General features: G+C 39.1%; 12 protein-coding genes and 3 pseudogenes across 16 annotated transcripts; 6 read left to right on the top strand and 9 right to left on the bottom strand.

Annotated features, from left to right (window-relative positions):
• The window catches only part of LOC141813152 (squamosa promoter-binding-like protein 17), a 3,788-nt pseudogene extending 2,414 nt beyond the window's left edge, over positions 1 to 1,374 (top strand).
• Positions 1,375 to 2,051: 677 nt separating this feature from the next.
• On the top strand, positions 2,052 to 5,239 carry LOC141813144 (ETHYLENE INSENSITIVE 3-like 3 protein). The gene is made up of 3 exons (XM_074701056.1): positions 2,052 to 2,334; positions 3,050 to 4,914; positions 5,002 to 5,239. Exon 2 carries the CDS (start codon positions 3,070 to 3,072, stop codon positions 4,912 to 4,914), a length of 1,845 nt encoding a protein of 614 aa, XP_074557157.1. The 5' UTR covers positions 2,052 to 2,334; positions 3,050 to 3,069; the 3' UTR covers positions 5,002 to 5,239.
• A 4,833-nt stretch (positions 5,240 to 10,072) lies between these two features.
• Positions 10,073 to 14,593, top strand: LOC141811849 (bZIP transcription factor TGA10-like). Its single transcript, XM_074699918.1, has 11 exons — positions 10,073 to 10,302; positions 10,692 to 10,804; positions 11,456 to 11,508; positions 11,632 to 11,754; positions 11,858 to 11,908; positions 12,024 to 12,083; positions 12,186 to 12,263; positions 12,352 to 12,424; positions 12,518 to 12,789; positions 13,772 to 14,011; positions 14,197 to 14,593. Exons 1-11 carry the CDS (start codon positions 10,187 to 10,189, stop codon positions 14,344 to 14,346), a joined length of 1,329 nt encoding a protein of 442 aa, XP_074556019.1. The 5' UTR covers positions 10,073 to 10,186; the 3' UTR covers positions 14,347 to 14,593.
• A 3,177-nt stretch (positions 14,594 to 17,770) lies between these two features.
• Positions 17,771 to 21,586, top strand: LOC141811841 (IRK-interacting protein-like). Its single transcript, XM_074699906.1, has 2 exons — positions 17,771 to 18,043; positions 19,882 to 21,586. Exons 1-2 carry the CDS (start codon positions 17,807 to 17,809, stop codon positions 21,412 to 21,414), a joined length of 1,770 nt encoding a protein of 589 aa, XP_074556007.1. The 5' UTR covers positions 17,771 to 17,806; the 3' UTR covers positions 21,415 to 21,586.
• Positions 21,587 to 22,668: 1,082 nt separating this feature from the next.
• On the bottom strand, positions 22,669 to 23,263 carry LOC141847187 (zinc finger A20 and AN1 domain-containing stress-associated protein 1-like). The gene has a single exon (XM_074735173.1). It carries the CDS (start codon positions 23,250 to 23,252, stop codon positions 22,785 to 22,787), a length of 468 nt encoding a protein of 155 aa, XP_074591274.1. The 5' UTR covers positions 23,253 to 23,263; the 3' UTR covers positions 22,669 to 22,784.
• Positions 23,264 to 23,582: 319 nt separating this feature from the next.
• On the bottom strand, positions 23,583 to 26,819 carry LOC141811825 (probably inactive leucine-rich repeat receptor-like protein kinase At5g06940). 2 transcript variants are annotated; one of them, XM_074699894.1, is made up of 3 exons: positions 26,750 to 26,819; positions 24,207 to 26,597; positions 23,583 to 24,037 (listed from the first exon to the last, which is right to left on the bottom strand). In XM_074699894.1, exons 2-3 carry the CDS (start codon positions 26,482 to 26,484, stop codon positions 23,682 to 23,684), a joined length of 2,634 nt encoding a protein of 877 aa, XP_074555995.1. In that variant the 5' UTR covers positions 26,485 to 26,597; positions 26,750 to 26,819; the 3' UTR covers positions 23,583 to 23,681. The 2 variants fall into 2 exon arrangements, with proteins under 2 accessions (XP_074555995.1, XP_074555987.1); XM_074699886.1 differs by having other exon boundaries at positions 24,207 to 26,771.
• Positions 26,820 to 30,575: 3,756 nt separating this feature from the next.
• Positions 30,576 to 31,058, bottom strand: LOC141814284 (arabinogalactan protein 23-like). The gene has a single exon (XM_074702225.1). The coding sequence runs from the start codon at positions 30,897 to 30,899 to the stop codon at positions 30,723 to 30,725; it is 177 nt and encodes a 58-aa protein (XP_074558326.1). The 5' UTR covers positions 30,900 to 31,058; the 3' UTR covers positions 30,576 to 30,722.
• Positions 31,059 to 32,460: 1,402 nt separating this feature from the next.
• Positions 32,461 to 38,442, bottom strand: LOC141817136 (E3 ubiquitin-protein ligase makorin-like). Its single transcript, XM_074705091.1, has 5 exons — positions 38,349 to 38,442; positions 35,882 to 35,969; positions 34,982 to 35,775; positions 33,769 to 33,838; positions 32,461 to 32,988 (listed from the first exon to the last, which is right to left on the bottom strand). The coding sequence occupies exons 1-5, from the start codon at positions 38,357 to 38,359 to the stop codon at positions 32,707 to 32,709; spliced, it is 1,245 nt and encodes a 414-aa protein (XP_074561192.1). The 5' UTR covers positions 38,360 to 38,442; the 3' UTR covers positions 32,461 to 32,706.
• Positions 38,443 to 40,916: 2,474 nt separating this feature from the next.
• On the top strand, positions 40,917 to 41,942 carry LOC141828040 (uncharacterized; annotated as a pseudogene).
• Positions 41,938 to 43,244, bottom strand: LOC141828048 (ubiquitin-conjugating enzyme E2 11-like). 3 transcript variants are annotated; one of them, XM_074715404.1, is made up of 3 exons: positions 43,023 to 43,244; positions 42,592 to 42,822; positions 41,938 to 42,334 (listed from the first exon to the last, which is right to left on the bottom strand). In XM_074715404.1, exons 1-3 carry the CDS (start codon positions 43,227 to 43,229, stop codon positions 42,104 to 42,106), a joined length of 669 nt encoding a protein of 222 aa, XP_074571505.1. In that variant the 5' UTR covers positions 43,230 to 43,244; the 3' UTR covers positions 41,938 to 42,103. The 3 variants fall into 3 exon arrangements, with proteins under 3 accessions (XP_074571505.1, XP_074571513.1, XP_074571521.1); XM_074715412.1 differs by having other exon boundaries at positions 43,096 to 43,195; XM_074715420.1 differs by having other exon boundaries at positions 43,052 to 43,157.
• Positions 43,245 to 43,728: 484 nt separating this feature from the next.
• Positions 43,729 to 51,197, bottom strand: LOC141832957 (putative WD repeat-containing protein C2A9.03). The gene is made up of 10 exons (XM_074720327.1): positions 51,013 to 51,197; positions 49,962 to 50,115; positions 49,596 to 49,763; positions 49,407 to 49,493; positions 48,571 to 48,705; positions 48,308 to 48,418; positions 45,194 to 45,285; positions 45,023 to 45,128; positions 44,744 to 44,830; positions 43,729 to 44,442 (listed from the first exon to the last, which is right to left on the bottom strand). Exons 2-10 carry the CDS (start codon positions 50,100 to 50,102, stop codon positions 44,029 to 44,031), a joined length of 1,341 nt encoding a protein of 446 aa, XP_074576428.1. The 5' UTR covers positions 50,103 to 50,115; positions 51,013 to 51,197; the 3' UTR covers positions 43,729 to 44,028.
• A 1,566-nt stretch (positions 51,198 to 52,763) lies between these two features.
• LOC141844360 (GPI-anchored protein LLG1-like) lies at positions 52,764 to 54,790 on the bottom strand. Its single transcript, XM_074732413.1, has 3 exons — positions 54,579 to 54,790; positions 54,395 to 54,451; positions 52,764 to 53,216 (listed from the first exon to the last, which is right to left on the bottom strand). Exons 1-3 carry the CDS (start codon positions 54,661 to 54,663, stop codon positions 52,855 to 52,857), a joined length of 504 nt encoding a protein of 167 aa, XP_074588514.1. The 5' UTR covers positions 54,664 to 54,790; the 3' UTR covers positions 52,764 to 52,854.
• Positions 54,791 to 55,037: 247 nt separating this feature from the next.
• Positions 55,038 to 59,585, bottom strand: LOC141830958 (putative ADP-ribosylation factor GTPase-activating protein AGD13). Of its 2 annotated transcripts, none has more exons than XM_074718419.1 (9): positions 59,514 to 59,585; positions 58,884 to 58,972; positions 57,847 to 57,931; positions 57,470 to 57,545; positions 56,670 to 56,833; positions 56,465 to 56,594; positions 56,170 to 56,286; positions 55,977 to 56,072; positions 55,038 to 55,498 (listed from the first exon to the last, which is right to left on the bottom strand). In XM_074718419.1, the coding sequence occupies exons 2-9, from the start codon at positions 58,921 to 58,923 to the stop codon at positions 55,217 to 55,219; spliced, it is 990 nt and encodes a 329-aa protein (XP_074574520.1). In that variant the 5' UTR covers positions 58,924 to 58,972; positions 59,514 to 59,585; the 3' UTR covers positions 55,038 to 55,216. The 2 variants fall into 2 exon arrangements, with proteins under 2 accessions (XP_074574520.1, XP_074574512.1); XM_074718411.1 differs by lacking the exon at positions 59,514 to 59,585 and adding an exon at positions 59,370 to 59,504.
• Positions 59,586 to 61,034: 1,449 nt separating this feature from the next.
• On the top strand, positions 61,035 to 62,165 carry LOC141830975 (NDR1/HIN1-like protein 13; annotated as a pseudogene).
• A 257-nt stretch (positions 62,166 to 62,422) lies between these two features.
• LOC141846996 (uncharacterized) lies at positions 62,423 to 66,197 on the bottom strand. The gene is given in 3 exon segments (XM_074735003.1): positions 62,423 to 63,228; positions 63,294 to 64,914; positions 64,917 to 66,197. Coding segments are annotated over 3 exon segments (3,255 nt in total). The 5' UTR covers positions 66,108 to 66,197; the 3' UTR covers positions 62,423 to 62,785.
• Between the last annotated feature and the right edge of the window lie 1,209 nt (positions 66,198 to 67,406).

Genomic DNA, 67,406 nt, shown 5'->3' with positions numbered 1-67,406 from the left:
GTTCTCAATTTTTCTCAGCAGTTGTCAGTAATCTTTCAGATTTTTTGGTTCTCATTAGGGTTCTCTATGTATCACCTATCCATAGTATTTGACTCCTATGAACCTTATATACAGCACATTTTGCCAACACTAATTTTTTAACGCGTGACTATCTTTGAGCATTTTCCAGTAGAGTTTCTAAACTTGCAAATGCTTTTACTAGGAGTTTGCTCCTGTCATCTTAGTAGTCATCCAACTCTACTATTATTTGAGAATCACTTCCTGTCCTGTTATATAAAAGTGAAGTGATTAGAACACATTCTCTGTGATTACTCTTATAATTTTGTTTTTGGTTCCTGACTCTGGCTTTTAAAGAAACTGTGACATTGAAAATCTATTGTTAGATAAATATATATAAACTTCATCTGATGATAAAAATTAAAGTGTATGTGTTATCTTCTTAGCTTTGTTTCTACACTGAGTCGAAGGGATTTGTTTGTACTTTATCTTGCTACTATTTGTTTCTTATAGTTCTTGCTTGATCCGAAGTGTTTCCTTTTTTTTGTTGGCATGGATACACAACCACAGGTTTCATCAATTATCTGAATTTGACCAAGGAAAGCGCAGTTGTCGCAGACGTCTTGCAGGACATAATGAGCGTAGGAGGAAGCAAGCTCCTGGACCTTTTGCATCACGTTATGGCTGTCTTGCATCATCCGTTCACGGTCAGCTGCATCTCCTTAAGCTGCATTTTCTTTTGCCAGTCATCTTTCTTTATGCTGCATTTTCTGCGGTACCAATATGGTTTATTACACAGAACCAGGCAGATTCAGAAGCTTTATGGTGGATTTCAGCTACCCAAATTTCTCGAACACCGCAAGGGCTGGCCTAGTGGCCGCAAACGAATGGCGCAGAGGAGTAGATGCTCCACCTCTCGCACCCGCTTTGCATGGCACACATCCATGCTTCCAGGGATGTCATTCTCCTGCAGGGTCATTCGGCGCTCCCATGGAAATTCCACCTGGTGAATGCCTCACAGGAGTCTCAGACTCGAGCTGTGCTCTCTCTCTTCTGTCAACTAACACATGGAATAGAAACTCCAACAATCCTCCTCCGGGGCTTCCGGCAAGCAGCAACTTCGATGGCTCCCCAATGTCCCATTCAGCCATTGTCAGCGATCGTGGGACTAGTTCATGGGGTTTCAGAGGTCACGGAGACTGGACCACTTCACACGACATCCAGCATGAAATGGGATTAGCAGGAGCAACTGGCGCTAGTAATGCTCATTTCTCAGGCCAGTTAGAGTTTGCTTTGCATGAGAACGATCAGTGCCTTGATCAGGGTTCCAATGGGGCATATGATCATTCAGGCCCAAGCATGAATTGGTCTCTCTAACCCTGCTCATGGTTGCTTTATGTTGATGAAATCTTTGCGATGCAGCATGCATCTAAATTTTGTTTGATGGGCAACATCATGCAACCAAACCCTGATGGACCATTCATTGCTTCATTTCCAGAGTATGTTGCTACACTGCTATGTATCTATCTATATGTATGAAACCTGTTCTAACATGAAGTTCAGCTGTAATATTGTTGTGATACTTTGGGCTTAAAACTTGGACTTGTTATGATAATGTATTTGATTGGCAGATGAATTTGTTGAGTCCAAATCTTGTGTGCTTGTTGATGTCTCTGTCCCTGAGTATGTATGGTTTATTATGATGTATTGTATTCATTTAGCTGTGTTGTATTAACAACTGCAAAGTCATCACTTTGTGGAGTTCAATTTTCAAGCATGATTCCACAAAATATGGAAAAGAAGGGTGCCATAAACAAGAACAGATATCAACAAGTTCAAGTTGGTGAGTACACTTTTTAATTGTTAAAAGGATAATTTATAATTTTATTATTTTTTTCTGATTTTATTCTTAAAATTTATCTACTTTTTGGCAATATGTCTCCCAAATTGATGCTTTATTTCGGAAAAGGGCCTTTTGATTCATATTCTTCTGAACGCACCCTCCTAGGAGTGGTGCGGAGCGCCGCACTCTCTCGAATAACAGGAGTGGTATGAATTCGGGTGACGTCGATGAAGCAGCGAAGTGGAAAGCATACGAGTTGGGAGATCCAAATCCAATGAACTGACGAATCAGGAACAAATCGAGCACAATTGGTTGCTCCAGATCCAACTTGATCCTTCCCACTTGGCCTCGTTTGATCCGGGCATCTCCTTGTTTTCCTCTTTCAACCATCTAATGCCCTAAAAACAAGAAGAAGGACGAAGATGGCAGCCAGAGGCGACTAGCGGAAACCCCCGCCGTGGAACTACGACAGCCAGCCTGCGGCTGCTCGATCGGTAATCATTTCAGGGATCCATTTGTTCTTTTTTATCTTTTCGGATTGAATTTGTTGGGCATGCGATCGGAGTTCGAGGAGGGAAATGGTTGATCAAGATAACAAGGGGTGGTTGTCCTAATCCGATTGGAAAGCTTGGGTTTGAACTTTCTTTCGTAGTAGAGCAAATGAATTGTTGGCTAGGCGCGTGAGGTGGGAGATTCCACTAGCGAGAAATCGGGAAGCTATTACTTTGCTTTCGATTCGTGTCATTCTCCGGGATTTGGTTAAATCGGTTGGGTTAATGAAATTTGAGGTGGTCTCTACTTGGGGATTTGTTGGGGCCGTATAACTGTGGATTCATTCAGTAAGAAGAGGGTTTATGGGGATCATGTTTTCTATTGTTTCGGCTGATTCATTAGAGTATAATACAAATTTTAGTAGCTTCAGCATATTAAGTTTGTTTATCACAGTATTCACAATGCTGTAGATTGATCTTGAAGGTTTTTAATGCCCTCTTATTGTACATGAACACGTAGTTTTTTTTTTCACTGTTTGTTTCTGCAAACCTCTATTCTTTTTTTCTCTCTACTTATTATCGGAATAAAATGGTCTTTTGACAAATATGCAATGCAAAAATTATTCTGTTTGCTTGATTTTCCTGGTATTGAATCTTGGATAAAAGAAAGGATTTAGGAGTGCATAAAAGCTTTTTCTGTTTTTTTTTTGGGCTATAGGTCACATAGATCAATAGATCATGGATCATCTAGCAATAGTAACACAGGACTTGGGCGGTGATGCTTCAGATTTTGAGGTGGATGATGTCCAGTGTGACAATCTCAATGAGAATGATGTTAGTGATGAAGAGATTGAACCAGAGGAGTTGGCAAGAAGAATGTGGAAAGATAAAATTAAATTAAAGAGAATCAAGGAACGGGAAAAGCTTTCTGCTCAGCAGGCAGCTTCTGGGAAGTCTGGGCCAAAGCATTTATCTAGCCAGGCTCTTAGAAAGAAAATGGCGAGGGCACACGATGGCATTCTCAAGTACATGTTGAAGTTGATGGAAGTGTGTAATGTCCATGGATTTGTCTATGGAATAATTCCCGAGAAGGGAAAGCCTGTAAGTGGCGCTTCAGACAATATAAGAGCCTGGTGGAAGGAAAAGGTGAAGTTCGATAAAAATGGGCCTGCTGCCATAGCCAAATATGAGGCAGAAAACTTTGCAGCCCAGAATGCACAGAAATTTGGGGGCAAAAATCATCAAAGTTTGATGGATCTGCAAGATGCTACACTAGGATCCCTTCTGTCATCATTGATGCAACATTGTGACCCGCCGCAACGCAAATACCCCTTGGAGAAGGGTGTTCCACCACCTTGGTGGCCCTCTGGCAATGAAGATTGGTGGGTAAGCTTGGGCTTAACTAAGGGTCAAGCCCTCCCATACAAAAAGCCACATGATCTGAAGAAAGTGTGGAAGGTAGGAGTACTAACAGGCGTGATAAAACACATGTCTCCTAATATTGGAAAGATTAAAACACATGTGCGCAAGTCAAAATGCTTGCAAGATAAAATGAGTGCCAAAGAGAGCTCTATTTGGTTAGGAGTTCTTGATAAAGAAGAAATGTTAGTCAACCAGCTCAGCAGCGACAATGGTATGTCGGACGTAACTCAGAATACTGGTCATGGGGAACAGAGGGAGGTGACAAACAATTGTAGTGATGAATACAATGTTGATGGCTTGGAAGATGCTCCTGGGTCTACTTCATCCAAAGATGATGGAACAAATGGGCACATCCACGCACAAGCTTGTGTAAACAATGTAACACATGTTTTGAGGGAAGTTAGTCCAACTGAAACTTCTTACCAACTTCATCAAGGTAAGGAACAAGTGACTGAACGGCCAAAGAGAAAAAGACATAGCAAAGCCGTTGCAGCTGCTGAAAAGCAAATGCCTACAGCTCTGAATGAGCAAAGATGTGAAAGAGAAAATTATGTTCCAAATACGAATAACACAAACATGACAGTGGTTCATCATGCACAAAATACACATCAGGATTCTTGTGTCGACAAAATTGCAATTTGTCAAGAGGGAGCTTCTCAAAGCCAAAACCTTATTATGGACCCTGGGATTTGCAATTTTGCGTGCAACCCTCCACTTAATGTTGGTGCTGGAAACATGTACATTGGTGCACAGCCACTTCTGTTCCCAGGTGTTGGGAATCATGTGTCGCAAAATGCTCCTGTAATTGATATTGGGTCCAGCTATGGATTTTATAACCAATCAGGTGGATTTCATAATTTGCCAGAGAAGCAGCAGAAACCCATGTTTGTTAATAGTCATGGAGTACAGACTGATAGAAACATCAATCCCGTTGAGAATTATTCCTATGAGCATGTGATGACACCAAATCTTAGTTCACATATGATCACCGGAGACAGGCCCCTATTCCTAGATGAGCAATTGTACATAAGACCAGATACTCTTGCTTCACCATTAGATTTTAATGGGCTCAACAGTCCGAGCCCCATTGATTTTGGTGACATATTGCAGGATGCAGATTTGCGGAAAGATGATGAACTATTACCATATTTGGGAACATAAGTAAGTAGTTTTCTTTCTATAATTTGCTATTTCATAAGCTAATTTTCCTAATGCGTTTTCTTCACTCTTCAAAAATCTATTTCACAGGGTAAGCTTGCAACATGGCTTCATAATAGTGCGACTATCCATCTTGTGCACCTAGAAATAACAATGTTCATCAGCTGACTATAAACATGGTATGCTGAACACGCCATTCTTTCTTGTTGGTCTAAACATCACCTTGATGCTTCCGGCAATAGATGTCTATCACGTGTAAACACTTATGATGCTAATTTTAAATTACTGGAACACTAGGACTTGAATGCCAAGAGTATATTTTTCTCTGTGTGATTTCTGTTCCTTCTTTGCTTGGAAGTGGAGAAATAAAACTTGTCTTGCTCTTGCGCTCCCTTTTCTGCCCTCCAAAAATGACCTCATGGAACTACCAAAAGCTCTAAGCCAGTGACATCGCAGTTGGTCTGTAAGAACTGACAAAATTAAAGAGACCACGTCAATCATTCACCATCATATGGGCATCTTGATCCACTGAAATTTGTTGAAAGAAATCTAACTCCTCTGGAGGAGTCTCAAAATAAAAATCCTCGATGTCCTTTCTCAATGCCTCCTTTTTTTGCTAATCTGCAGGCCCGTTCCCAGATCTGTTTAATTTTTCTTCAGAAAAAAGGTCCAGCAGGCCTGCGTTATAATCTAGCTCAGGCAAGAACAATTGACAATTCTAAATGAAACGGCTACAATGAAGGCAACTAACATTGAAATTGCATATACAGAATAAACGAGTACAATAGTAAATGTATCCTGATAAATAATGGTAAATAGGAACAAAGAAAGATAATTTTATCAAACTGTTATATATAAGAGTGGTCACATTATCGAGCAATATCATGACTTGACTTCTGGGTGATATAGAAGGCAATCTTCACAATCTGTTGCTTTCTCTTCTGCTTTACTGTTGAGGTGGGTGTAACTGCAACACTTTTTTATTGTTTTAGTGCAATCTTTTTTCTTCCTGTTTGATATTTCATTATGGCGGCAGGAATTTGTTTCCCAATAATGAATAGTAGGGTTTCCTGGTTTGACTATGCAAATTTTTTTAGGATCTATATCTGATTGATTTAATTGAAGTTGCACATGGAACAGTACGTTAGAAAGCATTGATATATGAAACAAAGTCATACAAGATAATGATATAGAACCAATGATATCCGTTTAGTAGCAATAGACATGAGTTTCATACAGTCAATCCGAAATAATTGAGACTATCTCCCGTTATCAATGTTGTTTAAGCAAGATTTTAAATGTTGTTTCTATTGAAAATTATTATGCGTCAATAGTTATCCACAGGGGGTTTAGTTCCAAGTTGGATACTTAAAGTTTGTATATCATATATTGAATTTCTATCTCTTGTAATAGTTCTCTTTGGAATGGTAACATGATCTTAATCCAATATTCCCCTCCCTCCCTTGACGACACTTTATACAAAGTTTGTCGAGTATTACTAAATTTGGGTACGTTTTCTTCTTTATCATCTTCACCTTTCAATCCAAAGTTATGTTTCGAACCAACCTAGAAATTAGTTGTTTGTGGCACTCATTCTTACAACTTTAGTTGACTTATGTTATGTTGGTTCTCTTGTAGTTTGTCGCACTACAGTGATATCACATGTGATGCTTAATATGACAATACAACACCACATCAATTGCCATTTCTTTTTATTAAAAGCAAGTTGTTTCTTTTTTATATATACCACTTTTTATTCAGATATCAGTGTTTTTTCTAAAAATATTGTCTGTTAACTTGTAGCTGTCTATTATATTAAACAAATATTTATTATCCCAAATTGCATGACTAGAAAACCTATTCTTTTACACCTAATCCATTGTTTGTTGGGTAAATAGAAAATGACATGACATTAATTGTAGAGATTCATCTACAAACACTGGAGTTGAAAAATGTGATGTTATTGTCAGACTGATTTAAAATTCTTCAATGTGTTAAAGATCACACTCAATTTCCTTAAACAAACAATCATGTAGTTGTTAATGTCAACTTGTTCTTGGAAGATTTTCAAAATAGGCCTCCTGGTTTTTGTTTTTTTTTTTCTCAAGATGCCCTTTCAATTTTTTTTTTAATTTGCAAAGAAAGGTACTTCTCATAGTGATCAGACTAAATTAAATTTCAAATGTGAAGGGATTGATTCCCCGTATGAGTTTAAAAGTCTTCATTTACCAAATCTTTTATTAAGAGTGCCTTCTAATTATTATAAATCAAACTCATGAAAATACTATAAATCTCAACATTTAATGCAATGATTGGGCCAAAGGTGCATACGCATGAACCCTTGATTTTGATTTTTTTTTTGTGCTATTAAACAATGCCCATTCAACATTTTTTAAGTTATATTCAATAATATTTTTTATATATGAAAAAATTAGAGATAATAGTGACTCTAAGTATCTATTGTGATCTTTAAAAAGGTGTTCTATTATAATTTGGTTGGTTTGTCCACTTGTCGATTAACATAAAAAAAATTTAGTAGTTGATGATCAAATTAGACAATAAGACTCTAATTAATTGTGAGCTTAATTCTAAATGATGAAAAAGTTTGCGTGGTCAAGTTTGCCGACCATGTCAAATTAATGGTGAACAAACAAATATTTTAGCTTTATTTAAAATAAGTTGATTGTTTGTTAAAGAAACATAACAACAAAAAATAATTGATGTTAAATAAAGAAGAGTCAGCTTATAACTTCCAAACCATAATCGTTGATTGAGAAATACCAACTATATATAACAATTAAATAGATTAATCTTCTTTTGCTGTTTAATTGAATTAAATGGCTTCATTGTAATCACATCATATTAGTCTTTAATATTATATATGTGCTATTTTTATATTATATTAAACGTGAGATTATTTTAATTTAAATATTTTTTTAATGTTAATTTAATTGATCGGCACCGACCAATCAAGTAATTTTCAATTTTCTTTTTTTTTCCCCTTTCTTTTCAATGTTTCTAAATTTAATAAGAAAAATTCGAAATCCTGGGAGTTGTTGGAGAAGCCAATCCAATAAGGAGCAAAGATGCCGACGGGACCCACTGCCTGGTGCACGTAACTTTCTGGTGGCTCAGAAATAGGTGGACCCGACCATCCGTTTTGCGAGGCGGAGTTTATCAACCGTCCACATCAATCACGCTGTATAAAGATAGGAAGTGATAAGTATACCTTGAGGTTATTCATGCACTTAGGATTCGAAATATAAGAACTATAATAAATTCGTCGACGTTCGAACTATTGGAACCACTTATTATTGTGTAGATTATCATTTATGTTTTTAAATTTATCTTTATCATAAAAATTATTGGTAAGATCAAAATGATTACCTTTAAAATAAATCAGATCGTAATTCAGATTATTAAAAAAAAATTAAAGGAAATTAGGCACTCGAGTTTTTTAAATATCTTATAGAGGAGGATTGAGAATTATTAATAAAAATATTTATAAATATATGATTTTCCTTGAGAAAATTTTTATATCACCATATAAATTTAAAAATATAAAAATTTTAAATAATCAAATAAATTTATAATAGAATCCAATAATATTAAAATAAATCAAACTCAAGCATGACTTCAAATTAGCTATAAAAAATAATTTTGAATAATTATTTTTCAAATTAATTTTAGTCTCAACTTAATTCAATTTGATTATTTTATCAAATAATCTTGAGCAATAATCTTGGCTCATTTACAACCTTAATTCTCCTTCCAACTTCAATAGATTTGGTTCCACCTAAATTCATTAATTAACAAATCATATGATTAAAATTGATATTAGTTGATTGGTCGAGATCTAAAGGGATATTAGTCAATTAACTAGTTGATTGGTGTCTATATTGATATATAAAAGTGGCTTAAATTGATTGAATATGATTTCAATTGATTAGTTCGGTTGAACATATTCGATTATCTTGAATATAAAAGTGGCCTAAAACTCATATATTCGCTCCTAGGGTTATCTTGAGTTTACCCATATTATTATTATTTTGTTGGATTTTGAATTTTATAAATTCATTATCACTTTTGGCTTACAAACTTTAGATTCATGGTAAATAGACTTTGTTGCATTTCTAAAAATTTCTTATATTTATTTATTTCTTAAAAAATAAATCCTTTAAATTATCAAAGACTATTGGATGATCATAGACTTATTTTATATCAAATATGTATTATTTCGTAGGTACCCTTTAAATCATATTAAATGAATATATCTATTTTTAAAAATAGATATATTCATTTAATAAATCAAGTATAATGGGTGGTTTAACTAGTTGAGTATATTAAACATACCTAATTTTAATTTTTTTTATCATATCTTCACAAAAAATAAAATAAAATAAAATCATGAACAAAATCAGATCGCTTCCTGCATTCAAACAAAAAGAAATTAAAACGACTCGTAATAAATGCATCAAATTAATTCTCTGAAAATTCCACATAATCCAAATTCCAAACAACTCCACAATGTCATTTCTCGGGATTGTAATGAACTCGTAGACAAATATAAACGGATTGCCACCCTCCTTCATACGAATCCACAAAGATAAAATAATAATTATTTTATCTGTAATTTAGAAAATTTTCATTTGACCACTCGTTGGGTCTAAAAAGACAAGTCAAACTCATCGATGTTGAATCGGTCGAAATATATGCAATTGGTCAAACAAAGCAAGGTGATCAAATTACAATTTAAAAAATTTCAATTTACGACAATTTTTATTTAGAAAAAAGAGAGAAAATTAACAATTTTAATTTTAAGCCACTGAGAATTTTCTTTGACAAATGTAGGTGGCAAAATTAAAATTTATTAAAGACACCGAAAGGGCAAAATTGTCAGTCCCGGTGGAAATCAAATTCAGGTCAGGTCACCGCATTGAAAGCGGTGTCCACCACACCAAATAGCTTTCAAGTATCCTACGTCGTTGTTTCTATATTTTTTTGTCCCATTTGACGGTTCTGTTAAGGCGGTTACTTCACCGGCCCAACCTATTCTCCGCCTACTCACGTCTTGACGCCCCCTGTGAAAATTAGTGGGAGCCGTCGCAGTAAAAGTAGAAGAGAAAGGAGAGTTGGTGGCGTTTCTGCACCATTTGGAGGGCGGAGGGACGGCGAATGAGTAGAGTACGAGGTCGGTTGCGCCGTTAACCGGCGAGTTTTATCGGCGGAGGTCGAGAAGAGAAGCTCCAAAAGAGTAGCTAGCTAGCTAGCTCCGATGATGGCAAGCGACGGTGCCTCCGGCCATGCCCAGCATCAGCAGCGTCAAATCTCCTTAGACATGCTTCATCCTTCGCCGTCTTCCTCCGCTTCGATGCGCTCGAGCTTCAACATGTAATCGATGTTCGCGTTATTTGATCGTCTTAGACCTCTCTCTCTCTCTCTGTCTCTCGCTTTTATTTTCTCTTCTTCTAGATTAAAAGGAATTCCTTTTCATGTCGGTCGATGTGATAAAAGAAGATAAATTAGTATTAGCGTTAAGTGCGAGTTTTCGTGTCAATTCATGGCTATTTTTTGTGAATCGTGTGAAAAAAATCTAAATTTATAAAGTTATAAGCTTTCTTTTGATTTCTGAGACATTTGTTCTATATTTATATCATGTTTTGTTATTGGCTGATTCTTAATAACACTAAAAATTGTCTTTTTAATTAATTTCTTCCAACCAAACTACTGAGTTCTCTAGATTGTTTAGCTTATTGGAATCGTTCTGCTATATCATACAGGAAATCAAGCAAATTAGAGATCGGATCTTATGACATAGGAGAGTTGGATCAAGCTTTATTCATGTATTTGGATGGACAACAAAATTACCCGGCATCAACTCAAGAACACAGACGTGAGTCTTCCAAATTGATTTGCTTCATTGTTCGTGTAATCTTTAATTATCTAATATATCTATATGACACTGGAAGGAAGCTGTAGTGATACTTTGCTCGAGCTTTCGGGAGTCATGAGAATCGTAGTTAGAAGATCTTCATAGTTAGCAGATCTTGTTGTACTACTTTTTTGACTATTTTTTGTCCGATTGGACTTGAAATCTGACAAAGTGGTATTCTGAAATCGGGTACATGATGAAGACCTGATTTTCTAAAGTTTATTATTTTTTTCCTAGGTATTCCTTTTTGAAATCTCTCTTTGGTTGTGGACTGTGACTTGTAACAAACAACTATGCTTACCTTGAAATTTTTTTACTGAAAGGTCTATAGATCAACTTTTTCATTTTTTTTCTTTTCTTTCTCATTCTGATATTTGGATTTCAATTCTTTCTCAAGAATAAGCCAAGCGTCGCTTATGGCTAAAATATTCCTATCTTGTTTTCTCTCTCTTTTATCTGAGAAAATTTTCATTTTTATGCAATGAGCATGTCTGCGGAATCAAAAGGATCTCCCCGTTAATTCCTTAAGAAGAATTGCTTTGTCATCTGTCGTGTGGTGGGTTTTGGTGCACCTTCAGGCAATTTAATGCTTGCAGGGGCTCTTGTTTGCAGAGATTTTGAACATTTTCCCTTCTCAGCCCATGCATGTAGAGCCGACGACAAAGGTACGGGGACTACCAACTCAGGAGGAGTGGGTGTTCTTCATCCTTTCCCCCCACTTATTTTATTCTTGGGTGGTTGCTGTAAACTGTACGGGGAAGTAGCTTATTAATTTACTGCCCTTGTAGGAAGGGATAAGCCTGACCTCTTCTGCAAGTAGTGGTTCTAAGAATATTTCAGAGCAACCCATGGAGTTTAGCAACACTGATCACCCAGTGGAGCGGAAGGATGACAAAGTACAAGTGACCAAGGTGAACCTCCCTTGATACATACAGCTTTTTTTTATTAGCTCATTAATCTAATGTTGGTAATTACTTACTTCTCTGTACATGTACTGCGTGCGCAAAAAAATAGAAGGCAGGGAACAGAAAGGGAATTGGAGGTCCCAAGACATCAGACCCTAAGGTGAAATCCTTTCTGTAGCTCTTAATTTATGTAACTAAAAGATTTCTATTTTCCTCAAGAAAGACACAGAAACAATTTTTAATGCTGGCGATGTGTTTGATTTATTTGCGGGCAGACACTGAGAAGGCTTGCTCAGAATAGGGAGGCAGCCAGGAAGAGCAGACTTAGGAAGAAGGTTTGTGATCAGCCATTTATATATGTGTATGTATGTATATGATGAAATTCAAAGATCAATATTATTTGTTAAAGGATTGCCCATTTTCTATTACTTCTACAGGCTTATATTCAACAATTAGAGACAAGTAGAATTAAGCTCACCCAGATTGAGCACGAGCTTCACAGGGCAAAAGCACAGGTAGAAGTTACTTTTGCATGGGCTACAAAAGCATTTCCGTGAACTCTATAACATGCATGTAATTAAGATGTAAGGTATATATATGCAGGGTGTATTACTTGGAGGTGGAGGTCTTCTTAGGAACCAAGGTCATCCCACAGGTGTTAGTGGACTAATCTCAGGTACGTACGGTGCAATACTGTGCCATTAATGAATGAATGAGGTTTAATTAATTAATTAATTCTTAATTACTTTTTCTCTTTTGTGATATGTAGATGAAGCCATGTTTGATATGGAATACACGAGGTGGCTGGAAGAGCACCACCGGCTAATGTGTGAGCTCCGAGCGGCGGTGCAAGAGCAGTTGCCGGAGAAGGAGCTTCGGATGTATGTGGAGAGCTGCATCTCGCATTACGATCAAATGGTGCATCTCAAGAGCATGGTGATCAAGTCGGACGTCTTCCATCTCATCTCAGGCATGTGGATGACTCCTGCCGAGCGGTGCTTCATGTGGATGGGAGGCTTCCGCCCCTCCGAACTCATCAAGGTCCTCTTCGTTTATTTGTATAATTATTTATATATATTCTTGCAGGCGTACGTACGTGCATGCAAGTCCCACGGTCTTGGGCTTAATTAAGCACATATATAATTAATTATATGTACTAACTAGCTATATATTAATTATAAGTACTTAAATAAGTTACGTTATTAGTACATCGACCATTCTGGCTGATTCTGCTAACCTAACAAAAAAAACACGTAAAATATAATATAAAGCCAGAATTTAAGATAAGACGACAACTTAGACAATCGTACGTCGCCACTTGAATGTCTCCATATATAATAATTTCCTGCAGTTGTTTAGTGCCATAGTGATCATTATATATATTGTTTAACAAAGCTATCACCTAGTTAATTGTTTAGATTAATTAAGAACAATTTGTTTAGTTAATCATCTCTAGCATGTTGTCTGTTAGTTAGCCATATATTTTTTTAGGCCGAATTGAACTACTTCATTTGATCAAGTATATTAGGTCGTCGTATATTTCTTTATCACAGATAATAAGTTGGAGTGCTGTTTCTTGTCATTTCATTTCAGCAAGGATATATGTGTTGGAAAAACATATGTTTTGATGAAAGGAATGGATATTATGTTTTTGTAATTACAACATGATCAAATGTGGAGAAAATTTGAGAAGCTTTTGGCATATGCTTTTGCAGTGGCAAAAACAAGACACTACTGTAGCAATGAGATTTTGAAAATATATTAAAGTATTAAAGTTCAATATATATATATATATCCTTGATTGATCTGTGTTCTTATTTTCTTTTGTAACTAGTCGATCGCTTGATCTTGAACCAATTAAGAATAATAATATTTATGAAGTTTTAGACAGATAAGTAGCTTTAGAGAAAGGTAAAGCTTCTTAATTAGCTGCAGCTTCATGTTGGAGCAGTTGGCTGTCTCAGGAACTTGATGGTTATATATATATATAATTAACTTATATTCAAATGTCTATCTGCTTTAGATTCTCTCGAGCCACATCGACCCATTGACGGAGCAGCAGATACTGGCAGTGTGTGGCATGCAACAGTCGATGCAGGAGGCAGAGGAAGCATTGAGTCAAGGCCTTGAAGCCCTTAATCAGTCTCTCTCGGAAACCATCAACTCTGACGCATTCAACTGCCCTTCCGACATGGCCAACTACATGGGCCACATGGCCATCGCCATGAACAAGCTCACCACTTTAGAGGGCTTCGTTCGACAAGTAAGCTAATTGTGATCGATGTTTGATATTATATATTGTTTGTTCATTAAGACTCAAATGAACACATAGTCAAGATTTTTGCCTGCTTAATTTTAACTTTAGTAAAACTCCCACTAATTAACGCAGCTGATTAACTGCTTGTAACACTATGAGATGAATAATGAATGTTTAATTAATTCGTGCAGGCAGATAACTTGAGACAGCAGGCACTTCACCGGCTTCACCAGATCTTGACGACGAGGCAGATGGCACGATGCTTGTTAGCCATGGCCGAATACTTTCATCGCCTTCGCGCACTCAGCTCACTTTGGATGGCTCGACCGAGGAACGATTAACTGATCATATCTATCCACTGATAGAACTCTAGCACTGATCGATCATAATTAGCATGCATCGTTCAGGTGATTAAAAGTTTTAACCGTACCTCCGCTAGCTAGCTAGCTATTTGTTAAGGGTCACATGCAGTTAGTTAATCTGTACGTGGTGGCAAAAGTGCAAGAGAAGAAGAGAGAGTACTCATTGCCCATCCATTTGAATCCTATTCAGAGAGATGTACAGGTGTATGATGATTGTATGAAGAATTTACACTGCAAAATGTTTCACATCTTCTCCTTTACCTTTAGATCTGCATGTCTTTGAGATACTTGTCAGCTCATTGTTTACGGGCCGGGGTGATTCTTGCAACATAAAATAAAACTGCTATTTATATAAAATCACAATACATTTATCAGGTCAATGATTTTTCTTTGTAAATTCATCAATTAGTAACTACTTGCATGCGCCATTATATAAACCCTAGTATAAATAATTGGGTTAATTCAAATTGATGTGGTAGATCTAAATGACGTGAACAAAAAAGAGAGAAACTCATACGTTGACATGACATTGTTAGTTAATGGATTCATCATAGAAATTCACTAATTTGTTATGATTTTATATATTACATGATAGATTAATAAACAAAATAATGATAAATTATTCAAAAGTCATATATATATATATATATATATTATTTTACTACAGGGCCTTGAACTATTATGGTTTCAATAGTATCAATATAGACACAACTTCCCTCAACCTCTCCCTTTGGCCTACATTGATCTCTAGTTATCTCCATTGATCTAATTTTGTTCTGTTCTAGCAGCTGGTAGTACGTGCGTTACCCTTTTATTTCAGTTTGTCTGGATGTGCCCACCAAAATGAAATAACAAAAAGCACTTTGAAAAGGATAGGACGAGGATATAACGTGTAGAGGTGGTATCTGTTGGATGTTTAATAGTTCTAATTAGGCTAATACTTGGCACTTTCTGAAATCCCCATTTGTCCTTCTGGTGAAATGGCCTTCTCAAATGCTAATAAAATTGACAATGGGTTGGAACTTGGAACCAGAGAATAGTCCAAGAGGACACTAACAAGAGCTACTGAAAAGTAACCTTGTCTCTTCATAGGCATCCGATACTAAAAAGGAACCTCGTCGGCACCTGCATATATTAAAGGAACAGAGGCAGCAGCAGGTTTGGTAATTGGTGGATTAGGATGAGAGGATGGGAGACTCCTTTGTAAAGTAGTCGACACTAAACACCATGTTTCAGCTCATTAATTGGATCCTATTCTCTAGAATTTTAGTTAGATCTGTTGGTGACTTGGTGGAAAACAACTATTTAGTTACGTTTGGAAGAAGAAAACTAATTAGATCTGTTCCATCTGCATCATGTCTCATAAAAATAGAGGGCCCCTATCTATTCTGGGAAGTTATGGACCTAAATAAGAACTTATATTGGATAATAGCAACACTGCAGCATATGTTGGATAATAGCTATAAACTTCCTGGTCACAACTTTTGATGGCTTATAGATATGTGTAGTCTGGTAAGTATAAATCGAGAGTAATGCAACAATTGTCATCGTCTATTAACTCATCTGGACCAAGTAACTAAGGTGCTAAGAACATGATTTACTTATTGAGTTTATTCAAACTTAATTAGTGAAAATGTTGTCGAATGAACGTAAATCATCTCTTCTTCTATTTGCTATTCAAGTTTATGTTTACAGTATTCTACTGAATGCTCGAGAAGTGAAAGGTGAATAAAGCTACCTTTTTACAGTGATTTTTCAACGGGAAAAAGAGATAATAATGATTAATAGTTGGATCACATGAAACATGATGCAATTGGATTGGAAAAACTGTAAAATCTACACCTTCAGCTCCTTGTACCCTTTGCTTATCATTAAGCCTTTATTATCTAAACGAGCACATTAACTTTCTCTTTCCCCAAATCTGTTTTTTTTCCCTCAACAGATGGATCTATCTTTGCACACAGCAAAAGTGATCTCTAAGCAATGTGACGGAGGGACCAATGAAGCACTTTGTTCGGAGCTATTGTATTCATTTCTCCTTAAATCTTCACCTTCTTCTTCCACCTTTTTGGCCATTTGCTTTCTAGTGGATCTAATAATAATTATGCGTGGACAGGGCTCCAACCACAGCAGAGACACTCAGCAAAAGTCACCTTTGCAACTGTGCAAAAAATAACATAGTCCTAGCTCAACAGTGCCATTAAAATCTCTGTAATTTAATTAGAATAACATGGCAGACGCTTGTATAATAACAGAAAATGCTAAAATTTTACTTCTATGGAGACTACTAAACCAGTGAATTGGTTTCCGACCATGAGATGGATAATTTAAGACTTTTAGATCGTATTCCCTTAGCTCAAAACTTATAAAGGAGGAATGGAGTATTAATTTCTGCAGCTCTGTACGAAGTGAGGCCTGCAAGCGTGGTTGCTACTTGTGCATTCGGCAATTATGACAATGAGCAAAAGCTCATAGAAATAATGTTTACTTGTTCTTAGAAAGCTTCTTGTGCATTCTCTCCTTTCAAGTACATTATTTTTTAGATGATAATGGCGCTAACGCTATATTATTTCACGGACCTCAAAGAAGACACCTAAATTTTCTTCTCTTGTTTGTTTGTCTTTCTAGAATTCCCATAATTTCTTGATAATGTTTGCTTTGCTAGTTTTCTTTTATTATTTTGCTTCTGCTAGTCTAGGCGTTTTGGCTTTTCTAGTGTGACTTGTCTGATAGGACGGTGGAGGCAAAACAAAATGTCCTAGATCTCAACATTTCTGTAATCCTACTGACTATTTCTGCTACAGGTATCTCTGTTTACCAGTAAGTTAGATTCAAGTTTTGAAAACAGTATATTGTAAAATCAAGAAAGACTAGATCCTTTTTGGGGACTCCAATATGCATCAACTAATAAATGACATATCTTGTTCAATTAATCTAAACTAGGCTCTTGGCGTTCAGATTCTGTTTGAATAACTTCAATGTTGGTTTATTACTGATGTTTATCATAAAAGATCTTTGGCTCTCAGACAAGATTAATAGGTCAAAGAAGTTAGAAAAAGTTAATAAGAGCAATGAAGGAAAAGCTGTAAAAGTTGAACTGGTTTTGTGGGAAGTGGGCATGCATGCATGCATGCCATCTTCCACCTTCAGTGCTCATTCATTTTTCTGAGCATTAAAGAAAAGGAAGAACAAGAGATTATTTTACCTCATAATAATCTTCTCAACTTCTTCCTCCCTCCTGGATTTTTATATCCTTTTAACCAAAGCTTGGATTTGCTTTCTTCCCCATCTGTCTCTTTCGCTTTTTATGTTTTTTTTGGTTCCCTTCCATCTCTCTCTCTCTCGAATTCTCCATTTGACATGATCACTTCGCTGCTTCCTCCACACACCCCATCCACTGAGCTCAATCCCACCCATGCCCTGAAAGATCCTTAGCGCCATGGACCTGCCGAGTGGTGACGCTGGCTGCTCCGCCCAGGCCCATGGGATCCGCAGACAGGACATCCAGGCAGTGATGCTTAAAGCGGCAGAGTTGAGGGCTCTCCACGCAGCGCTGCTCCAAGGGGGCTCCGGCGGCGGCCCCGCAGTGGCGATGCTAGCTGCTGGCGGTTCCCATTCAGTCCCCCATGCCGCCACCCAACCGTCAGTACAGGAAGATTACCCTGTCTTCACGCCGGTGAGTTCTGCTGCTGCCCGTTTCCATTTAAAAATTGTACAAGATGGATTCTTGATCGGTGTTTTCAGATGGAATTTTCGATTAAGCTCATGTTGCTCTGTAAATTGCTCAGTTTCTTGTTTTCAATAACTTGACACATAATTGATTATTTCTTTCTTCCTCGATGAAGTTTTTTAAGCTACACTAATGGGATTCTTCTCGACCAAGTTCTTGATCCCGGAGCCCTTTTGCTTTAGTTAGCGTATAAGCATTTAGGGTTCCATTGCATTCTAGGGCTTCTGTATCCTAGTCAGTCTTGTTCTGATATATGAAGATGCCAGTCTCTTTAATGGTGGTCTAATGTGCATGTGAAGCAATACCATATTATGTGTGATCATTGCTGATGTGGTAGTTACCAAATTTATCAGCAAAAACACATTCAATTAGTTTCTTATGTGATTGATGCCATTATAGCACAGAAGCAAGAAATAAAGTTAACTGTTAGGAAGACAATGATCTGAGTTAAAAAGTGATCAAAATTTTTTTATCTTCTCTTGTGGGAAGAACCCTAGTCAATAGGCAGTCCATTAACTGGTATTTTGTTGATGTTTAATCTTTGATGCCTTGATATGATACCATATCATTTCATTTCATGTTAACCGAAGAAGAAAAATTCGTGTGATTATTATGCCATTATTCCTTGTACATCTCTACAACCATCTTGTAATAGTGTATCTTAAAAAACAATTCCCTAGAATTTCATTGGTCTTTTCAGAATTTTGTGAGATTTCACTTTGACATTACTTCTCCCTTTGTTTTCTAAGAATTTCTGTCCTCATAATCTTTTTTGTGATGCTTGGGTGAGGCTCTATATGTATCCATTGGTTGAAACCTTGTGCAATGACATTGCCTCCCTTTTCTTTGACATGCTTCACAGCACTTAAATCTTCACATCACAACGATTGATCTTCTCAATCTCTCAACGCCAATACTGCTCTTCAACTTTCTATTCTCATCTGATTTTACCTGGGAATTTATTATTTCGGTCAATAATACCAACTATTTGTTGGAGCCTTGTTCACTGGTATTGCTTCTTTCATAGTTCTGATCCTTCAAGCACCAGGACTAATCTTCTCAGCTTCCATTGTTCAGGAAGCATCTATCTCTAAACTTCTCTTAATCACCGCCTAACCACCTGTTGAATAACACAGGTTGCACCCTTTTGTCGATCAGTTTCAAATACTTGCTCAAAATTTCCAAATCTTAAATATTGTTATGGCATTTTACCTTGCTGGTATGAAATGGTTTCAATGTTTTACAATCGAGCCTTAATGTGAAACCAAAGGAAGATCAAGATTTGTCTCTGCAGTTTTATAGGATTAAATGCAAAATTCCAGAGTCCATGTTGTTAAAATTGCTTCTTAAATCAAATTTGTTGAGTTGATAACATGTCCAAGGGGAAATGTGTAATGCCAATCATCAATGTCTATTCTGAACAATTATGTGTTCCTTTACCACAGTTAATATGGAGGCATAAGAAAGATTATGGAAGTAACATAGAGAAGCTTGCTTCTTGCCAATTTTTCTCTGTATTTTATTGGAAATACATGGTCACAAAACAATAATCATTTCTTTATATTTGATATGTTGTTAATTCCTAATATTTCAGATCCTTGTATGATAATTTTTGGTGGCTTTAGTTTCATCGCTACATAAATATGTTATCTTTCTGATTGCTACGAACAAAATACATCATTCACAAGCATGTTTGTAGGAGCATTTTGGAAGTCTGTTTTGCTTCATTGTGCTCTATAATTCAGTCTGTAAAATCATATTTCTTGTATTTTGTTGTTTTGAAGAGTTATGAAGAGGATCCCCTTCCCGGATACAACTGTCTTCGTCCAGAGAATAGGAGTTTATCACAAACATGGAATGCCATTAGTATGGAAGGAGAAAGAAGCATTAATGAAGCAGTTGCCTATGATACTAAAAGCCTGAATAATGAATCACAGGTTTCCTCTATAGGTGAGCTAATATCAAAGAGAACTTCAAGCATCAACCGCATGCTGCAAGTTCAAATTCCAGAAGCCAATAGTTTGAAGTCCTTGAGTGGAAGAACAGGTTCAGGTGAATGTAGTACCACTGCAATGCAGGACACATGCAAGCAGGAAACTGTTTCATTGGAGACGGATGCAGACCGAAAAAAACTCAAAAACACAAAAGGAATGGTTGCATCAGGGAAACCAGACCAATCTGTGAAAATGCACCCAAAACACAGAGGTCTGGTTCTTTCCTGGTTATTCCCGAAATCAAGAAAAACAAACAAACCAGAGAATATGCCTCAATTTCCTAAAATCTTTGAAATGTCACCCAAAACAGTGAAATCAGAGGATATGTCCCAACTGCTGAAAGAATGGGGAGTTCTTTCGCTAGAATCACTCAAGAAAGAGCTCATGGAGGCCAATGAAAATAAGGATGCTGCACTGGCAGAAGTTTCGGCAATGCGATTCTCATTGGGTGAACTGCAACAGAAGCTGGTCAGTTTAGAAGCATACTGCAAAGAGCTGAAGAAGGCCTTAAAGCAGGCTTCGCATGCCAAGAGCACCCTGGTTCAGGACAAGCCCAACTTGTCAAAGAGAATGAAATCCATTGGTGGCAAAAGAGAGAATATAATGCCCGTGAGTGAAGAGGTAATGGTGGAGGGCTTCTTGCAGATCGTATCAGAAGCAAGGCTTTCTGTCAAGCAGTTTTGCAAGACGCTCATCCAACAGATCAAAGAAACTGATGACGATTTGTCATACAAAATAAATTTGCTTCTGCAACCATATGATTTGATGTTAAATAGCAAGTACTTAAAAGGAGTAATTAAGCACTTGGAAGCGCTTGTAAATCAATGTCTATATCAGGATTTTGAGAACTGCGTGTTCCGTAAGAATGGATCGCCAAAGTTTCTTGATCCTCAACAAGAGTGTCAAGAGAACTTCTCATCTTTTGTTGCCCTTCGGAATTTGAGCTGGAATGAGGTCGTGCAAAAGGGGGCCAAGGTTTATAGTGAAGACTTCAGCAAGTTTTGTGATCAAAAGATGGGCTGCATTATTACCATGCTGAATTGGTCAAGGCCATGGCCTGAAGAGCTTCTCCAGTGCTTCTTCATTGCTGCCAAATGCATTTGGTCGCTCCATTTGCTTGCCTTTTCCTTCAGCCCACCTCTGACTATCTTGCGGGTTGAGGAAGATCGCAACTTTGATCCTGTCTACATGGAGGATATTCCCTTAGAGGGGCACAGAGTACAGGGCCCTGCTCGGGTAAAGATGACGGCAATGCCAGGATTTTATGTTCAAGATAGGGTGCTAAGGTGCAGGGTTCTTTGCAGGCATGGCTCTTTACCATAATTATTCATTCTGTAGATCTATTTCTTTTAGCAGCAATCTAGGGTGATCAATATTGATGTTCCATTGTCATATTTCAAGCTTCTTCTTCTCTCTTTTGTTCAAGTATAGGCTTAAGAAAAAGTAGCAATTTGTATCCAACTGTGAATTGGATCTCCTAATCGAAGTTGATTTAAGATTGCCTTACAGCACAAAGACTATAGGAAATAGAGCCAACAGAGAAGTCTGTAGCCATCATAACAAAATATCAGCCTCTTACATATTGTCATGGATGATGAGTCGGAGTTTAAAACTCAAAGACCTTAATTTTCAAGTGATACCAAAATTAATCTCCTTCACCAGGAGATCCTCAGTCTGAGATGAAACAGAGCCAAGCAGGCGCCAAGGTCTCCTCGAAGGAGTTTTAGCAAGATCCAAGTGGATCCAATTCCTTCCTTTGGAAGACATGGAGAGGATTAGGAAGCAACTTCTACTGGAATGGTAGGAACTCCATATTTTTTTGACCTTTTCTTTTGTAAAGGTGAAATATTTCAGCGGTCTCCATCGATCTCACGATCATTTATGAAGAAATAAATCGAGAAACTATATGATGACCACATGATTTTCTTTTTCCTTCTGTAAAAAAATCCGCCAAAAACGACCTCTTTTTAATTTTCTTTTCCCTTAGTGATTTTCTTTTCCCAGTTATAGGGAACGTATCCATCATGAATCTTTCATTTCAACACGGCATTAATTATTTGAGCTGACTTTAATATTTAAGCTGGTTGACCCTTTAAAAAGTCAACCCGACACGTATATTGACATTTTATGAGTAAGTCGTCAACGGCGGGACTAGATAGTTTTAAAATTGGACAGGATTGTAGTTTAACCAGCGGAAACGAACATCCACGGCAAATTCAATCCGATTCGATTATATGTACGCTTTTTGTAAATTAAATATTCTATAAAATTATATGCATAAACTGCAAAGGACTAATTTTAAGATTTACTTACTTTTAAAATGGTCCTCAAAGAACACTAAAATGCTCTATAATTTCATAAACTTTTATTTTATCCTATTAGCATCCTTGAGTAATTAACTAAAAATCTAAAATGATGATGTGACAAAGATCTTATCTTAGTAGAGAGTTAGAAATAATTTACTATATTTTGACACTTTTAAAATTTTGAGGATAGTTTTTAAAAAGAAGAAATTTTGAGAAGTGAGACATAACACTCGACAAATTTGGTAGAATTAAATGCTTAACTCACGACCAATCTATTTAATTTATTCTACATAAATTAATCATTGAATTCGGGTTACATTTTGACGTCTTCTGAGGAAATTTGTTTACTAGATTGAAGAAAAACTAGAACAGTTTCCCAGTTCTTTCTCAAATCCTGGCGATCTTGGCTGCTCGGACGACGGGATTTGCCCGGGCGATCGCGTCCCTTGCGGCGGCCTTGTAGTCGAAGCAGCAGTCGTGGCGGTCGGAATACCGGTGCTCGCCGCAGAACAGCTCCCCGCACCGGCACCGGAACCCCATCAGTCCCACCCGCCTCCGGCACACCGAGCACCGGTTCACCTCCTTCGCCATCTCCGGAGCCGCCGCCGTGGCGTTCTTCTCCTCCGGTGCAGGAGTCGGGGACCGCCATATCGGAGGGCCGAATCCGGGTGAGCAGGAACGAGGCTGGGTGGAGGCGGAAGCGAGGAAGCAGGAGAGGCACATGTCCCCGGTGGTGGGACTGCCGGGGAACCCGCAGTGGTTGACGCAGAGGGCGCCGGGCTTGTGGGCGGCGTTGAGCTCCGCTTCCTCCTCCACCTGCTGAGCCACCGACCCTCTCCTCTTCTTCTCCGCCATCGCGATTGGAATTCGGGGGCGAGGAAATTGAGGAGAAGAATCGAGCCGGGCTGTATATTTACAGAGGTCGTGACCAAGGACGCATCGGCTTGGTCAACGCATCTAGTGGCAGCCTATCGACTCGGTGAGTTGGCTCCCCACATGAATCAACTCTTCTGTTATGGAAAAAGTGCGTGTCTAACTCTTCTGTGTAAATCAAGAAATTGCAATTGGTCATGACGTAGGAGGATATTGCCTGATTTCGTCAGGATTCGAACTCTTACCCTCTTCTACAAACCGCTATATCCCAGAAATCAACTCATTTCAAGACCAAACTGCGAATTTGTGCGAGTTCCACTGTACATTAAGTTTCCTTACAGAAATCAGACTAACAAAACACACGACGATTTGAGCGAAACATGAGAAACAAAACGCCGTTAATCCTTTTACTCAAGGCAGCTCGCCGTCGCCGGTGAGCATCGGAGGTTGGGTGATCGGCTCGAGTGACTGCAACGACCGGACAACCTCGACGATAGTCGGTCGCTTCTCCGGCAAAACGGAGGTGCATCGAAGAGCAAGATCCAACACCTCCAGCATGTCATGCTGCGCTGAGCTGGGGATCTTGGGGTCTAGAACTTGAAGAGCTCCGTTCGTCATGTTTACCTTTCTTCTCACTAGCTTGACGACGTCGACGGACTCCCGGGACTCCAGTTGCTCCGCCGGCCTTCCGGTGATGAGCTCCAGCAAGACGACTCCGAAGCTGTACACATCCATTTGTTCTGTTGGCTTCTTGATGTATCCATATTCTGCAAATAAGCAGCCAAAGACCAAGTTGTAAAACAGTGAGGACTTGCCTTGCGGAGCAAACGATGAGAAATTCTTCATGCATCTAAAATAATAGGAGATTCTTCTACCGTTGCAGACAAGAACACAGTGAGTTGGTCTTTGTAGAAATAGGATTATTGTATGGTTTACCTGGAGGCAAAGAGCAATAGCTTCCCAGCTCAGAAGCTACTGATGATTCATATGCTACCTCCCCAATTACACGAGTAAGACCAAAGTCAGTTATCTTTGGTTCGAAATCATCACCAATAAGAATGTTGTTAGATTTCATATCAATATGAAGTATCTGCGAGCCATAATCCTTGTGAAGGTACAGTAAGCCTTGTGCAGATCCAACAGCAACTTTGAGGCGAAAACGCCAATCCATGGAGAAGCCTGGTTTACGGAGAGCATCTCCCAAGCTACCTTTCGGTAGATATTCAGAAATGAGAAGGATGGTGCCCCTTGAGTAACAAAAGCCTAACAATTTGGTGACATTTCGATGTCTGGCCTTAGCTAAATTTTTTATCTCAACCTTCACGGTTCTGAAAGACAAATTGCTGGAGTTAAGTAACCTCTTGACGGCAACGTGTGTTCCATCAGGTGTCTCGATAGCATACACTTTACCAAATGCTCCTTCACCAATAGAATTCCTCTCAACTAAAGCCATCAGCAATTCATCTTCTGTAATCTTGAGAGGATAAAAGAACACTGATTTCCATTTACCTGAACCAGACCGCCTTTGAGATAGCCTGTAAACAATAAATAGTCCTGAAGCTAGTAAGATGAGACCAACTGCAATAGATATCACAATTACTGTCCATATAAATCCAGTGTTCTTGGGGTGTTGTCCTCCTGGCTGTACATTGCACGGCTTCAACAATCCAGGTCCACACAAGTCAGGATTTCCCTGTAGAAAGGAAGCAGGAAGACCAGAAACGAGAGGAGCTGGAACACTTCCTGAAAGTTGATTGAAAGAAACGTTGAATAGTGCAAGCTTCAAATTTTGAAGCTCAGGTGGGATGTCACCAGTAATCCTGTTATTGGAAATGTCAAGATATGTCAATACTGGTAACTGGCCGAGAGAAGGTGGTATGCCTCCATTCAAACTATTGTCTGCCAGGGATAAAGAAACTAACTTTCTGCAATTTCTCGGCTCTGGAATTGGTCCCGTGAGAGAATTGTGGGACAGATTTATGATGCTCAAGACAGGAGAATCAAAGATATTATCAGGGAGATTACCAGAGAAGCGATTAAATGATGCTGAGAATTTGTACATGGTGTGAATTAATCCAAGACCTCTTGAAATTCCACCTGTGAAGTTGTTGTTATCAATCTGAACTTGCTCCAGTTGAGAAGGAACACCAACCACATCAGGAAGCTCACCAATGAACAGGTTCTTCTCGGCTCTAAGTAGCTTTAACTGGGGCAGTGACCATAAACCAGATGGAAGCTCCTCAGAAAATTTATTATCCTGCACTTGAAGCCTCTCGAGACTGAAGCATTTCTCAATGATTTTAGGTATTGGACCCATGAAAGAGTTCTCTTGAAGACTTAATTCTACAAGAACTTTTCCATAGCAGACATCAGTCGGAAAGGGCCCAGAGAGCTTGTTCTGTGAGAAGTCTACAGAAGCTAACTTAAGAAGGCCTAACCCGAACCCCAAAGGGATGATCCCTGACAAATTATTCTGCGAAAGATCTAAAACCTCAAGTTCATGGAGATCAAGCAAGAACTTAGGAATCCTACCGAAAAAACCAGATCTTTGCAACAACAGCCATCTCAATTTAGTAAGTCTCCCGATTTCTTGAGGCAGTTGAGATACTAAAGATGGATTGTGAGACAAATCAAGGAGGACTAGCTCACTCAAGTTCTTCAAAACAGGGGGATGAATAGTACCTGAGAATAAGTTGCTTCCTAAGTTGAGGACTTGGAGCCTCACTAAGGATCCCAAGCTGAGTGGTATCTGCCCTTCAATGCGGTTCCTGCTGAAATCAAGAGTAACCAAACTTGACAGTAGACCTATTTGTTCAGGAAGTGTTCCCCAAAGAAGATTGTTGCTTAGGTTGAGAGTGACAAGCCTAGAGCACTCAGAGAGTTGGAGAGCAATGGCCTGATTGAAGTTGTTGCTGGCAAGGTTAAGGGCTGAAAGCTGAGGGAGTTGGCATATGGAAGGAGAGATGTAGCCAGAGATGTTGAGGTTGTGAAGATCTATGGACGTAACCAGAAATGTAATCTTGGAGCAAGTGATACCAGTCCAGTTACAGTGATGTGTGGAGTTCGGGGACCAGTCGGACAGAACCAAGTCAGGGTCCTCCATGGAGGCTTTGAAGCTGAGAAGGAGGTCTGATTCAGAGGAAGAGCAGAGGATGATCCCGAAGGAGAGTAACAGAGCCAGGAAGAGAGGGAGGTGAGCTGAGGAGGATGCCATGGCTAGTGTTGGAGGTTAGCCGCTGAGGGGTTCCTTGCTCCCTCTGTTCCCCAGTTAAGGTTTTCAGAGTAGGGAATGGCAGTCTCTTGACAGCTACGCACTGTATAGTGTTCCTGCGCCAGTGTTAGATTTAGTCACTTTGCATTGAAAACTTACGCAGATCATGCACGGAGAAAAAGTCCTCCATTTTCAATGAAAAACGCAGCCACAGTAGCTGCACATGGTTGTTTCTGTAATCAAAGTAACCTCCCAATCTGCGACTTACCACATGGTTGAAACAGAGCCACGACGTACAGCAGCCGCACTACAAAATTACAGATAGAAGTAGATAACAGACTTATTTAGTTAAAGAATCCAAATCGAGGATAACATTATCTGGTAAGTGGTTAAAATTAAATATCTAAATTATCCAAAAAAACAAAAAGAATAATAATAATATATTAGAAATCTTGTTGCCACAATGGGGGAGGAGACGAACTGAGTCTTCTCATTTCTCAGCGTTGTCTGCTTCTTCTCAACCACTTCTCGTGCCGCTGATCCAGAGAATACTTACTATTCCCATTAGACGTCTGTGATGAAGCTAACCGTGCACATGCAGTTGTTGAATTCTTCGGTGGGCGTACACTAAGGCATATATTAATGGAAAAGTCCAAAAGTGTTACTGTGGTGCTCTGCTCTTTTAAATAGGTGTACATGGAGGCTCTGTTTCCTAAAGCAAGCAATTGATAAGGCAAAACAACCCGTGATTTACAGCTGAAGTAAGTTTTTCTGTTTTACTTGCTGCCCTGAGCTGTTCAGAGCGGACCCACTGATGCAGTTCTCTATTGACATTACTATCATGGTTTTAATCGGCAGCGGATGGTCTCTATCGCCATATCCTGCCACTGGATTTGGACGTGAGCCCTAATCCCATCCAACCATTAGGAGCAAGAAAAGCAATTTTTTCTGTCAATGTATAATGAAATACATCAGTTTTGACAAATGATCGCCTAGATTTGATAAGAGAACGTGCCATGATCTTTTGGACTCGAGCACCAGCCACGACTACAAAAAGTAGGAGGCAAGTTATTGAACGTTAACCCAAGAAGTCAAATCCAAGCAGGGAAAATTCAAGATTGACAGCACGAAGAAGGAATGCACATGTTTACCTTGCATGATCAGTATCCAATTCACCAAATAGGTAAAAAAATGTCAGAATATTAACTTGTTCTGCAGCATTATCCAAATAGTGAAACTCTGGGGAGGGAAAATTCAAGAATGACAGCATGGAGAAAGAGTAAACTCATCTAATTATCCAATGCAATTTACTTTATGAATCAGAATCCATTTGACGAAATAGGTTTAAAAAAAATGTCGGCATTTGCCATTATTGACTGCATAACTTGAAAACAGAAGATAAAGAGAGAGGAAGACAAACTTGTGGGGGGTAATTGGGACCATCCCGTCCTCGGCTCCTTTTAATTGATGCTGGGGGCCCTCCTGTGATCTACCTTCTCCAGCTAGGAGTTGATTGTTAATGGATTTCGATTGATGTGGTCAGGTGTTCAATGATATTGACCTGTCAACAAAGTCCTGGCGCCAACTTGCGAACGTTGCACTATCTTCAGTTCTGATCCAATAAATTATTGAGCACGAGAACTGCAGCAATATAATGGCAATTGTCCTGGAACACTACTTGAAGTTTTCATACAAGTGTTACATAAAGGTGACTTACAACAAAGAAGGATGATGGCCAAGCTGCATCTGATTTGTTTGCTATAGGAGAGCAGCTTAGAGAAGGATCAAACATTTCCAGAGTAAAATATTGGCATATACAGATGCTCAGTTCTGAAGCCGATTGCAGTTAGAACTCCTTCCCATGTTCTATGTAAGTATGTAACACACACATTCCTGTCTGTCTAGCACAAAAGAGATTTATTTCAACGCTACCATCAAATGATATTTATTTGCGAAGTATATGTTCAAGCATGAATACACCTTTTTTTTCAGAAAAAGAAAGCATAAACACACGTTTCATATATACCATTATAAATCTTTGATATATGTCATAGAGATTCATTTTAGCCTTTGATCGGTATTTCCCAAACAACTCCTCAATAATTAATTTGCACCAAATCATGCCCCTCCATAATATATATGTAAGATCCAAAAATAACCATTTTACTTGCAACAGTAATTAAACTTGATTTTAACTGAAGATCATGTCACTTATGGACCATTTTATGTCAGTCAAACTCATGCAAATTGATTTTGGAACCAACTTACTTGGGCAAACGCTTAATTCTATGCACCATTAGGATGTGAATCTCAAAAAAAAACCATTTTAAGTGCAACGAACTCAAACTAGTCAATTTTGAGAGACATTCATGTCGCAAGTTGATCCAAAACTAACTTTTCAAATAAGCTTATGGACAATTTTGTGTCAAATAAACCTAATTAGTTCAAAAATCAGTTGGCATGGGCGTTCACCTATATTTATGCACCATTAAGATGTGAGGGACACAAAATAAACATTTTATGTGAAAAATACCCTAACAAATCAATATTGAGAGAAATTCATGCAACAAGTTAACTTGGAGATCAATTTGTAAACCAATTTGTGTCAATTAGACCTAAGATCAGCTTGCATAGGTATTCAATATATTTATGCACCATTAGTACAACAAGCAAGTTATTTTGCATGAAAATTATAAGATACTGTTCAGGGATTTTTTGAAATTGAAGGGTAAAGGTTTATGGTGTTTATTGACAAATTCAGCTGAGCGTTATACACTATACTCGCAACTAACTCGTGGAAAAATATTAAAGGGACTCATGAATTTTGTGTACTAACATAAATATCCAACATTCATTTCACTGACAAGAATATATTGTTAACTGAAATTTAAGTGACCTGAATATACTAATACAACTCTCAGGTATTTATAATATGGTACATAAATCATCTGGGTCATGGACAGTGTTCAAGAACTACAGAGCCTTTGTAAGAGAAGAAAGTTGTAGTCTTGATAACACAATGGTTTTAAAACTGGACTAGATCAACTAGTTCAATCGGTTAAACTGAGTATCACAAACCAATACAGTTCAGCTGAAACCATGAATGCATTTCAATGGAATCGAATTTATGAACAACTCGACCAGAAAACAGTGATCCGAGGGTGTTCTACTGTTCATACCAGTGTATCGAATCGGAGTTACGAAAAATTCAAACCGGAAAAACAGTGTTGCAAGGGCCTAACAGATCAAGGGATGATTAACTGGATGGAAAGACATGATATGATAAAAGCACTTTCCCCATGCATGTCAATGAAAATGCAAGATCAGGTGCTAAAGTTCTATCATTGATGACTTTTTGTTACAGATTATACCACATATCAGCCTAATCTAGGGATTCACAAGTAGTTCTAACGCAGAGATTTAGAGCACATAGGAAAGCTCGGATGTACAGATATGGAAAATCAGATCAAATAACTTAAATTTTCTTATACAAATTGTGAATCAATTGAATCTATGAAGGACAATAGGCCTCACCTTTTTGTTTATGTTTTTTCCCTTGTAGATCGAAGCTCGGCAAGAAATCGGCAAGAAGTGGAAGCGGAAGAAGATTCGGCCTTCAATACTGGCGGATCATCTCTATGACCTGCATCCCTTTGACGATGAACCTCTCGTCGAAATGGCAATCCACCTTCCGGGCGAAGGCAGCGATAACCGGGAGCGGCCTGTCTCCTACCGGAAGGCGGTTCATCCCTTCGGGCACTCTGAATAGGGTTGACAGATGGTTCGCTCGCTCCGACGCGCTCAGGCCGTGGGGATTGGCGTTGTTGCAGAACCAATCTCCAGGGACCACCGGCGCGCATCGACCACCGTGTTCTCCGCGCAGTGGCGCATCACGGCGTGGTAGTCGAGTAGAGGAGGATCCAACAGATGAAGGCGGCGAGGTTCGGAAGAAGTGAAACGGTGAAGCATCGCTTTGGGTAGTTTATCGACCCAATTAAGTTGAATTAGGGCATGGGCCTTCATGAACACACCATTCAAGCGATAACAACATGATGAAACAAAGTAACCAACAAAGATTGTCTTTTTATCCCATTTGAAAATGATTCACAGTCTCACAATCAAATCAATCCATAGAAACGAACACAACACGGTAAGGAAAGAATTAACGCAAAACCACGAACAATAAGCTCAGTTATTCGCTCATCAAGTGCCCCACGGCCGCTGCTTCTCGACCGCTGAGGTTACTGCAGGTAGAAGGCAAAGAAGGAGAGAACGGAGGCGCCGATGGTGGCTCCGACGGCGGGGCTGACCGCGAAGGAGGCGCTGGCTGGGCCAGGGGCAGGAGCCTCGGCGGCGAGGGCGGTGGTGGCGGCGGCCGCGACGATGAGAGCGGCGCAGGCGATCTTCCTCATCTCCATTGACTGCGGCGGCGGCGAGCTGGGAGCTCGAATAAGGGAGGAGACGAGAAAGGTGGGAGCTTTGGAAGGGATTCGGTTTCTCCTTTGCTCCTGCAGCTGCAGACCTGAGGAGGAAGGGAGGGGAATGGTGGGAATTTATAGGAAAACGCCATTTTGGGAGGAGTTCGTGAGGAGAGGCGAGGCGGGGATTGAGGGATGTTAAAGTAATGGGCGGTGGAGGCCACGTTGGGTTCTGCAAAATGCCAAGTTTAGCTGAGGAGCGAGGAAGACGGAGATCGCAATTTACAAGGAGACGAGACTTGGAATTTGATGGATTTCTGTTGTGATTCTTGTTAATTCGTTTGATGTTGCTTTCAAACTTTGTTCTTGTCTGGCTCCGCCAGATGTATGCCATGGAAATTCCTTTTTTATTTATTTTCTTTTTGCCGACCGAAAAACCATTCTAGAAGGAAGTTAGTTATATTAGCGTGTTATCGTGCATGCTGATCATGTATGCTGTTATGTATCAATATATAAATTTAGTATTTTGCAAAAAAAAACACTCTTGATTATTTAAAAAAACATCATTTTTAAAATAACTTTTTAATACCACTCTTATAAAAAATATTTAAAATATCCCACTAGTTCTTTATTTGGTTCTTTTGATTTATCAATTTTTCTCCTTTTATTTTTTCTCATTCAGACTCTTTAGTAGAGATTTTATTGTCTATATTGCCTATTGTTATGTGCTATACAGGAACTAAAATGAACAAATTTTCTCAATTTTTTTTAGTTGGCACCAAGAAATATCTAACCCTTTGGATCAACTAATCTTGGAATAACTGATCTGTTCCTATTAAAATTTTTCATCGGCCATCAAAATAACGTACAATCTAACATCCCAACAATCCATAGACGATGTTACATAGATGCCCTATCGCTACACCGTAATCCCTAGGCAACAAATAAATTTTCTCAATGTTTGATGTTTGGAAGGCTTTATTTTCGCACTCCCACTTGCATTAGAAGGTTAAGGATTCAAATCTTAATAAGCCGAGTTGTGACCCAATATCGCGGTCATAATCAACTATAACTTCTCGATTTTCTCCCAAATGGGGAACAGATGTTGCTGGACATCTGGATTGGCCGCCATGTGGGGCCATTGAGATGGTCGGATTACACCTCTTACAGACATTTATCATAGAAGGTTATCATTTCATTGCATGTATTCAGGGCCTTAGTTGTGCAATTAGTTGGTTTATTTTCTGGAAGGAAGGAAATAGCTTATAAAATACTTTCAGTGAAGGTGTTTCAGCATTCATGAGAAGACCAAACCAATGAATAAAAATTCACATATCTTTTAATTGATACCATTAGTTGGTTTGTGTATTATTATTATTATTTTGTTATATAATTGGCTAGAAGTATAAAATGGGATGACTGGATTTGGATTGTAATCAATTTTATAGTTATACAATAATAATTTATCTATGTAGTATGACTTAACACAGATTCTATAGTTGGTAACACAGATCCTGTGCACTGAGAGAGTTCATAAGAAAAACAAATACATCATGCATAATTGGAGATTTAAAAAAAATATACAATATCATTCATTGGCTTGAAAAAATATCGCAATCACAGGCTTTTTAGCAGTGAAGATGTGAAGCAATTCGCATCTCTAATTATTTTTCAGAGTGCTGATTGTTAAATTGAGAAACAAGGGATATAGCAGCACATCATAAGTCACCCAGGCACACCTATTTGCTCAATATAGACAACAGATGCCACAGGATGACAAAACAAAAATCACTCACGAGTAATGAGGCTAAACATCTTCATAGCTTGCTATTCCTTCTTCATCCATCTGCATGAGTAGGAAACTCATTGCTAGCAAACTGCCAACATCATCACCATCATCGAGATTCTCCTGTTCCTCATCCAAATCGATGAGGGCGGCAAGGTTAGCTAACTCATAGTTCATGACAAGTACCAAACCATCCATTGCATCTTCATCCACTTCCTCTAGTCGTCTAGACCTGTGTGGACGTGGCCTATATCTATAAGACCTATCAGGATTCTGGCTACTTGCATTTGGCCGAATAGTGTGCTGAAAAAGTAAGTACATTGACGATATACGCCCAAATCAATCATAATTGAAGATATCAAAAACAAAATTCATTAACTCCAGCAACTTCTCACTTGTGACGAATAAAATTGCTGGCCTTAGGTAGGGAAGGAACAAAACACAAACAAGATACAAAGTAAATGACGATGAATCTTTCGACTAAGATTTGGTTGAGTCTGACACTTAGGTGTGGAAATTACAATCACATGGAAAGTGACAAATTTGTATATTGTGTTGATAATGCACCTGTAAGGGCTTTAGACTGATCAATTTTACATTGTTGAGCATTGTAGTCAATTTATACTATGAGTTTTGCATGTGTTTTACATAAATTATGTGTTTAGCTTGAAAATTTCAGACTAAAATTTGTTTACAGAAAAAAGTTAATAGTTGGAAATATTTATACCTAAGGCTGGTCCTGCGACTTGGTAAATTCTCAATATTTTGGCCCACCCCAAGTAAGCATATGATGCATATTCATTTGTGAAGCAGACAATTATTATCCATTAAGTTATTAATCATTATTCTACAACCTTGCTTTCCGTCCTTGTTTACTGAAAATACAATTCATATGTTTACTATGTTTTCTGTTTTAAGATGAATCAAATGTTTTTTTTTCCAAATACAGTGGATTTCAAATGCAGGATCACAGGGAAAAGCATCAAAAAATTTCATGCGTTGTAGGAAACCAAAAATATGAGGATAAATAAACCAATCCATTGAACAGTGATGTAATAGATAATCTAGTTGAGGGTTACTTACCTTGTAGAAACAGATAGCCCCAAAGGGGCATGTCCCATTTCCGAAATCAAAATACTTACAGTCAATTGACCTGCCAAAGGAAGAGTATAAATATAAGAACACTTTCCACTAATCAGATTCATTGATAGGGGTCCAATGAGATTTACAAAGAATTAGTTCAAATAGGACGATATCATAACTAAAAATGAGAAAGGAAACAATGGGTAGATTTTAGACAAAATTAATTAAGTAGAGGTTAGGATAAGAAAGTTACTTCTGAGGCTAAGGTTTACTGCTAGGCTTTCTTAAAAAATGAAAAATTAATGACGCAGACAATGACAATTATAGGCTTATAAGTTCAACAGAGGTAGAAAAAAGATAGTCATATTTTAAAGGGCAAATAACTTAACATGGAACCCGAAGTTGATTTGGATGCAAACAGGGTCCTTATTTTTCAGATCTTTTCGGTAAACACTAGACAAAATTCCAAGTCTACTCCTATAAAACAACTTCAAGGACACAGGCCATTTGGCTAGTTTAAAATAAGATACCAATCATAACATGCACCAGTAGCATACCTATAAAACTAGAGAGTATTCTTTATCCTTCATTTGTTGAAGTCTGATTTTCCATGCAAAGAAGAGGGTGATAGAGGTCACTGTCAGACATATTAGTTCAATCCAGGGTAATGTGGGTCATTGTTAGATATATTAGTCCAATCCAGGATGCTGTAGGTCATTGTTAGATACCTTAGTTCAGTCCATTGTGATTATTTTCACCTTGTATTTGTGTTTCCTTCCATAAGGCATCCTGTAACTTTTCGAAGCAGTAACTTAAATCAGTTATCTTTCTTATAGGTATAGTTCTTTTGAGCGTCAAGCACGAGATTATTTTGATATATAATATACAATGAAAAGGACAAAATCGCACCAACTCTGTGATCCTTTTTTCATAATTATCACCCAAGCTAAACAGATAAAATCATTGCTGACACCCTTACAAATCCATGGAAAATATCAAAACAACAAAATATTAAACAAAGGAGAAAGCTCCCATAAACTTGTTAAGCTCAAGTACATGGCTAAGATGAATTTATAGGATTAATATAAATAAATAAAACTTTAATCTTCCTAGCATAGAAGTTTGGAAATTATGATATTCATGGGTAAGAAATGGCAGCCAAAGAAAATAACAACAAAATTGAACGTGAATGCAGATAAATCAAACTTTGTACTTGAGTTTCTCTTTGTAGCTATTGATAATCTGTTGTTTTTCTTCACTTGTGGAGAACCAAGTGGTACTGGGAATGACAAAATGTGAATGCTGTCGGCAAACAGGGCAGGCCCTTAATGCAGTGTTCAAATCGATGCCAGAAGAAGGAGAGTTACTACGCCAATTCCGAATGCATTCAATGCAAAATGGATGATCACACTCTGGTAATATTCCAAACTTCCACTGAGTATTTGTAGGTTTAGAGAGTACCCGTTCTAAGCAAATACTGCATTCTATTTCCTCACTGTACTTCAAAGTTTCAAGAACTTTACTGTTTCTCTGACAAGATTCTATATGTTCGTCTCTTTCTTCTTGATGGAATGGATGCAAGCAATATTTCCCACAAATAGAACATAAATCTCCATGAATATGAGGGCAACTCTCACCATGCGGACAACTACCAACATGATTAAAAGAACAAAGTTGGAGATCAAATGGCGGCCTGCTACGATCAGAAACATGGATATTTGCATTAGTTGGAAAAGTATGAGAACCAATCGCCTGATTTTGTGCGCCTTCACAAGGTATATGAGATTGACTTAAGGCTGCCAAAACAGTTGGAATAGTTAAAGTTTGACTGGTGTCTTGATTCTTGGAAGCTCTTGATGGAAAAACAACTCGAGGAGAACTTGATTCTATTTGAGAACAAGGTTCTGACGATGTTGCTACAGAAGTTTCATCTCCAGAAAGTATGACATGGCTAAATCTACATCTAGGGCCATAGTTACAGAGTCCCTTTTGATAAAAGGTACATACCTATGCATAAATACAGAGAAAAGAATTACATCAATGCACTACACACCTTAGGACCAGAAAATAAGTAAGTTGGAAAACATAAGACCAAACTATTGTGTTAGCTTACTTTGTTACGTTGATCCCTCCAATCATGAGAAAAATCACAATACTCTCCCTTCAAGCATGTTCCGCATGCAAAGTACTTGCAAAAAACCCTGTTCAAGAATGCATATTAAAGAACAAACATACATCATTCATATTTAAAATAGTTCTGAGATGTTAGTAAGCAAAGTTAAGACACAATGCCTCCCATATAGAAAGAAACATTGTTGACTAGGATATAAAAATTACACCAATAGTACAAAATATCTACTATGCATATGTTACACTCGTAGCATCCTCTTATCAGCTATGCTAATTCTTCAAAGCTTAAAGCTAGACATGGAAAACCATGACACCACATGCCTGAGAAATAGCTACAGCTAATTATCAATGAAGAATCGAGTACCCATCTCATCAAGTCATAACCAATTCTGAAATAATCAATCAGTAAACATGTTACAACAAGGGCATCAAGTTTGTTTCTTGTCGAATGGAATTGGAAAAAATTTTAGTTCTGCACGCCAATTGGCACATGGAAACCTTCAAAACCCCTGTACAACAAGCAAATCCTTTGTCATGAGTTCATCTACAATTGTGAGCTTCATCTGCAAGTTCGTCCATAACCACGAGCTTCATCTGCAAGTTCGTAGTCACCTACAAGTTTGTCCTAACCGCGAGCTTCGTCTACAAATTCGACCACGATTGCAAGCTTCATCTGCGATTGTAGTTCTTCATCCATGAGTTTGTCCGCAACCACAAGTTCTTCGTCCGCAAGTTTGGGTTTCACCAAGCTTTTCCTTTCTTCAGTTCTTTCCCAATACTCTACCGCTTGTTCCATGTCCTCATTGTGAGTCACCTAATGACATGAACCCCTCCTCCCACAAGTAAGGCTTCCTCCAACTCTTCTTCTTCCTCCTCCACTTCTTCTTCTTCTTCTTTCCACTCCTCTTGCTCCTTGTTAGAGTAACTAACACCATTTGTCGGCACAAGACAAAATGACACAATCCTCCTGTATTGTTCCGACCAGGGACCCAAAATTTCTAAGTGGTCAATATTTAAAACCTTAATCACAACTACTAATCAATCCAAATGACCCTTGTAGGAAGGAACTCTAACTAGAAAATTGTCTAATTCAAACATGATCCTAACTCCTTTCCATAACTTAAATGTCAACCTATCAATGGACTCCTACCGAGTGTTAAGGCCATTCTAGGCTCTCAGGATGCATAGAGGAAGGGCGGATGATCTTTATAGGAAAACAATCTACCATGGAAAGGAAAGAAAAGAAAGAGGGAAAGAGGGAATGAGGGGAATAGCAAGAAGGAAAGGGAAGAGGACTGGCCGCAAGCTTAAAGCGCCCTAGTTGCGGGCTCGCAAATAGATTGCAAACTTGAGGCAACCTAGCTAAGAGCTCAATATGAGGCTGCAAGCTTGCGGCAGCCTCGCTGCAAGCTGATGGCTAGTCTGCGACCGCAAGCTGGCAACCAAGCTATAGCTGCAACTTGAGGCCAGGCCATGACTATGAGCTCACGGTGAGCTCATTGCGAGCTCCCTATTTGGCTCAAGACAGATGTTGAGATGTTGCCAGAGAGTTTATTGCTTCTCTCAGGAGGAAAGACAACCCTCTTCCACATGATTTCAAGTGAACAAAAATTGTCTGCCAATGGATTTTAAATCCATCCCTTCTCTAATTATGCATTAAATAGAGGAAATTGTCTCAAGTCTTATGCAGTCCATCCTTGCTCTGATGCGTTCTTTATGTAATGGGTGGAAAAAGAAACTATGAAACATCTTTTTGATCAATAACTACTTGCATGCCAGATTGATCTCACTAAGATCAGGCTTGAACCGTAAAACCTATTTTATTCAACAAGGAAGTAAACCTTAGCAATGCCCAACTCAACGATACTCTGATTTTCATCTCCATTATAATCCTCTTTTTCTACATATGGTTTGAAATAGGGATGTCTTTCTTATGGTTAAATTCCTGCAATAATCATTATATTGCAACTTGAAGAAAATCCATAGTGGCCATCATATAATAAGGAAAATCAAGCTACCCGACCTAAAAGGTTTAGTTTTTCATAAGAAAACTACAATATTAATCAAATTGAGAGCATCTATCTAACGATTTCACCAGGAATAGCTCCTATGCCACAAAGACGAACATTTGATGAAAAAAAAATTATAGTCAATATATCATGCCACGGACATTTGGGAAACCAAACACCCAAACAATTTCCAGAAAGCTAGCAAAATCATCTGATCATCCTCTAAGACCAAAACAAACAATCCATGTAGCTTATCAAGCCTCAAATATTCTAAAAACAATAGAAACAACAAAACATGATTGCCAATCCACCGAAAGGGAAAAAAAATTAGAACGTCTCGAAGGCGTATACAAGATCGAAAAGAGAAAATGATTAAAATATACTGGCAGCCAAAATACATAGCATGGATACAGTCGTAGTTACGGATGGAAAAGGCATCACCTTCTCGGCATCGATGGAAGAGCAGAGAACGCTGATCGGAATCGAGAACGCGAGGAGGTGGAAGAGAGGCACCCAAGGGTTTACTAAATTTACTATGCTTACATTTGGGCTCCAAGTGCTCCAAAAAACAACCCTCAGACATGACAATAATTACGAAACTATCTCCACAGCAGAACGGTAATTAAAATCAAATCCAAGGGTAGAAAGATGATGAGGTGGTCGACTTAAAAGACCCAAGAATTTGGTGTACCAACGATGAGTTGGGTGACACACACACCAGACTAATAGACATGGGCCCAGAGTGTGGTTGTCTCGAAGATTAATTTGGGTAATTTTTGGGGTATATTGTTGGAGACACGACGAAGTCGATCGGAAGGTATTGACTCGTTGACTGCAAGGACTTCGTATTTTAGGAAAGGCTTATCTCTTCAGACGCTTCGATTTGGTCGACACAAATGATCATAATTTAAGTTTCCAAATATGAAAGTAGTTTATTCTAACTTTAAAAAAACGAAAGTATTTATTTATTTATTTAATAATCCACTGTCGGTCTCTATGAATTTCATGTTGGATTTATTTTCAATTATTCGTGGCAGCCAGCTTCCAAGTTCACTTGGGAGAAATCATATTCATATTCACGTTGAAGCATGGTTTGACTTGGGAATTAGTTAAATTTCTCAAGAACCTGTAAATTCTCTTGTCTCATCCCTCTAATTGTGCTCCAATTCTCTTCAGTTCTCAGTGACAACTGCCATTCACGTCCCAAAAGATTAAATTAACATTCTGAGATGATGCCATGGTCTCGGCGCCATTGTCGCTTGCACCCGTGCCGTGCATGGCAAGACAAACCAGAGATGAAGTCGTTAACTAAGCAAGCGAATGTGTTCACCAAGAGAGAAGGTGTTTTAGGGTCCCCTCCTGGTTCAGTGCAGGCAGTGCAGTCAACAAGAACCCTCTGTCATCTTCTTGGGAATACCCTTCCTTTCTCTAATACCTCCATGTTTTTCTCCTATGTGTTTCTTGGCATATAAAATAATCTCAGTTAATAAAAGCTAATTAATCTCTTCTGTTTTAAACAATGTAGCTTCCTCTTCTTCTACCTCCTCCTCCTCCTCCTCTTCTTCTTCTTCTTCATTGTCGCTAGCTAATTCTCTTTCCTTTCCTCTCTGCTTGAAGATGGAGGAGGATGTGAAGTTATAATTTCAATGAGAGATGGGTTTTATATGAAGAGCTCATGGCATACATGGGAAACCCAGGCAATTGTTTTTTCTTTTCTTTTCCTTCTTCTTTAATTACTTCTATGCATGCAGCTTGTTATTTGTTCGCGCGTTTCCATTAATTAGTGTGTAATTAAGCAGCATGAATGTCCATAAATTTGCTTTCTTGGAGATCATTAGTGGTAGAGGTGGAAAGAGCGAAGTAAATGCATCTGGTTTCCCTTGTATTCTTCATGATTTGGCTGTGTAATGCACGTTCTTCTTTCAGAGGCACAATTTAGCATCTTAATTTCAGTATTTTCAGAAATAATTAGTTAGCATAAAAAATGCTTGTAGTTGTCATTAAGCAGCAAATTATGGCTCTCTTTCTTGGACTGTCTGCTTTGACTTGGGAGGATCGATCCTAATGTTGCTTCAAACTTTGAAGTGAGAGGTGAATTTTGTATTAATAATTATGTGGTTTAGTGGTTGCTAGAGGATTATCCGGGGGAGTTGTTTTCTGTAATTAATTTCTAGGAAAAATTGCATTTTGTTGCTATTTTTTAAAAAAATATATATAATATGTGAAAGCTAGTTGCTGATATATGTAAAATGTTTAATATATAAAAGCTCAACTAATTTCTTTAATGTGGAAATCATAAACATCTGAGATTTAAAGTTTTCAATTCGTACGTCGTATCGAATAAACAAGAATTTTACTTCCAAATTAGAATTGTCTATCAAATTTGAATGAAACAAAAACTGAAAAATAAATTTATATAATGTTTCATTATTTGGTGGACAAAATCTGAAAGCAGACAAACATACAGACCTAGTCGTTGAGTACTTTGCTTAATCAACGCCCGAACAAAACCGCAACTCTCGAGACTCTTCTCCCTTCTCATAAAATTAAGCAAGAAGTCGTTTTCCAATTTAATTTTATGATTTGTATTGGCTGACAGCTCAATATATACAAGAATATTCATCTGAATAACACACGCGAGGACAATAATTCATAGTCAAACTTGGGTTCTACAATCAGGAATAAAGTCAAACTTGGGTTCTCAAATCAGAATTTCTCAGAGACAATTCTTTGTTGCAGTGTATTTGTATATATACAAAGTCACGTAGTTTCTGTGCTTGCCTTCATCATATTTGATGTTCTTTCGGGTGAAAAAAAGAGAGAGCTTCTCCAGGAATTTAAAGAGATTACAAGGTTTGTCGACTCTTTACACTTTCTACCATTTCGTCATCTTGTTTAAATAAAGTTCTTTTCTTTGATATATAGAGTTTTAGGGGGAAAGAATTAAACTTAGCTACAGTTTGTGATTGTATTAAGAAGCTTACTGATCTCAATTTTTTTTTCAGTTTCAGATAAATTGAACAATGGGTTGTGTTTATTCCAAATCGTTTAAAACGCCAGTGAGGTACAGAGAAGCTAATCAAAGAATCGAATGGAGGTCAAATTTATCAGAAGAATTCAGTTCTAAGAAGAGCGGTGAGGAACCCTCTGCGCTTCCCAGCTCTGCAAATCCTGCATCGAGAAAGATTGCACCCGAAGAGCCTGAAAAAAATTTAGCCATAGTGCGCGAGGAAATTGTGACTCGATCGTCCTGTGTTACCGAGGTAGAGGTCATCAATGCATGGGAGTTGTGGGATGGTTTGGAAGAAGAAGAACATCACCAAGAATTCGTGAGGAGCTTGCTATCAACTCTCAGACTAAAGATGACGAAGATGAGAAAGTTGATTATAAGTTCGTTGTGATCAACAAACACTTGGAAGTAGGGAAGGATGAACGCCAAATAATTGCAACTGATCCTCTGGTAGATGAGAGTTCGCCCCGGGGGAACAATTCAATGGAAAAAGATGATGAAATAAAGCATGTGCTACAAAGCCATGGAGCTCCAATTGCTTCCATGGAAGAAAGTGAAAGTGACAGGGCGTATGAGCACAAGGATGAAACTGGTCCAGATCAAGTAGCCACATTGAAGGAGGTTGGAGAAGTCAAAGCTCCGTCTATGGAGTTCACAAAGAATATGAGCTTGAGGGAGTGGCTTCGTCAAGGCAGCAAAACGAAGCACCCCCGTTTCACAATCGCCCAAAGCTTCGGCAGTTTCGCATTTCCAGAACTAGGATTTGGAGATGAAAGAGATGATGAGGAGCTGGTGTTTGATCCTGAGATGCTTGCCCAATTTGAGCAAGCCATGGATCAATTAAACACAGATGAGGAGTTTTTAATTGAAGAGGTCATAGAGAGATTGGGACAAGATCAGGAGAAAGAGGTGATCCAAAGCATGGAGTAGCTGAAGATCCAAAAAAATAAATCTTGTTTGTTCATGATTGATGTAAAGTTTCACCTCTGTTTTTTGTTAAAAATCCCATGATTGCTTACGTTGTACATCATCTGAATCCTTCTCTAATCACACCTAACCAACCAAGCAACATGAACAGATACAGAATACAAGCAGGTCTAAGGAATAAGCTTCCAAGTACATTACCAAGCAAACAAACGTGATTAATTAACTTGTTTCATTCCCAGTTTGAAGAACCATGCAAACATCAGCCCATGGCATACTTCTGAGTCCACGACCTCGCTGCGTCTTCGTAGCGAGACCTGTGCGTCTTGTACAGGTGGGCAATATCGGGGACGAGGGGGTCGTCAGGGTTCGGGTCCGTGAGCAGGGAGGAAATGGAGAGGAGAACCTTGGAGATGGTCAGAGCAGGGCTCCATTGATCCTTGAGAATGTCAAGACAGATGCTGCCATTGGAATTGATGTTTGGATGGTACACCTGCACAATTAGCTAGCTTCTTGTCATCCAAGAATTCAACTGCAACATCCCAGGGGTGGGGGGAGAAAGTTACGTAGGAGGATCGACAACAAAAGGTAGAAATAGAGAAGAAAAAAATCGAAACTAACGTATCATCAGGCCTACATCTCAGTGGAAAATACTCTCACAACAGCAAAATTGATGGTATCAGTATCACAAACATGTAATCATGATCCAAATACAGCATATATCCACTTGGGGTCAAAATTTCTTCTTACCTTGGTCTGGAAGTTGACCTTAGGAGGCTTGAATGGGTAGTCTTGAGGAAAATGGATGGCCACGAAGAACACCCCGCCGGAGTAGGGACTTTCGGAAGGACCCATAATTGTAGCTTGCCAGTGGAAGAGATCCTCGCCGACTGGTCCAGCACTGCAGGATGCTGGAGGATCCCTTTGCAAGTCCAGGAGCTCCTTTTGGATGCGTTTGCTGGCCATATGGCTGATCTTTTCCTGCAGTATCAAGGAACCAGGCAAGAACTTAGCTGAAGAGATCAGTGAGACATGACGACAAGATGCGACAAAAGTAATGCAATTCCATTCCCCAACTCTGAACATAAGATGGCGATGGTAAGCCGTTATTTTGAAGCAAAAAATAAATACAAAAAAAAAAAACCCTACAAATTTAAGCAAACAAGATGCATAAACTCCACCTGTTTCGAGTATAAAATTGAAATCTTACTTCGAGTCCTAAATCGACGATCGAAGTTTAGGGTTTTGAGGTACCAGATTAAGTGAAGTCGAGTAGGAGCAACTCCAAGTCTAGCAGTCGGATTGATGGAATGAAAATAATTTTCGGCTTGCTTCTGGGGGTTGCGGAGGTGGTCAGGTGGAGATGACGACCGGATTCCCAAGGTCATGAAACGGCCAGCTGGCAGTTAAGCTGCGATCGGATAGGGACGAATCTTCCAATAGATCGATAGGTTTGCGGCGTATCTGAGGCAGGATTCCAGAAGCAGGCCACATCCCACATGGGACAGCAACATGATAATATAAATAATTAATCTCTTGCATCACTTCGAGTTTCACCTGTCGGTTTACTTCGAAAAATATCTATATATTTTTCTAAAAAAAAAATCACATGTAAATCATCCCCAAAACAGCCAGACGATAAAATACTATAAATGTACTTGCTTATTCGGCTAACATAAGAATTTGTTTACAATCTTTTTATTTCTGATACTTTTGCCAGACATCCAAGTGGCGATTGGCAAAACGAGATATAGCCTGGGGGTTGGATTGCTTTCTCCTTGCAGAAACCAAAGTTAAAACGATAAATCTTGAGACCTGGTAGTCAAATGAACATGCTATAAATAGTATGAGTAGCCTGCAGGTTCAGGATAGAAACAGCATCGCCAATGAAAATTAAATTTCAATCAGAAGGGCAGGAATAAGCGATCATTGTCACTAGTTCTCTGTCTAGGCATCTATACATTTCTTTATACATTCCAAAAGTCGCGGAGTTTATTGAGATTAAACAGAACAAAGGCTTGCAGTCCCTCTCAACACTCAATCTCGAAGAAAACAGCCAAATATCAGTTTAATATTTCCTTTTCCCTCATGTTCTCTCTCCGTCTCGGTACAAACATACAGATATGCAGTAATTTTTAGGCACGGCGGCAAGAACAGGCGGCGACTGATTCTAAGACTTGAATGTTGTTACAACATTGCGTCAAGGTAAGTGTAGTTTCGTCGCCGACTGTATTGTAGTAGGCTACCATAAGTCCTATCCCATACCCCAACAAACAGCGCTTCTGTGTCGGGGCTGAATGACATGCCTGAGATTTCACCAAAGAAGTCCAGCTCCTGTCGCTTGTTGTACCCACTTCCCACGTCGTAGATATGAACAAAATCAGCAGGTTCTGCCATTGCCAAAAATTGACCATCAGATGAGAAGCGGACCGATCTGATAGCGCCAAGATTGCCTCTCAATACGGCAACAGATTTTGAGAGGTTCCTGATGTCCCAAATCCGGCACGTTTTGTCCTGGTTACCGGTGGCAAACGTTTGGCCATCAGGATTCCATGACGATGCAAATGAGAAGTCCAGATGACCTTGCAAGGTATGGACAGTCTGCAATAACCAGAGTTGCAAAAGTTGTAATTCAAGCTAGACTCAAATTTTGGAAGCCAAAACAATGCAGCATTTAAACCAATATGGTGGAAATGTTGAAAACAGTAACCAAACTTTGGTTCATATACAAGTTTTGGCATTTCCAAATTAAAACTATTTAAAAGTAATAAATTTTCCATTTACTACTTTAAAACTTAAAGATAAATTAGAATCATAATGTATTTATTCTCTAATTCGACCTCGTAAGGTCATTTTACTAATGTTTTACTCCTAACAATATTAGCATTTGGATACTACAAACCTTTCCCGTGTGAGCATCAACCAACATGCCGTTAGGATCATCTCCCACAATGACAAGAACTTTTCCACCAGGACTAAGTGACGTATGCTGCAAAAACATGACGTCGCCAGTTATATTAACAATCCAAATGTTATGATACAACACAAACAAAATAACCAACACAAAATTCATGCAAGGTAAAAAACAACTAATTAAAAGATTCCCTTCACTTCTGGCTGAAGTAATAAGGTATGTGCATTAATATTACTAGGAATTTGGTTCAACCCATTTCTGTCTTACATTCACTGGCCATGGAAAGCGAAAATGCTTGCAAAGCTGAAATTTCTCCATATCAAAGTCTCGTACTCCACAGTCATTATTTGAAGACATGAAGCGAACAGCCCCACTGGATGTCACAGTACAGTCAGAAAAAAAAAATACATGTAAGTTAGTGACAGCGATGCATATTACCTCGAACTTTCATAAATCTCCAGAGCATTGGTGATAGCATTGTCATCATATGTCGTTCGGCAGCAAAAGCTAATTCCTTCCCGGTCTAAAAACTGTTTCAATATCAAAGAAAAAAATATTGGATGACATTGATTTCACCATCAATCATATGTACATTGAAGCATGGTAATAACCTGTGGACATGCTCAACTATAAAGAAACAAGCACACAGGTACTTATTTTTCTGTAACAAACTCAGGGTAAATACAAACCTATAATAAATTCTTCCATTTATCAGGGCCAAAATTTGGACATATATATGAAGCAAGAATTCAACATAACAATACAACATTTGCATCAACAATAATCACAGTGCTTCAATATCGGCCATGTAGCATGGGTGCGCTAAAAATTGTCGGAGTCACATTAATAATGAATTATCTAGCCACAGTATGGCTGTTCCAACTTAACCAAAACGGCATCATCACACCCTGATGAGTCTCATACATAGTTATGTTCAATGATTTGTCATAGGGTATCAGGTCCATCCACCGAAAATGATCGTCCCACTTGGATATAGTAGACCCTTCGACTGACTAGCCTATGTTTTGACGAAGCCTGCTGTCTCTAGCCCATAATCCAACCCACTCAGCCTCATAAACTCAGTGGGAAAAAGGGCCCAGCGTAATACCACTTGTCATAGGGAAATCAATCAACCAATCAAATTAAGTATCCACTGTCTCCCCCCATCCTATCAATCCAAATCACCACCTCTCTTACCAATGTTGAACAAAGGGAATGAAAATCATTAAGCATACAAAATAAACTTAGAAAATTAGGACCAGATTTGTAAGTATTAACATAAATTAAAAGGTTAAGAAGGAAATAATTTGAATGGAATAAAACAAATATGTTATTTGCTGTTTCATTTAATTTGTGGGTCTTGCATATAACACACACCAATAATAATAAACTAAAAGACTTCAGGTAGGAACCAACTTTCTCCAGTTAAATGAAGAAGAAAGCCTTTGTTCATTCAAAGAGAAGGGCAAACACATGCGCTTTAAGTGCTCAACTTCTGTCAGGTCAAATGCCCATCATCTGCTAAGAAGCAGAGGAAAGCGAGGAAAAGTAGTGAATGTCATCCTTAGTTCATGTCAGTCATCTCAATACTCCGCAACTGCTTGGTGGCGGTGATGATAACAATCTCATAGATTGTTTGGGAGCTGAGTGTTGAGTGGCTTAAAAAAGGCTGTTAATAGAGTTCAAATAGGTTATCTAAGAGATTAAAATGTTCAATAGATTGATAGGCAGTGATCATGCCAAGCCACTGCTTGAAATGTGACTATCAGAACAAGAGACTAGCCATGAAATTAGAGAATCCCATATGTCAAATTCACACAGTTGCAATTTTGCAAGTAATATGCATATGCCACAAACTCCACAGTCAATAAAAACAAGTGCCAGCCATCTTCCTACCCCCAGAATCACGTTGGTGGCAAATGAGAGTGGTAACCCTCCATAATTGCCTGGCAGGTGATTGATGATTGGTTTAAATATGAACATTATTAGAGTTCAGATAAGATTGCATATCGTAACTAGCACAAGGTTTTATACCAACCCTCGACAAATCAAATTCCACAAACAACAAATACTCACAAAAGTGGGTCAAAACGGCCAACCTAATGGCATCTTAGCTATTCTTGTCAATACTCAAATGGCAAACAATTAGCTAATCTAGTCAAGCTAGCAGTGTTCCAGGAACGATGGCTGACAACCAATTAGGCCAACAACTACAGTGAAAAATATACAAAAGCACATTATAGTTTCAGTTCGCTTGGTCTCTACATATTGGTTAGCTGATAAACAAAACAGTAACATGCATAGTTGGAAGGAAGCAGCAATTGAAATGATTTAGGTCAGATGAAGAATAGCCAAGGAATGGGAGTGGATGCAAGCGTGTGTGATGCAACAACAAAGTTCTAATAGTTAAAAAACAAGTGTGCTGCAAGAATGCAGTGGCTATAAATGATTAGCTGACCTCTGTATGATTTCTCAAAAATTGGTCCAAATAAAATCAACACTGAAGATCAAGCGATTAAATAAGGACAGCTCAAAGGACACAAAAAGGCATTATAGTAATAACTGGTACCTAGGATCTAGCCTAATTTAGCAATGGAGTTTGAGAGCTGCTTACAAGCAAAATAGAATTGCGACTATCCAAAATGGAACCAAATAGAGATCAATCAGTTAGGAATTTTATTTACAAGGACATGTTTCCTTCATAGAATATTGAACTCCCAGAAAAGCTATGATAGTTATGCAATTACATTGTTTAGTTTTGTACAACCAATTTTTTGAGATTCTCAGACCTCTTACATGCCCATGAGAATCACATTCGCATAGAACCCAATAAAGTGATGCCCACTATCTTATATTCCCTCTAATTGGAAATGTTAAACTAGTTCTTAGGCGAAAATTGCCCTCCGCTTTTATATAAAGTTGATGTGTAAAATATGAAATATAATATATTAGTAAATATTCCACTCATGTTAATATTATAAATAGTCAAATGATATTTTTAAGATGAGTAATATTGGAAACTAAAGGATATTATTATCACATTCCTTTCAATGGATTTGTTCAGACTCACATTCTTGTCAATTTACAATGTGAACGATTGTCAAGCAATGCTTATTCTCATGGTGATCTCTGATTCCATGAACCAAAAAATCTCTAAAACAACATTCTTCAATTATTCCTCAAGGGGAAGTTCTTGTGCTCAAAATTTCTTGGAAGCACATTAAAACACAAATTCCAATAGTGGCTTTTCCATCAAATCATGAACATTGCCATGAAATAAAGATTAACTATAGAACAAACATTTTAGCACTCATGGAGATATCTACAAGAAACAAGTTCCCCGTATTTATTTAGTCATCAATATTTATGGTAAAAAAATTATTTTGACAAACAGGACTGGTCAATTAGTCAAAGTATAACACAACACATATGTAGCTCAATCATTAACCCACCTCCAAGCTACAAGTACAGATTCTTTCAAACATAGCAGACAAAACAATAACAATGAAAACCATGTAAAAAACATAAGCAACCCAAGATTAGGAAAATTACCTTACAGATAAGTTCACCTTGGAATCCTCCTGCTACAAGCAAGTTATCTTTCACAGCTAATGTACTAACTTGTGTCTGCGAAAATCCTTCCAACAAGCTACCAGGATGTTTCTGTAGACAGATACTATTTTTGTCAACCTAACTTGAAATGCATTCCAGATATCACAAATCATAACCTCAATTCTCAAAAAACACCTTAAGTGGGAAGAACACAATTAAAATATATCAGCGACAATAAAGTAAAATGGATTCTGTTAGCACACCTCACATGGAGCTATATGCCCTGAAACATTGATAACTTCATATTTTTCCCCGTTTAAAGCAGACCAATGAAGCACAGAATAGTGTGACATTAAGTAGACATCATGCTTTGATGTAGCCCAAACCAAATTTCTCAGCTGCAAATTCAAAATGGAATATGGGTTATCAATAAGAGTACTTGAGCACATATAATGCTTTAAGCAACCTAGAAAACCGAGTTGAGAAGAAATATTTTATAGGCTTGATATGGATGCTCCTCAACATAACTAAGTAGTGAAATATTATGGTCATATTCAACTTGCCAGCAGCAATTGTCTTGTTCACAAGATATGCAAATCCAAAGAAACCTATGAATTCTTCGACTATTATGGATGGTTGATCAAAAGAGTAAGGACCGATACAAAGTACAAACAACAGGAAGTTGATGTGGGTGTGCAGTAGAGTAACACATGTGAAACCATCAAACTGTCGTCATTCTTGTATTATGAGAAAGTAATAGCTATATAAGAATTTACATGTGATGAGAGAATGTCTGTCCTTAAGCACTATCTTACTGGAAAATAAATAGCTTGGAGTATGGATCCAATAAAAATATATAATAAATTCCAACAGATGGCTAGCTAATGGAATCCTTTCTACATCAATGATGAAGAAAATGTGTTCCATAATTTAAATTAAAACCACAAAAATGTGAGCATGGCATAAATTTGATTAATTTAATTGAAATGCAAACCCCTTCATGCCAATCTGATTAAGCAACTCATTTTGGCAAGATCATGAAATTGGAGAGAAGTGGAATTATCAGTTTTAAGCCCAAGGATGGAACAAATTTACTCACTTGGAAATGAAGAATAGTGGATTTGACAGATCTTGTATTTCGCTGGAACTCATAATACATGCCACCTTTCTCGGTTGGTTTACATTCCTACACGATTAATGGGCAAAAAAGGAGCTGGATGGTCAAACAAAGATGTGTTCACTAGTAAATGCAATTGAGCTACTCATTCATCGAAGTTCATGTTCATGCCTTTTCAGATTCTTCTCCAGAATTTGGAACATTTTCATAGTTTTTGTACTGCTCCAGCCTGGTTTGTCTGTACCTCTCACGTGTAATGCTTAGTGTACTCCATGGTATTCCTTGAATATCTTTTCCTTTCCTTGCTTGAGCAGAGGAAATATCATTTGCCCTTCCATTCTGAAAATTACAAAGACACTAAGTTCTGAGAGACATAGAAATAAGAAAACATTGAAGAACAAATAGGAAAGTAATACAATAATGATGATGAGAAGTTTGTATCTTATCAAAGATAAACTAAAATGAGTGATAATATTACAAATACTGCATCCTGTTAAAGGGAGGAACTACAAAGGAAAGAAGTAGATATAAGCGTACCAAAGGACCATATTCTTCATCATCAGAGTCTGAATAGCCCATCGCTCTACCTTGAAATTCTTCATACATGTCATCTTCTACATCACCCATCTCATAATCTTCTGCCATTTCATCCATATCATCAAAGTGGTATCGTGGCATGGGCTATATTCTCCTGCCAAAGATAAATAGATATTTATGTATTCTTAAGGCTAAGAATAACCACATAAACATGACAAAAAAAAATCCCCCCCCCCCCCTCCCTCCCAACAAAATCAATGAAAAAATAAATACAAATATTTGAAGAAATAACACCATCCTAAAGAGAAACAAGAGAAATGGGCATGTTCATTCATTGATGCACGATCCTAAAGATTCAGCAATCACAATTATAAATGATTAAGCAACCATCCAAAAAGGGAAAAAATTGCAAGAGGCCAGAATCACACATATATATTTACTCATAACAAAAAGATTTCCTTCAATATCTTTGCACCATTGTACTCAAAACTCAAAAGCAACCAGTTATTCACAGAAATCATCACAAAGAATGAGGGAAAAAAAGCATTTTTCAAAATGTCTGCACAACCTATGGAGAACGCCAAGTGAATATGAGAAAAAGATAATCTAAGCTTACACAACATCAACACTAAGAGATATTAGTCCGATCAACTTAAATTGTCTAACTATAAAATGGGTCGCTTTTGCGCATAAGTTTACAACAAATCAAAATGTAACTAACAAGGACATGAACCAGTCCGCACCATAAAACCAAATAGACCCCCAAACAGATAAAAGATACGTCCTTCAATCAACTATCCCAAACAACACAGGAAATCCAAAAGGAAGATGGATTTTATAAAGAACCCCCAAAACCTTAAACGAGATCTGTCAAGTAAAGCAACAACAAGAAGCAACACCTGAACCTCCGCACTTAACTGACGACATGAGGACAACAAACAACCAATAGAGGCCGATGGCCTTTAAATCGATTGCAGATAACAAAGATCTTATCAGGTCAGGGAACGAATCGCCAAAAAAAAATGATGGGTTTTTCATAATTAGTATGCACCTGCAATAGTTTTCCAGGATCTTTCAGATCTGTCGAGAGATGATTAGCATCCACACGGGGTCAGAATCCGAAGAATCGGACGCATTCCGAGCATAAACCGAAGAAATTCGCGAAAATAAAAAAAGGATAGGATTAGGGTTAGGGCAATTTTCCCCCTTTTTTTAATGCATTTCCTATCGATGAAGCAGCAGCGAAAACGACAGGATGCGAATAATAAGAGGATGATCGGAATTAATACCGACTCGCCGTGGGCGTTGAATTTACAAAAATGCCATTCGATGATTAGTTATATTTTTAAATTTAAAAAAAAAATCGAGTCGAATGGGTCTTTTTAAGCTGCTGATTTTTTTTTTGTTTTACATTTAGAAATTAAAAATGAAAACAAAGTAAAATATTTGTAAATAAGTGCATATAGTCAGAAAGTTAATAAGAAATGTATTTTATTTTCCCAATTATTAAATTATATTTTCTAAAAACTAAAAAAATGATAATTATCAAGAACCAAACAGAGGTTTGGCCAATAATTTGCTGCTTCAAAGTTAACCATTAACATTTTCGGGAAATCCTGTACTTTCAACCTTTAGTTGTTAAAGATATTTTTTAAAAAATGATTAGCAATAAATATATTATAATATATGTGCATGTTGCACTCGTTCTTAATTTAAAATATACAAATTTTAAAATCATCCTTTTTGGCACATATAATTATAATATTTATTAATATCATCATTTATTTGTTATAGGCGGCATGTATTCTGTATTTTTTATAAAAAAAATCAATTTATTGTGTTTCATACAACCATTATAATTTAATTATGTAATTATTTACAGTCTGTCTAATTGATTGCTTGCTATTGTGTTTAAATAGAAGATATGTGCATGTTAATGTTTTCTATGTGTGCATTATTTGCACAAATTTATTTAACTAATTAAGCGATTAAGAAATAACCGACAATATAAATTAATTACAGGCATTTTTTAAATAGATTTTTCAATTAAGAACTAATTAAATGCTTATATTATTCAAGAAATAAAGCATTATTAAATTTTATGAAATAAAAGTTCTAACAAAATTAATTTTAAAACGTACGAAATTTGAAAAGGTTAGATGATTTAGTCCTGACAAAATATGTGATACATTATGCCTTAGTAAATTTACTCGTTGAGATGGACTGTACTCCCAACGCCCTTATGGAGGCACTGCCCTTGACAAAGGTACACTCCAATATGAATATATATATATATATATATATATATATATATATATATATACTTTTTTGATTGATTTTGACTGAAATATTTAACAAGGACAATTTTCTGAAGAAATATCTTTTAAATGGGTCCCTTGTATTTATGAGGTGTGCTTGGATAACCATGAACTTTTAAAAAATTAAGTTTTGAGGGGTGATACTTTGTTGGATAGGCATGACAACAGCCACTGATCTTGGGAAAGCTACTTGTCTCTCTTCCGTTGTTCATTTCTCGTCAGCAATTTCATGACTGGCACTTAGTTTTATGATTATTTAGAAGTTCTCAATCAGGACAGCAATCTGGAAATAACACTAAGTTATTTCAAATACTTCTATTGTTTGTATGAGAAATTTAATATTTTTCTATCTGCGGAGATGTATGTTGTAGCTGCTAAGAAAATTCGAGATTTACAAAGTAAAAAAACCATTACCGATGCCATGGTTTACATGAATAAGTGTATTTTTCTAAAGAGCAAAAAGTTTATTCAACTCAGAATCAATATTTCACTGCTGTTATACACACAATGATACACAGAGGCTTTGTAGGCATGATTCAATTGCGAGGTAGCAGACTCTACACACTTATTCAGTTTCACCAACAAAGGGATGTTATAATGCCAGAAAAGAGAAGAACAAGAGAGGTGAAATATCGAATTGTTGTGGCGAAGCTTGCGTCAGCAGCACTGCCCGATCCTGGGGGAAGAGCATCGCAAGCGAGGCCTTCCTTGCCTTCATGACATTCACTGGCAAAAAGGCCTGGAGGATACTTTCCATAGAGGTTAATGTAACTGAACATGGTCGTGGCACAGTCATTTGTGGCATCATTCAACTGATCCGCATGAGGGCATGCAAATTCCTTGAAGGCAGTACAACAGAAGTTAGCAGGGTATTGTGGACCCTTGCACTTGCTGGTGATGACGGTGTAGTTCAAGTTTTCAAAGTCGATGGGGCAACCTAACAATAGGATTTCCAAAGAACAGAGTCAGCACTTTCAGTTCAACGAAATAATCAACTGGCAAACTAACAAATATCTGTGGTTCGAGGGCCACAATGATGATCCTTGTCTATTTACAAAGAAGATGTGAGGTTCAATTGAGGTTCATTAGGTAGCGATGCCATTGCATTGTTCTTGAACCTAACTAGCCATACCGGTGTCAGCATGATTGAACACCAAAATGGTGCGTTTTTTGTGATATAACAAGGAAATTAGGTACTTTTATAGCCATAGTTTCAACAGTCAAATATGTGAAGCTAAAACAGTCACACTTTTGAGTTCCCAAATTGCAAGTGGTACATATCAAGAATGAAGACATCAACATAAGACTTAAAGAGATGTCAAAGCACAAGAGTGCAACCTTCATTTAAAAACAGCCTGATCTTTGAATCTTCACATATTAAATTTTTATTTTCTTGAGATGGCAAAACACAGGTTAAGTAAGAATGACTGACAAATTGACTGCCAAAAAATTGAAGAGGACTCTTTGAGTCATTTTGTTTCCCAATTCATACTATTTGGTTTTATTCTCTCTTTTTTGTTCAGGAAACAGAATCTAATGGTCTTTGAGAAATTGAAAAAGAAGCCACTAATGACATGGTTGGAAAATATGGAAATAAAGTTAGATGGACTTAATCTTTCACTTAACAATGCTTCTTATTGTCATATTTGTTCATTTAAGCTATTCTCCAAGTCAGAATAAAAAATCCTTGTATTTCAAGTGAGGGGAAAAAATTATCACAATAATTGTAAATCAAAAAGATAAGTCAAATCATTTCTATTCTAAGGTCCTTTAAGACTGATAATCATATAGAGGTCTCTTCAAGATTATGATATAGCAACGGTTAATACATGAAGTATGGATTCAGATTCTAGAATTAATACAAGAAATTACACGAAGACCCAAACTTCTGGGAACTAATTTGCACAGAAAAAAAACATAGCTTTGTGTTTAGTTTTTCATGTTGACAATGCAATCAATCCTACCTTTGAACGGAAAAAAATACTAAAATTAAATATCCTGCTCATCAAAGTAAACAGAGAACAAATAATTTGAGCACGTCGCCAATGAACTGGAAGATGGATTGCCAGATAAATGAAAACGAACAACGAAATAAGCAAGGGCAAATTATCTTACTCGATTGAGCCTGAAGCAGACTCCTCCCGGAAGATCCGCGCGACTCGAGCACATTATCTATCCAAAGGTAACCAAGGCCAAAGCCCTAGCTCGTCATCTCGGAGAAGAGGGAAAAAGAAAACAAAATCAAAAAGGAAATATCAATTGAAGATCGATTTTTGTTTTTTTTGTTTTGGCATCCTACCTGAGATGAAGGTGGAATCGGCAAACGACACCGCTACGACGAGGAGAAGAACGGCGGGCAAGCGAATGTTGGGAATCAAATCCATCTCATCCTACCTCCTTCGATAATGCAAACCGAACGAGAGAGGAAGAGACGCGGAGGAGAGAAGTGGAAGGGCGGTATAGGAAGAGGAGGGGCGCGGCGCTTACGCGGCCGCAGAAGTCGGGAAGAGAGGAGGCCATGATCGAACGCGACGCTGGAAGCCCGCCAACTGACAACCAGGGGAATAATTATTCTTTTATTGTCTAATTGCTACTAGGCTCTGATGTAAAATACTAAAATGAAGGGGCTTCAAACTAAAATTGCATTAAAAAAAACCTTATATCCCCGCACGATTAGTTGGTAATTTTACAATTTTATAGAACTAAAAAGTTGATTACTCTATCTAAAAATCCTTTTTAAAAATGATAATTAGAATTAAATCAAAGTTAATACATGAAACACATATAGCTCAAACATGTACGGAACATCTAAATACACTCAGTGAAGGATCTATCTTCAAATAAACATATGATACAAACTAATAACAAACACCTATTGAACACATGAGCTGATAGAGCTAGCAAGTCAAAAAACTACCAACTACCAACCGATAGGGTTCATTCATCTACAGGAATCCATTCTAGTTCTAGTTCAATCTCTCCACGCTCTACATTCTGTAGCTTTAGATGTACCTCTTGTTTTACCTTCCCATCCACAATGTTAATGAAGCTATCCTTAATGAGTGCATTGTCATTTGTTTTGAACCACCTTCCGATCTGCATGTTTCCGAGAAGCTCAGGATCCCCAAAAGCTAATGCAGCAGTGATCATAGGCTGGAGATCAACCTCAGCCTCGCCCATTATATCGTCCGCAGAGAACATGTCGTGATCGTATACTTGCTGTTTGACGTAGGGCAACAAAAGTTCATATTAGAACAAATTTTTATACAGAAATTGATCTATTAAAATTGGTCTGAACTGTTGGCTTTGTATATTGCAACAAGATATATTAGCCACTAAAGACTGAAGATTATTCGATAACATATTGTCCTTGAGAAAGGAATTTTTCATTAACTTGAGTACAACTCATCGACTCAAGTTCAAACAATGGATAGAAGTCGACTCAATAACATGCTGTTACAGAAGCACATCCATGCTACAATGCAAACTATTCTTGATGTCCCTTATAACTTCCGAGCCTGGTTAGTTCATTTTTCATCTCTTATGGAAACTATAATGATACTAGTGTCAACAATGTTGGTATCAACTTATATTCTGCATCGGTGCACTTATTTTTCACAATTTATTATGAATCTACTTTCTAACCTTGGTTTTCATAAACATTTTGTTACAAGAAAAATGGTTCATCTGATTTTACCAGTTTCAATGCTCCATAACGTTGAGGAACTGTAAATTTGAACTCTTCATTCCATACTGGATTCAAATTGCTATTTTTAACTGTGGTTTGGACTTTCTGCAACCATCAGATGACAGATGGAAATTGGAAGGTAAAATTAGTATAATGCAGTAACCATTTTCCTTTGGATAATAATCAAAGTAAATCAACTCACCTGCCGCCCAAGATTCAAAATTACATATGGATCGCTCGTTAACAAATCTCTAACAGCTAAGTTTATGCCTCTGATTACTTTGACCTTCAATTCACCAATAAATTCCCGTGTATCTTCCTGTAACAGCAGAAAGTACCTCATCAGTTTGATCACTATTTTGTGTACTACTAAAAGAGTAAAGCAGTGCAGTACCATAAAAGGTGAGTAACACAGGATACATTATTAATACTTGAAACATAGTCATATTGAACAACTTGATGAGCTCTAAAATAAAGAATGCTCAAAGATGACTTACTGTCTTCTTTGAACTGCAGGGTTGATGCTTGTGATCCAAATCCCTTGAAGATTCATATGTTCTGAAGGATATCTTTGAAGACACTATACGCAAACTTGGTTTCAGGAAATCTTGCGACTCATACTTTGACCTACAAAGAAACAAAGAGTTTGATCTTTAACAAGCAGTTACTAAACCAACTAAGGAGAAACACTGAAATAATTACCTAATAAATTTGCTTCGTTCCTCATTACTTGAATCTGGTTTAGGTTTTCGATACCCTTTAGGAAGAAAAGCCTCATATATTGAGTTGGCATATGTATTCCCGCCCACTTCAAACATGGAATCAATGTCGCTTTCACTCCATTCTTCTAATGTCAAAGGCAGCACCTGAATTTCAACAGTACCAGAGGTGAAAAAGCAAGCGAAATCAGAAATGACACAGTATTTTAACACATAAAATATCCGTATCTATCCAATTGGAATTTCGCAAAAGCATAGTCCCTTTAGCAGGATAGGCAATTGGTTCCACAAGATTCTTCTACTAATATTTACCCTAGGAGCAGCTCTTTCGAACAAAACATACTAGCAGAGGAAAGCAATCTCAAAGACTACGAGTTTGGAAGACCTTTAGAGTCAAGTGAGATATTGGATATTTAAACAACTTCTGAATGGCATAAGCTGGAAACTGTGTGCACAGTAAGTTTCAAATTCATTGATAAAAAAACCAGTAATACGCCATCTAAAGTTGAATGCCATATATACAGAAATAAAACAAATAAATGACACAAATGGCAGTCAAAAGGTTATGCGTAGCTGGGATCTTATTATCCAGCCAATTACTTGCACAAGAAAAATTGAAAAAGGCTATGGGGAGAAATTTAGAGTTGATGCATGCAATGTTTTGCAATTAAAACAGGTTGTTGATTTGATGTTGATGTTGATGTTGACTTACAATGGAATGTCAAGTGTAAAGGCAATGGATTAAATATCCACATATAACATATCTGGCATCTCAAATAGTACCTTTGATATATCTGTACCAAGAGTCCTGTGAACATCACTACACTTTAAGCATATGAAAACACCAATATTCGCTGACCTGCAAATTGCAATGACGAAATGTTCAGGTTAGACTACAAGACATCAGTACCGGATTGCTGGTCGAACTCATTTACTGTCTAATAAGTCTCATAAATTAACACTTTGCCAAGATAGTAATTTTTTACTGGCTTGGAATATAAAGAAAATTGTGAAATGAAAAACTTCCTTAAAGAGGACAACTTCCTAACAATTAGCTACGGGAAAAAGGATTTTTACACCTCAATGTAAATATCAGTTTCAAATGTTCCAAAATTTTTCCCGTATTCTTATTCATTTCATGGCAGGATGCAAGTACTTACGCCCACTTTGGATCTGGAGCACTACAATCTGCGCATATGCGATTATCACCTTTAAGCATAAGCTCCTTCAGTTTTCTCATTTTACCTGTTACATAAAGGATCATAAGGGTATTTTCTGATCTATGAGAAATATACAAGTTTCTAGATTTCAAATTTGTGATTACTAAGTAGAAGTGAACATTAGATTCCATAAGTGGGGAGATGTTTTTATCCAAGCCTGGTATATGAAATATGTGATAGTTTTGAATTAAATCACCAGTATCCACTAGGCTTTAACAAAGCTACAGTGTTCCTGGAGCTAATGTATCCTAGATGTACTTCCAGCAAAGACAAATTTCTGCATGTAACAACAACAGTGGCATTCCATAAAATGTCTCTAGTTTCCACAAAGCTGCAATTTTCTTGGATCACATACGTATCTGGATGTTGTGGACATTCCCCCCCCCCCCCCCCCCCCCCCCCCCCCCCCCCCCCCCCCTCCCCAAAATCTTATCTTTTAAACAATAATTAATGTAAATAACCGTATATAAGACCCAAACATTACTTAGATCATAGTCTACTAGGACTCCCATGGTGACAGTGCATGAATAGAAAGTTAAAACAAACAGTTACTGAACACCATAAAGAGCTTTGGTCAGCTAAACAGGGAAGAATAAGAGAAATGCCGGGCAGAGAACGTGGAGATATGTCTATCAGAAATCAAGTGATCTACCTTAGGCCAAACATTTATTAAAACAGTAAACATTCAAACAATGGAAAAGAGTAGAGATTTTATGGAGGCTAATGTAGGCTTAATTAAATCGCTACACAACAATCAAAAGAGTGAAGCTAGTTGTCATAGCAATTGCCCAATGTACTTGGATAGCTTGGTTTATGATGGTGTACCAGGCACTAAATAATTCAGATAAAAAAATGTTTATCCTCAAAATACAGTTTCCTTGAAATTTGCTTTATCCCAACCAAACAACAAATATTATCTGGTGTATAGCATGCTGAAGATAAGGATGATGAACATGAAGCACTACACTAGTGCGCACCTGAGGCAGGCTTCTCTGATCTGTAGTAGCGACTGCTCATGTCTACAAATTGATGAGCTGGATGTTCCACCGCCAGGCTACTCAGAAAACTGAAGGTAACAAAAAAGAAAAGAAAAAGATAATTTAGTCACTATTCAACATTAAGCAGATTTCTGAAGTTAATGGATCTATTGATTAGCGAATCGTTCACATTGTGCAAGTTTACTTGCAGGTATAACCTTATGATGAGAAACAACTTCAGGAAAAGGGATAAGAGCCTAAAATAGGAAATCAACAAACACTATCAAGTTGCCGAACTACGATAATATACAAGTCAAATATTCCGCAAACCTCAGATCTCGGAATATATCAGCCAAAAATTATCAGCTAACGAAGAAATGTTACTTCAATCTCTTTTCAAGCCATAAGCAAATCAAAGGCAAACAAAATCCCCCGAAGAACGAACTTTAAGCGTCTCAAACAAAGCCTCAGCAGCTTAATGCTTACCCAAAAAGAAAAATTAGGATCTCGAAGATGAAGAGGATCGACTACAGATTTCGAATCTTTCCTAAAAACACAAGAAAGGTGGAAGGGCCTTTGCCGTCAAGCCTAGTAAATTTAACGATCGACTTCGCCGCAAATCGATCTTACCGGGCAATCAAAACGCGGTTTGACAGAAAAGCCTTCCAGAATCGAGCTTCACGACGTCGCTGATGCTTGAACTTGCTCCTCTGGCTTAGCAGTCGCGTGTTGCGGGCCGCGGTATCCAATTCGTACGAAGACGACCACGCCTGGTCCGAGCCATCTAAAATCAAACCGGACCGGTTTGAACCGCACCATTAATTCCATCTGCTAATTTTATCCAAATTGCAAAGAAATTTATTTAAAAAAAACGAAGAGGAAACTACTTAATTTATATCTCACACGTAATCGATAACTTAATCGATAAAAAATTGCTAGAAGATGGTTCGGTTGCAGCGACCGTATTAAAAGCTATTTATTTTAAGTGCTTAATGTCAATTATGCAGTGACAGCGAATAGAGGATGAATATTATTTTGGGAAATTCAATTGCAATGCGCACATTAAGTTTGACGAAGGCATTTGGCTAATTCATTGAGCAGATTAGAAAATTATACTTCATATTAATTTAATCGGTCACGATGTGGTCCATCGTCATGGGCGATGAAGACTTTTTATTGAGAGGGCTAAAGGAAAAAAGGGTAGATGTGTAATTTAACTTTATTTAATTGAACAAGTTTTCGGGTTGGAGCCTCGTTGAATCCGCTCCGATAAAGAAAAATGGCTCCGCAATTCTCCCAACGGTCCGTGTTGCCCTCGAGGCCCGCGTGGACGCCATTAAGCGCGCGGCCTTCTGACTCCCGTGCCGCCGCCGCCTCGCCTTCGAATGGCCTGTCCCGGAGGGTGACGCGGAGGCTGAAGCGGGAGCTCGGCGAGGGGCGGGCGCTCTCACGGTGCGTGAAGTAGCTGCGGATGAAGGGCGCGACCTTCGACCTGGTCAAGGAGCCGCAGAGATCGAAAAAGAAGAGCGTTGAGATCGAAAAAGAAGACCTTGTCGGTATTTGCCTTGTCCGCGTCGAGGGAATCCTCTTCCCGGGTTCCCAGCTCGTCGGTAATTCTTGCTCTGTTTTCTCAAATGTGATGGTCTGTGAAAAAAACATGATTAATGTAGGGTGCTTTGTGAATCACAAATCTCCACAATTTGTGAATGAAAGATGGCTTCAATGGAGGCATGGAGAAATGCTTCAACCATCTCGCTTTGAACCAACTTGTACATGCTGCTTCCCTCTGATACTTTATGAAATCAGGTTTTATTGTCTTGCATTGTGATACTCATGTAGCTAATCCTCACTTCCATGCTGCAAAACCGAGTTTACTGACTATATCTAATATTATACTTCAGCTGCATTATTAAGTATATGGTTTTCTATTCTTGAAATTTGACCTGCCTTCTCAATTCTCAACTGAGTTAAAACTCAGAAGAGACTGCTACTTTTTCTTTTCTTCAGGAAATAAAGATCATGTCATCCTTAATATCATCTGAGCAACATTCCACCAGTTGAATTTTAACAGATTAATCAGTAACTGACAAGTCTCCCATTTAGAAATCAAATTGGATCATCGTAACATTCCACTACTCGCATGTTTCTGCTACAACACGTATCGTATTGCTTGCCGTATGTTTGTTGTTCCTTTAACCTTCTTTTCAGACATCTTTCAATTGCCAAACTGCTTTAAGCAAAGAACCCAAGGATTTGAACCAATTGCTTTTAATCTTTCTGAACGAACCAGGCCAAATTGTTCCTGATTTAACTGGTTGAATTGATTAATCGGATCCTTCTAGTTTGGTTATAAAAACATTGCCTTTTGGCCATGGCCCCATTCCATGATTCAAAAGCTTCTTTGCTCTTTAGCCGACTTCCTCAATCCTTCCTTCCTCCTTAAGAAAACATCTGCTGTGGTCGCCATTATGATCTCGTTGCTTCATCCCATGGTTTTTCTCCTCCACACTTCTCCTCAGATGCCCGCTCACAGTTCCACCACCCTTCCACAAGTGCCGCCTCTTTATCTCACCTCCTCCTCCCCCTTTCCAACCTCCTAAATCCACCACCATGCCACCGAAAAAGCCACCGGAATTGTCGGACCCGCTGCACACGGGGAAGTCACGGCTCCTCCCGCCCGAACGTCGCACCAGTCCCCTCATTTGGTGCGCCGCTGTCTTCTGCGGTGTCTTCACTCTCCTCATCATCCTCGCTGGTGTCGTCACGCTCATCATCTTCCTCGTCATCAGACCGCGCAGCCCTTCCATCGACCTCACCACCGCCAGCCTCAACAGCATCTACATCGACTCGCCTACGTACCTCAACGGCGACGTCTCCTTCCTCGCCAACGTCTCCAACCCCAACCGCAAGATCGACGTGGCGTTCCACTCGCTGGGCTTGGAGCTCTACTTCCGTGACAGGCTCATCGCGGTGCAGGCGCTGCGACCGTTCGCGCTGCGGACGGGCGAGTCACGGCTGGAGGCGGTGCGCATGATCACCAGCGAGGTGCTGCTGCCGGCGGAGCTAGCGGAGGAGCTCCAGAAGCAGGTGAGGGAGAACAGCGTGGTGTACAACGTGAGAGGGAGCTTCAAGGTGAGGGCGAGATTTGGCGCCGGCCATTACTCGTACTGGATCAACACTCGCTGTGACGTCCAGCTCACGGCGCCGCCCAACGGCGTGCTCGTGGCCCGGCGATGCAGGAAAGATTAACATATATATGCATTTCTTCATAAATCACAATTTTGTTTTCCTTTTTCATTATCACTACAGATTTTAGCATTTTTTTCAGGATGACTTCTTAGTTAATAAACTCTTAAGAGTAATTACATTTTGTATTACAAAATGGAATTTCTTTAATTTAAACTAGATTTATTCTTTGATGGTTGATCTATAATTGATGGGCATGAAGTAGAGTCAAATAAGATATTTATTTTATAAGTTTGAACACCAACAACGATCTAAAATGTAATCTTTTATTCATCATTTTCGCAATCGCCGTCTGCAAAAAGCTTCAGAATTACAAGCATGGCAATACCAAAAAAGCAGCATGTGGTTCATGCCAAGATTCACAATTCTGAGCCCATCCTGTTCTTCGATCTTCGTTTCTGTGCACCAAACAACACAAGTAGCAATTTTTCAGTATCTTTTTTCTCATCGACTTTCACGAGGACGAAGAAATCCGTATCAACATGTACAGCAGCCATTAGCAGAGGACAGAGGTGGTTCTACGAGCTGAATCCCTTCCAATTCTAGTGACCAAAGCATCTGCAATTGTGAAAACTAATATACAACGGCAAAAATCAACCTTAATCTATCACAAAACTGTTTCCCAAGATTAAAGCAGCTTCCGCCAGATGCTTTCTTCAGCTACCGTTCTCCGACATCGCAAACGAGCAATTCGAAGACCCCTGCAACGTCGCATTGCGAACTGGGCAAGCGGCGGCGGAGGCAGTCGCCGGCTCCTTCGTCTTCTCGTCGCTCGCCGGCCGCCTCACCGCCTCCAACAACGCCACCACATCCTTCATCGCTGGCCGGTCATCCTGCCGGTGCCCGACGCACAGAACCGAGATCGACAGCGCTTGCAGCATTTCTTGGAGCTGGTGCTCCGGCCCGCCGAGCAGCCTGCCGTCGAGGAGATGAGCCGGGTCTAGCTTCCTCTGCAGGTGGACTCGAACCCACTGCACCAAATCCATCCCGCCGGGCAGCGACGGGTCCAGTGGATGCCTCCCTGTTAACACCTCCAGCAGAACCACTCCGTAGCTATACACGTCGCTCTTCTCCGTTATCCGTTGCATCGACGCGTGCTCTGAGCAAATCCAACGACACCATGAATCGAAGTTTCGATAATTGTGATTGAAAGATATAATTTACCTGGAGCCATGTAGCCGTACGAGCCGGCGATGCGAGGAGGGCATGACTTGATGTCCAACTTGTGAGAAGGTTCGCCGTCGGCGGTAACCCGGGCAAGGCCGAAGTCCGCCAAATACGGTTCAAATCTTGGACCGAGGAGGACGTTCATGGCCTTGATGTCGCCATGGAGGATGGCCGGTACGCAGTCGTGGTGCAGGTAGGCGACGGCGTGCGCCAGCCCCACTGCGATCTCGTACCTCGTCTCCCACGCCGCCGCCTCCTTCACGCCCCGGTGGAGGAACCCGCTTAGGCTGCCGTTGGGTAAGTAATTGTAGAACAGCAGCTTGGCGCTCCGGTTGAGGCCCCATCCGAGGAGGCGCACGATGTTGCGGTGGCGTAACGTGCTCAGCGCGGCGATCTCGCTGCGGAATTCACCCGAGTCGTCGTCCGCTGGCGACCACATCTTCTTGACGGCCAGCGTCACTCCGCTTGGGATGGAGACCTTATAGACCACCCCGGAGCTCCCGGTCCCAACCACGTTCGCTGACGTCAGCCCGTGGAGGACGTCGTCGAGCGAGAGGTCCAGCTTCTGGTAGAGCGTGATCTCCCACGCGTCGTCGGCGCTGCCGCCGCGAGGCTCGGCGCGTGCACGAGCGAGGAGGAAGGCTGCCGTCAGGAGGAGCGCCGCGCTGACGATGATCAGGAACATCATCGCGAGCTTTAGAGCCGAGACGGCTGCTCTTCTTGGTGTTTCTTGCGCCGAGGGACGGCCGTCTGCGATGATTAGGCCGTGGTTGCCTTCGAGGTCAGCGAGCGAGAGGTTCCTGAAGAAGGGGGTGTCAGGAACCTCGCCTGAGAAGGCGTTGAAGGATACGTTCAGAGCAACCAGATTTTGTAGCGTGGCGACGACCCGGAGGTCTCCGTGGAGTTCGTTGTGCGAGATGTCGAGGCAACCGAGTTTCTCGAGGGATGAAAACTGCGGCGGGATCTCTCCGGAGAGACGGTTGCAGCTGAGATTGAGCGAGATCTCCAGCGCGGGAAGTTGGCCTAACTCGCCTGGTATCTCTCCAGAGAAGAAGTTGTCGCCGAGATCTAAAAGTTGCAACTTGCTGCATGACCCGAGCTGCGCAGGGATTCTGCCGGAGAGCTGATTCCTACCTAGCATGAGCTTCGTCAGCTCCGGCAGCGATCCAATGGCAGGGCTTATTACTCCGGTCAGCCTATTTTGGGAGAAGTCAACGAACTGCAGGCTCCTCGGCAGCGACTCCGGCATGCTGCCGCTCAGGCCATTGGAATGAAGGTCGAGGAATTCGAGGTTCTGCCACCCGGCGTTTGCCGCCGGAATCTGGCCCACGAGCCGGTTGTTGCTCATGTCAAGAAAATTAAGGTTCTCGAGATTGCCGATCTCTGCCGGAATAGTGCCTCCTAGGCGGTTGCCATTGAGCCGGAGCCTATAAAGATTCGTGCAATTGCCGATCTCCGGCGGCAGAAATCCCGTCAACTCATTCGACAGGAGAAGCAATTTAGTCAAATTCTGCAGCCTGAATAGCTCCTTTGGAATCGAGCCCGTCAAGTTGTTGTAAGAGAGGTCCAGCGATTGCAAATTCCGGCACTGCGCCAAGCTCGCCGGAATGCTTCCCCGTGAAGCCTATTCTGCCAAGCGTAGAACAGAGTAAGGTTCTCCAATCTCGTGAAGTCGATTCCTATCTCTCCAGAAAGACCATTGTTGTCCACCTGGATATCAGTCAGCGCCGTGCAATTCGAGATCTCCGATATGATAGCGCCGGTGAGCTGATTGGTACTCAGCTGCAGATGTTGAAGGTTCCGCAAATTACCGAAGCTCTCGGGAATACTTCCGGTAAGGGAATTCGAGGACAAGTCCATGAGGATCAGTTGCTCGCACTGACCGAGCTCCGGTGGGATTGCTCCGACCAAGTTGTTCTGCCACAGGAGCAGAGTCTGCAGGTTCTGGAGCCAGCCGAGCTCCGGCGGAATCGGACCGGAGAGAGAATTCTGATACAGATAAAGATTGGTCAGCTGGGTGCAGTTGCCAATCTCTCCTGGGATTGGCCCTGACAGCTGAGAAGAGTAGATAGCAACGGTTTGAATTCTTTTGAGCGACCCGATAGTGGAAGGAATCCTCCCCGATAATCCGGTCACTGCCAGGCCCAACGTCACTAAGCTTCTGCAATTGCCAATCTCCACAGGCAAGGAACCTCTCAGATTCCGGTTCCCACCGGCGCGGAAAACCTCGAGCCTCTCCAGCTTCCCGACGCTCGCTGGCACCTCGCCGCTGAGGTAGTTATCATAGAGCGTCAAGCACGTGAGGCCGGATAGGTTTCCGATGTCGGCCGGAATGGCGCCTTGTAGAGAGTTGGAGTGCAGAGCCAAGGCTTGGAGCTTGGTCAGCTTGCAAATTTCCGGCGGGATATCGCCCGATATTTGGTTCTTGCTAAGGTCGAGGAAGGCGAGCTCGCTGTAGTCCCCGAACTCTACTGGAATTGGGCCGGTGAGGTTGGTCTCTGAAAGCACTAGATTCTTCAAGGACTTGAGAGGTTGGAGATTGGAAGGCAATGGGCCTTGCAGATCGACTAGTTTGATCTTCAAGCTGGTGACTTCAAGCTTGGAGTTGCAGGCAACACCAAACCACTTACACGGATTGGCGTCTGAAGAATTCCAAGAGCTAAGTGCGTCAGTGGAGCTGCTTAGAGTCTGCTTCCAAGAAAGCAGAGCTTGGCCTTGCTCATCAATGGCCAGGCAACTGAAGAAGAAGAAGAAGAAAGAGGAGATGGTGAAGAAGAGAATTGTACATAAGTTTGGAGGCAACAATCCCATATTGGGTTTGGGAGGGAAGGGAGGAGGAGTGCAGAAGAGCAGGGTGTCGGGAGGGATATCAGTGGGGAAACCCCGTGTTTTGTTTATAATGGAAAAGCAAGAGATCTGGATCCAAATAGCATGTTAGCTTTTGTGTTTGTTTTTTGGTCCTTCTACAACTTTTCTGTTGTTCTGCTGCTTATTTTAGTGGATGTGCTTTTGGATTTATGTTGCTGAGGATTAGTGGAAGGGTGGCTAATCGTAGTCGGGGGCAATATGTAGAGCAAGACAGTTTAATCATCAAGAGAAGCTAGAGTTTGGGCTGTACGATAACGTGCAGAAGGTTACTGTCAACTACGTACTTGAGTTCATTCTCTGTGAAAGCATAAGCTTCCTTTCACTATTTCTGCAATATTACAATAATCAATGACCGGTGATAACAACAGTGATGGAGCAGTTGTTTCTGTATAGTGTCATTTGTTCTTCAGTAAACTGAGAGCAAAACGCATCTGTTAGGCTCTTGTTTGAATTGGAGGCCAGGGAGAGGGAAAGTGAAGAATCTTCAAGTGCACATGGAGGAAGGTTAGAGTTAATCCTAAAAAAATGCTTAAGAGTAAAGCAGGAACAGGTAGATCACATGTACATGCATGTCTTTAAGTGGAAGAGTAAGCATGCTGGCTCTGCTAATTTTTTTAAACCTTGGTCCATTGTCAATACCACATGCCATTGTTGATGCCCCAAGAAGTGTTTTATTCAGCACTAGGGAGCATGTATACCTCATTAACCTAGATAATCAGGCCTTGTAGAAGTGGAACCTACTTTATAAGATCAGAATTAACTTTATGGTTTGTTCCAGTGTTCTTTTCATTTTAAACCTTCAAGAAATAGCAAGGAGTCATGCCGATACAGATTTAAACTATGTGGAGATTAAACAAATCTTCTATTATGACAGTAGCAGACTACTATGCTTCCACTTGTCGAAAAAGAAGTTATTTTTATGAGTAAATAAGGGGGTTCACATGGGTAACTTGGAATCAGTATAGGAACAAATCAAGGATGTGGAGGAGGACTGAAGACAAAGTAGATCACATGATGGAAATGAGAAGCTCATATGGTGGTGAAAAAAGAAATTGCTGATACAAGCACTTTGTAACCTTAGCCAAGGTGTGTTGCATGTTCTAAGTACATGTTCTTCAGTTATTTATGGTGTTCTGACAGCAGTGTATTTTTAGAACCTCCTCTAGCAGATCTGATCATTATAGAGCTGCCCAGCCTTTTTACAGTAGCTAGCAGTTGTAGAAGCTGCAAGTTGTAAGAGAA

This window comes from Curcuma longa, chromosome 1, assembly GCF_044706935.1.
Source record: "Curcuma longa cultivar G26 ecotype Majalengka, Jawa Barat chromosome 1, ITB_CL_G26_1.1, whole genome shotgun sequence".
NCBI classification, from domain to species: Eukaryota; Viridiplantae; Streptophyta; class Magnoliopsida; order Zingiberales; family Zingiberaceae; genus Curcuma; species Curcuma longa.
This window is presented reverse-complemented; position numbering and strand designations above follow the sequence as displayed.

Coding starts and splice junctions, on each gene's coding strand:
- LOC141817136 (XM_074705091.1), bottom strand. Junction 33,839..34,981: donor AGCTACAAAGAGAAACTCAA/GTACAAAGTTTG, acceptor TTCCTTTGGCAG/GTCAATTGACTGTAAGTATT. Junction 32,989..33,768: donor GGGCTATCTGTTTCTACAAG/GTAAGTAACCCT, acceptor TTACTTTTTCAG/CACACTATTCGGCCAAATGC.
- LOC141811825 (XM_074699894.1), bottom strand. CDS start 26,484: ATGGCATCCTCCTCAGCTCACCTCCCTCTCTTCCTGGCTCTGTTACTC. Junction 24,038..24,206: donor CTATTGCTCTTTGCCTCCAG/GTAAACCATACA, acceptor GCTTATTTGCAG/AATATGGATACATCAAGAAG.
- LOC141814284 (XM_074702225.1), bottom strand. CDS start 30,899: ATGGAGATGAGGAAGATCGCCTGCGCCGCTCTCATCGTCGCGGCCGCC.
- LOC141847187 (XM_074735173.1), bottom strand. CDS start 23,252: ATGGCGGAGAAGAAGAGGAGAGGGTCGGTGGCTCAGCAGGTGGAGGAG.
- LOC141830958 (XM_074718419.1), bottom strand. CDS start 58,923: ATGAGCAGTCGCTACTACAGATCAGAGAAGCCTGCCTCAG. Junction 57,932..58,883: donor ATCAGAGAAGCCTGCCTCAG/GTGCGCACTAGT, acceptor TTTATGTAACAG/GTAAAATGAGAAAACTGAAG. Junction 56,834..57,469: donor TTGGTACAGATATATCAAAG/GTACTATTTGAG, acceptor GTTGAAATTCAG/GTGCTGCCTTTGACATTAGA.
- LOC141844360 (XM_074732413.1), bottom strand. CDS start 54,663: ATGGATTTGATTCCCAACATTCGCTTGCCCGCCGTTCTTCTCCTCGTC. Junction 54,452..54,578: donor CGATTCCACCTTCATCTCAG/GTAGGATGCCAA, acceptor ACCTTTGGATAG/ATAATGTGCTCGAGTCGCGC. Junction 53,217..54,394: donor TCTGCTTCAGGCTCAATCGA/GTAAGATAATTT, acceptor TCCTATTGTTAG/GTTGCCCCATCGACTTTGAA.
- LOC141813144 (XM_074701056.1), top strand. CDS start 3,070: ATGGATCATCTAGCAATAGTAACACAGGACTTGGGCGGTGATGCTTCA.
- LOC141832957 (XM_074720327.1), bottom strand. CDS start 50,102: ATGCCACGATACCACTTTGATGATATGGATGAAATGGCAGAAGATTAT. Junction 49,764..49,961: donor ATGAAGAATATGGTCCTTTG/GTACGCTTATAT, acceptor TGTAATTTTCAG/AATGGAAGGGCAAATGATAT. Junction 45,286..48,307: donor AAGGTGAACTTATCTGTAAG/GTAATTTTCCTA, acceptor ATATTGAAACAG/TTTTTAGACCGGGAAGGAAT.
- LOC141811841 (XM_074699906.1), top strand. CDS start 17,807: ATGGACCTGCCGAGTGGTGACGCTGGCTGCTCCGCCCAGGCCCATGGG. Junction 18,044..19,881: donor ATTACCCTGTCTTCACGCCG/GTGAGTTCTGCT, acceptor GTTGTTTTGAAG/AGTTATGAAGAGGATCCCCT.
- LOC141828048 (XM_074715404.1), bottom strand. CDS start 43,229: ATGACCTTGGGAATCCGGTCGTCATCTCCACCTGACCACCTCCGCAAC. Junction 42,823..43,022: donor CAATTTTATACTCGAAACAG/GTGGAGTTTATG, acceptor TTGATACTGCAG/GAAAAGATCAGCCATATGGC. Junction 42,335..42,591: donor AGGTCAACTTCCAGACCAAG/GTAAGAAGAAAT, acceptor CTAATTGTGCAG/GTGTACCATCCAAACATCAA.
- LOC141811849 (XM_074699918.1), top strand. CDS start 10,187: ATGATGGCAAGCGACGGTGCCTCCGGCCATGCCCAGCATCAGCAGCGT. Junction 10,303..10,691: donor ATGCGCTCGAGCTTCAACAT/GTAATCGATGTT, acceptor TATATCATACAG/GAAATCAAGCAAATTAGAGA. Junction 11,755..11,857: donor ACAAAGTACAAGTGACCAAG/GTGAACCTCCCT, acceptor GCAAAAAAATAG/AAGGCAGGGAACAGAAAGGG.